Here is a 72,089-nt window from a genome sequence, read left to right on the forward strand (position 1 = left end):
ACCCCAGATAGTAGAGGAGAACCCTCAGAAGAATAAGCCAGGGAGATGGCATCCCACAGCCACCGACTGATAGTGGGAACAGATGCTTTCCCCCCCAGGGGGGCCGGGCCACCAAAAGTAACAGGCTGGAGGAGGAACTAAAGATCTTACTGCATTCCAAATAAACCATGACAGCCCTCCTGACATCCAGAGTAGGCCAGCGGACCTCCTCTGGGGAGGTAGGATTGTGAAAAAGGAAGGAAGGACGGACAATCTCCTGCGAGACATGAATCTTGGAAGCCACCTTGGTATGGAATGAAGGGTGACACCTAAAGAACAAGGCATCAGGGGATACAACCAGGTAGGGAGCCTCACTGGAGAGGGCGCCAATCTCAGCCAGTCAACGCACCGAAGAGATGGTTACCATGAAGACTGTTTTAAGGGTAAGGAATTGGAGATGGACCTCCCCCAAGAGCTCAAAAGGAGAAGATTGCAGGACCAAATGGAAATTTCATGGGGGCCACCCAAAAGCAGAGACAAACCTGGCCAACGAGAAACTCTTAAGTCTCCCCACCAAGGAGTGACCACCTGCATCAGGACCCCAAAAGGAGTAGATGGCACTGAGGGTAGAGACAGAGCTCTTGTTGAACCCCTCCTGGAGAAACTGCAGAATAGGTGTCGGGGGATCTTCTGTCTTGTCAGGCGCAGAGGCAGCACGAACATCTGCCTCCCCGTAAGGTCTTGGCACCTGGACCCGATGGGAAGCACAGGATACCGCAACCCGTCGGGGAAAGAGGGTTAGGGTCCGTTGAGTGGATGGGTACGGGGTAGTAGGATCACCGGGAAAAGGGTCAGGGAGATGTTATGGATGGGAATGGGGAGATTAGGGAAAGATGCTCCTCAGCTCCTGCCGCCCCATCCACTGGTTATTCTTGTGATGAGTTCTTCGCCCACTCATGCTACACACATTCACACTGTTGACCGGTAATTGGGGGGCCTTTGTTGTGGAGCCTGGAACCACTACTAGAGCTTTTGCTTGGAGCTCTCAACCACACTACGTTCCCCCCCAAAACACTGCGTTAGTATGAGCCTTTTGCCGTCACTGCATTAGCTGCATGCAGTTTAAAGACTTGTGCTAACGTGCACTGTTACACGGCATCCTTGTCATTACATTGCACCTTGTGACATTACAGAGTACATCAGCAAAGGATCAGAAATGTACTTAGCTCTGGATTGTAGTCTTGTTCTCCTTCTCAACACACGGATGTCCCAAGTGACCCGTAGGAGGCTCTGCTGAAAATACCAAAAAACACAATAAGCGTGTGCTGAGTCTACTATACGTTCTCACACTATGTTTGTGTCCCCAAACTATGGGCCAACATGACCCGCTTGTGTGCTTGAGTCGGGTTGTCTCCACCGGAGGCTCCGCACCCGCGCCTCCTGCCCTGCCCCGCTGGATCACCAGAAGTACACGTTCCAGGTTGCCTCACCCGGAAAGGACTTAACCTACACTCAGTCTCCCCTATGCACTCTGCATGCGGGTTAATGTTCGAACATGCGTTGCGGACTGAGCCGCCAAGTATGTCGGCCAGGTCCGCGACCTCGATCGCTTCGTTAGTCTTTCTTTCCACACACAGTATTATTCAAAAGCACTTATCTGTATGCTGGTGCGGAGCCTGTGATGAGTTCAGGCGGGCGTAATGCCCCGCGAAGACTGGCCCTGAGAAGAGCGCTGGGAAACACATCCGATCTCCTCAGAAGCCGGAATAGCAAGCGAAGAAGCGTGGGCGCGGCTCGCGCATGCGCGGTTTGTTGGGCGCGGCTCGCGTGTGGTTCTTCTTCTCCCGGCAGGCTTGTGAAGCACACGGCCTGCTGGGAAATGTAGTTTCTTTAGGTTTCTGAGTCCTTGCATACTTTGCCTGCAACATGGATTGAAAATCCTGCTTATATACTGCATATAAGGTTTCTTCAAATGATTCACAGGGTTTTGGTGATTAGGGAACATATGTTTACTACAAGAAGTGCTGCTAACCTTCCCAGCCCTGACAATAGGAGCCCCAGAACCCAAAGCAAAGGAAGAGCCCTGTGTCAGGCACTAGGACATGAAATTGCCCCAGTGAAGCTCGTAAGCCTTCAAGATGGACAACGCTGGTCCCGCTGAATGGAGGAACCCACCTCCTTAGAGAAGCCCACAGACTCTTGGCGAGCCCTCTGTTTCCAAGCCCCCCAGACCAGGGTCTTTGGTCCCACCACCCCCTTTGGGCAGAGCACCGGATCCAGACCCCCGAGAGAGGAAACGGGCAAACCGCCAGGTCCAGTAGGAGGGGGGAACCAACACCAGTGGGGTCAAAGAGGAGCAACCAGAAATACCTCAGACTAAGAATCACAAATACTGAGCAGAACCTTCTGGATGAGTGGAAGGGGGGGCGCATACAGAAGCCCTGACGGCCACGGGGAGTTCTGGGAATCTACCTCCCCCTACCATGCCAGAGGAGGGGAACTTGGAGAACAAACAAGGAACCTTTGCAGTCAGGGGAGAGGCAAACCGGTCCAGAATCGGTAATCCCAGAACCCTGCACACCCTCTGGAAGGCTACCTCCCGCAGTACCCAAAGCTCCAAAAGAAATACCCTGCTGAGGTGGTCTGCCACACATTGTCCCAACCCCTTATATGACATGCTGACAAGGACAGAAGGTGAGATTCCACACAGGCGCTCAAACGGGGAGTCAGAGTCCCCAAAGTTGATACAGGCCACATTGTGGCAGCATTGTCTGATCTCAACAGGACCGCCTTCCCTTGGTTAACTGGGGTAAAGGCACAGAGCCCCGATGGCCGCTGCTAGCTCCCTCCAGTTGGAAGACCTGGGCGCTTCCCTATAGGACCACAGTACCTAGTGGGTCTGGCCCAAAGAATCCACCCCCCAACCGAACATGCTGGCGTCTGTGGTAACGATGATCAGAGAGGGCCGATCGAGAGGAATACCCCTCAGGTTGGGCAGATGGAGCCACCACTGGAGCTGAACCACCGGAATCTGGGCATTGAAGTCCAGAAAGGATTCCTTCCAGAACCTGTGGATGTGGAGTAGCAGGGGACGGAGATGAAGCTTGGCCCAGGGGACGAGGAACACAAAGGCCACCATGAACCCCTGTGCCTGAAGCAGGTACTGGGTTGAAGCTACTTCCCGAGAAAGAACCACCAGGCAATCTCTCAACCGGTGAGCTCTGGCGAGAGGAAGCCGCACATGACCCCCCGCTGTCCATTACCTGGCCCTGATAAAATGAAGGTCTTGAGAGGGGCTGCAGGTGAGACTTCGACCAGCTGACGAGGGAGCCCAAGGAACTCAGGAGGGCACAGGCGGTCTTCGCATGTTGAAGCAAGAGGTCCACCGAACAGGCTTTCAGGAGCCAATCAAAATATGGAAAAACCTGAATCCCCCGGAGGTGAAGAGTGGCTACGAACGGCCCCAGGACCTTGGGCTCTGATTTGAGGCCAAAGGGCAAGGCCCGGAACTGGAAGCAATCCCTGCCCACAGCAAACCAGAGGAACCTCTGATGGGACGACCAGATGGGAATGTGAAAGCTGGCATCTTGTAGATCCAAGGTAGCCAGAAAATCCAAGTGCTGTACCAGCGGAATAACATGCTTAAGACATTCCATTTTGAAATGCTAAGTCCGAATGTGAAGGTTCAGGGCTTTCAGGTCTATGATAAGGCGGTAGGACCCTGAGAGATTTGACACCAGAAACACAAGGGAGTAGACCCCCAGACCCTGCTCGTTCCGTGGAACCTGCTGAATGACCCACTTGGAGAGCAGGTCCTGTAGGGCCTGACGCATGGCCGACCTCCGAATTGTGCAAGAAAGAGGCGGTGACACAAATTCCAGCATGTACCCAGCGCACCAGCCGATTGACTTGGGCATCTACAGAAAGATGAGTCCACAGGGCCCAGGAGTATTTCTGGCGACCCCCAACCGGCCTGGCGTCAGGACTTCTGCTGGAGAGGCGGGGAGACCCGATTGGGGTGCCATTTCCTTCCCGCCACAGGACATCCCACACATTAGGGCGAGCCCGAGATCGCAGGGGCTGCCTATCAGGGACAGGGCCACTCGAAGCAGCAGCAGGCGTCCTCCGTAACTGCCCTGCATGCTTGTCAGCCTTAAAAACCCTGTGCACCTTGTCCTCAAGGGTATCCCCAAGCAACCTTCAAACAGAATCTTAAGTGCCGTAGACTTCTGCCAAGAGTCCTTCCTCCAATCCTTGATGTGAAGGTGCCTGCGCCCTGCGATGATGGCACCCATGGACATGGCAACAGCCTTAATGCCTTCATAGGCTAGGTCTGACAAAGATTCTGCCTTGGCCCTGATCGCCTGCAGATTTGGAGTCGGGTCAGACCCATCCTTGGCTACTTTGAGTGTGGACTTCAAGCCCTCGAGGGCGGCCTCTGCGGTGTAGGAGGAGGAGTGAGTATGTGGCAGAACACAGAGCCAGATGTGCACCCCATAAGCCTCCAAGGCAGAGTCCAGCTCTCTTTCAGTTGGATCCTTGATGGCATCCTCTGAAGACAGAGGACCTCCCCTCCAGGCTAGGGATGATGTCATCGACCTGGACAACCTCTGGAATGGCAGTCTCCTCCCCTTGGAAGCTATACAACTTGGCCAAAAATCGGGGGAGCGCAGTCTTGTCTGGGTCAGTCCATTCCCTCAGGATTTCAGCCTTCATCTCAGGGAGGAGGGGAAGGCCTCTCGAGCGTGTGCTTGAACTGGGGAGGAAGTGGCCTATTACCCCCCCACCCCCGCCGACAGAGTTTGTGGGCGTTCAGAGTCCAGTAACCCCATACAGTGGGACACTTGCAACAGTGCATCAGCGATAGCCTCTTTGTGCAGACATTTCCCTTTAAACTCTGCTGACCAGGCGGAGGGAGAGTCGCCCCAGTTGGAGGATTAGGCATCTGAGGAGGAAAAAAAAAGGGAAACCTCCCTACTGTGGCGGTGTCCCTGGACAACCGCCTCCCACAGGTCCTTCCTGAAAAACCAGAGGAGCTTATCATCTGGCACCCTGCTCCCTCGTCTCCTCTTGGGAGGGGGAGGGGAAGAGGAGGAGGATGGCCAAGAAGAACGAGGAACAACATGCCTCAACTTGGCTGCACGTTTCCCCATGACAGCAATCCCACACAGGCAAGCTGGAGATAGAGGCAGGCTGGGTTTGCCAAGTTTAAATACAGTGCCAGAATCCTATAACATGGGAGAACCGGGGTAGCATAGCAACCTTTAAAAACCTGGCGACACACATTGCTGCGCTGACAGAGGGAGAGAAGACGGAACACCCATGCTGCCCTGGGACCCACGCAATTCCAAGAAGCCGAACGACCAACAAATCAGCACAAAATGTAAGGCGCACAGCATGCATAAGCCTCACCTCTGCCTGGGGTTCGATCACCCTGGGCCAGCAGCATCCACAACCCCAAGCCACTCCGCTGTCAGGATAGAGCTGCACCCTCCCCTGACCGAGGCGGTCCCCTCAACCACCACCCCTGACTATGCCAGCGAAGGACGGAGGGCGGGCCTGGTGCCGGCCGACCTCAACAGAGGAACCCTGCCCAGGCGGAGGGAGAGTCGCCCCAGTTGGAGGATTAGGCATCTGAGGAGGAAAAAAAAAGGGAAACCTCCCTACTGTGGCGGTGTCCCTGGACAACCGCCTCCCACAGGTCCTTCCTGAAAAACCAGAGGAGCTTATCATCTGGCACCCTGCTCCCTCGTCTCCTCTTGGGAGGGGGAGGGGAAGAGGAGGAGGATGGCCAAGAAGAACGAGGAACAACATGCCTCAACTTGGCTGCACGTTTCCCCATGACAGCAATCCCACACAGGCAAGCTGGAGATAGAGGCAGGCTGGGTTTGCCAAGTTTAAATACAGTGCCAGAATCCTATAACATGGGAGAACCGGGGTAGCATAGCAACCTTTAAAAACCTGGCGACACACATTGCTGCGCTGACAGAGGGAGAGAAGACGGAACACCCATGCTGCCCTGGGACCCACGCAATTCCAAGAAGCCGAACGACCAACAAATCAGCACAAAATGTAAGGCGCACAGCATGCATAAGCCTCACCTCTGCCTGGGGTTCGATCACCCTGGGCCAGCAGCATCCACAACCCCAAGCCACTCCGCTGTCAGGATAGAGCTGCACCCTCCCCTGACCGAGGCGGTCCCCTCAACCACCACCCCTGACTATGCCAGCGAAGGACGGAGGGCGGGCCTGGTGCCGGCCGACCTCAACAGAGGAACCCTGCCCAGCAGGGACACCTGGGGTAGACATCACCATGGCAGAACACCCTGCTCAGCAGAGGCCAGTTGATGCCATGGCCGTGAGGAACGGTCCCCCAGTCCATGCCACAGAGGAGCACCAAGAAGAAATGGAGACCCTGGTGTGGGCAGGAACAATAAAAAAAACTGTTGTGGCTCGGGGAAGGCAGGCTATTATGCCCAGAGGCGGGACAAGGGGGTATAGCTAAAGTAAATGAAAATAGAAGAGGGGTTCCTGAGGGAGGTGGGGCACCTTATGACTGGGACGAGGAAGAGGGACGTGGAGGTAATGTGTGGGTCGATGCAGTGGAGTGCGTCCAGTGTAAAAAAAGCCTGTTTGTCATTTTCACCCAGGCTTTATTTGAGGAGCATAAAGAATTTGTATTCAATGTGTTATCAATATTCTCCTAGTTCCTATCATCAGTTTTAAACATTTTGGTTTTTTAAGTATTCAGAACAACATTTCCAAGTTCTGTGTACATGAAAGACAGTATTACAATTAAAGATGAGCAAGCAAGGTGGAATTTCCACTTCATTTTGAATCGACCTGTTCAAAGAGAAATTTCCAATTTCCAAGTCTTACCATAACACACAAAGGCAAGATGGGGACTGACAGGAAATGCACACAACAATAATAAATGAAATGGCGCAGGCCAAGCATGACTGTTTGGGGGTACCAGCCTGTAACAGTGTGAGGAGCGACTGCTTTCCCTTTAGACCATACTGCAATCATAGACTCGTTTCACACCACTACACATTGCTTGACACTGCAGGTAAGGGAAGTGAGCTTCTTTACTAAGTTCCAGTGACAAGGTATATACATCAGGTAAGTACAAGGGTAAGTAGGTAGGAAGGTACACAGGAGACATCCAAAGGCCTCCACTCTCACAGGCTGCTTCACTCCAACTGACATTCATGGAACTTACATGGGCGTTCACACCACAACATTCCACAGGCATACATACCACCAGGCATTCTCTTAAGCAAGCATTCATGCAGGACCAAGGCAGGGAACACAAGACACAACACATCTCCCTCCTCAACAGATAGAGGTAGGGAAAGAAGTGCAATGAAAATACATGGGGCAATGCAACCAAAGTATGAGGTACGGAAAGAAGTGCAATGAAAATACATGGGGCAATGCGACCAAAGTATAAGACCAAAAACACTCTGGCCACCTCCACTCCAAACTCCAATCTAAATCCCACTCACGCTGTTCCAAAGAACAAGGAGACACACTCCCACCTACCTCGTCCCTTCAAGTACCTACAATGAAGCCAGGCAACCACACAAAACACTCAGTCTGTTCCAGGCCTAACAACAGACACTCAAAGGAACCAGCCCTAACTCTCAACACACCACCATGCCACACAATCCCAAAACATCACCTTCATTCATCCTGCTGCCAACAACTAAGCTGCACGGAACCACAGCACACCCTTCATCTTCTACGATCGAGGTTCAAAAGGCACAGAGCACAGGTACCCACTACCGTGCACAACCAGGTGGAGAGGACCACCCCCGAATGTACCGGCGTCCAACTCCCCAAAGGCACGGGCAGGAAGCTCCCTCAGGCGTGATGTGCAACACCTCAACGTTTGTGACATGGGTAGCAGAACACCCCTAAAACTTGTGTCGAGTTACAAACTCCAATATTTCTGGCACAGTTTGCAGAACACCCCTACAAACTAGTGCCAGGTTCCAAACCCTAATGGACGGCATGGTCAGAGAACACTAAGTGTGGGGTGTCCAACACCCAGCCAGGTCAGGCTATGACAGCGGACACTGCACCACCACAGACAGGTCGAGACCCATAATCTATATATATATTCAGTGAAAAAACTTTGTTAAAGGGACGTTATGGTTAAGTTGCGCTACTAAAAACCTAAGAAATTCAGTCAAAAAACTTTGTCAAAGGGACGTTATGGTTCCAAGTAAAACCGAAAAACCCTTGAAATTCGCCAGTTATGGTAAGCTAAGCAACCATAACTCGCGCCACCACCGTGCACTGCTAAGACTAACACCCAGGACATCAAAGATGACATCACAAATGTCATTGATGACATCACTGATGACATCACATGTGTATGTACTTTTCATGAAATATGTGTACAAGGGATTCTTATTATAATGTTGCGAAACAAGTGTCAAGGATCATTGCAATAAATATCATACCCTAATTAGTGCATTGAACGATGCATTGATATAAATAGCATTCTATTATGGGGTTCTATCTAGTATACTAAGCTACTCATACAGAAACATAACATTGTGTGCAGTGTACAAGATGAAGGTATAATATTCGTAATGTTAATATGTTGAATAATGAAATGATAATTGTTTTCTTAATAGATTTTTGTGTACTGTGAAATATGTAATAAGTAGCTAATAAAACACATGTATTACATAATTGCATTACTATAGACAAAACACAAAGACACAAAAACACATACCAATATGGGTATATACAGGGAAAGTGAAGTTAACTGATTATTTTCATGCAAATAAATGATTGCTCTGTTTCAAAGCTGCTATTTACCCTAGGTATATGTATCACTTGATGTGATTGGACCCTAAGGAAAGTAGTGTGAGTACAATGTATACAAATATGACCATATGCAGAGAAAGTACAGCCATAAAAAAAACAGAACTATCAGAAAGTGCTCATAAGTCTATTGATTATCTTTATGCACAAAAAGGATTGCTGTCTTTCAAGCTTGTGTCTTCCCGTATGTATATGTTTCATATGATGTGACTGGACTCTAAGGGAATTACTGTAAGAACCTACTTGAAGGATACGTCTACAAATAAAATAAAATTTTTAGTTTCTGACTGTTACTGAAGAAAACCATGTGGCCTAGATATGTCAGCAAAAGAAAAAAGAGTGAGCCAGACATGTGATGTCATCAGTGATGTCCTGGGTGTTAGTCTTAGCAGTGCACGGTGGTGGCGCAAGTTATGGTTGCTTAGCTTACCATAACTGGCAAATTTCAAGGGTTTTTCGGTTTTACTTGGAACCATAATGTCCCTTTAACAAAGTTTTTTCATTGAATTTCATAGGTTTTTATTAGTGCAACTTAACCATAACGTCCCTGTAACATTTTTTTAAACTAAATTTTAAAGGTTTTCATTAGTGCAACGTCACCATAACATCCTTTTCAATAGATGAAGACCACTAACATCTTATGTCCTCAAAGTGGGAACGCCGGGTGGTAAAAAAACCAAAAAAAGATTTTCCTTCCTACACCGACCCGGTGTAGGAAGGAAAATCTTTTACCAAGATGGCCACCATGGAAAGGGACGGCGGGGAATATAAAGAACACAACAGGGCATGAGCGGGGGGTGGGGGGTAACAGGGGAGACACATGGGCATGAGCGGGGGGTGAGAGGGAACAGGGTACAAACGGGGCATGAGCACGGGGTGGGGGGAAAAGGAACAAGTTACTTACCTGTAACTGTTGTTCTCCAGCATGGATTCACATGCTCATGAATATTCCCCGTCGTCAGGCTGGGAATCCTCGGTAAAGAAAAATCAGTATCAGTTTCGTTTCTGATCTGTCTTTCGTAGTAGTAACCAATCACTGATCTCTGCATCATACTGACCACAGCCAATGACTGCCCTCTACCTAAGCCCCGCCTCTGGCAGCCATCTTCAGATTTGGTAGCACGTGAAGTGGCAGTATGACCAAGTGAAGAGCTGCAGAGGGGTAGGCGGGAGGGTTCGCATGTGAATCCATGCCAGACCCATGCTGGAGAACAACAGTTACAGGTAAGTAACTTGTTCCTTCTCCAGCATGGGGTCTGGCATGGATTCACATGCTCATGAATAAAGAATACATAGCAGTACACACATGCACAACCACGGGAGGTGGCAAAGGCTCAACATTAAGTATTACATCAAACAACATTAAGCAATTCTTACCTCCTCAACAGGCTCACCTTAGGCGAACAGGTTGCGCAGCACTGCTTAGCCGACCCTGGACTCCTCCCTGGAATCCCGAGCGACACAGTAGAATTTCGTGAAGGTGTGCGTCGACCTCCACGTAGCAGCCCTGCAGATGTCCAGCAAGGGCACACCAGATAGGAACGCCGTGGTAGCTGCGATCGCTCTGGTGGAATGGGCTCTCGGACGGCCAGGCAGCGGTCGGTTTGCCAACCGATGACAGTACATGATACAGCCGGAGAGCCATCTGGAAATGGAAGCCTTTGAGAGAGCCTTCCACTGATTGACAGGTCCAAAGTTCACAAAGAGTTGTGATGTCTTCTGAAAACACTTTGTGCGGTCCACGTAGAACTTCAGCGCTCTAGCCACATCCAGTGAGTGCAAAGTCCTTTCAGCCGGCGACGAAGGCGACGGGAAGAAAACAGGCAACACCAAGGGGTTGTTGAGGTGGAAGTCGGACGGCACCTTGGGCATGAAGGAGGGGTGCGTCCTGAGCACTACCCTCATGTCGTGAAAAGTCAAGTACGGGGCTTTGCAGGAAAGGGCCTGGATCTCTCCCACCCGTCGTGCGGAGGTGATGGCCACAAGAAACGCTGTTTTCCACGACAAGAACTTCAACGGAGCCGAGTGCAGAGGCTCGAACGGAGGTCCCATGAGCTTGGTCAGCACCACGTTGAGCTCCCACGCCGGGGCCAGAGCCTTCACCGGCGGGAACGATCTGAACAGTCCCTTCATGAACTCTTTCACCAGACGATGAGACCACAAGGACGTCCGCCCCGTGGTTCTGGTGTATCCGGAGATCGCAGCAAGATGAATCTTGATGGACGCGTGCGCCAGTCCAGCTTTGGCCAGCGTCAGTAGGTACGGCAGTACTTGGGGAGCCGTAATCCGTAGAGGGTTAATCTTCTGTGCGTGGCACCAGACAGAGAACCTCTTCCATTTGTGTCCGTAGCATTTAAGAGTTGAGGACGCCCTGGCCTTTGCAAGAACCTCTCTGCAGTCGGCCGGTATGTCGTATCCTCCAAACTCTAAAGCTGCAGGAGCCAGGCCTGCAAGTTCAGCGACTTCGGGTCGTGATGGAGGATGGCGCCTCCTTCCCTGGAGAGAAGATCCGCGTCCCCTGGCAGCTTGATTGACGGGGACGCTGACAAGTCCAGAAGGTCCGGGAACCATATCTGCCTCGGCCACCCAGGTGCGACGAGGATCATCCTGCACCGTGACCTCTTGAGCTGGTTAATGAGCTGGATCAGCAATGGCAATGGAGGGAACGCGTATAGAAACAGGCCCTCCCAGGGGAACGAGAAAGCATCGCCCATGCTCCTCGGCTGGGGAAACCTGCTGGCAAACCTCCGGCACTTGGAGTTCGTCGCCGTCGCGAACAGATCGATCTGGGGTGTGCCCCACCGTCGGAAGAGGCGGTCCACTAGATCCTGCCATAGTTCCCACTCGTGGCACGAGCGCAGCTCCCTGCTGAGTGAGTTGGCGATGGTGTTTTTTATCCCCCTGCCAGATCAAACGGCACCAGAAACATCCCTTGGGCGACGGCCCAATGCCACAGATCCTGCGCCTCCCTGGACAGGGCTGGGGACCTGGTTCCGCCCCGTTTCCTGATGTAGAACATGGTGGTGGTGTTGTCGGTGAAGATCCTCACCACCTTGCCCTTGAGGGACGGAAGGAAGGACCTGAGGGCCCAAAACACTGCACGGAGCTCCAGGACGTTGATATGGAGGGACTTCTCTGTCAGGAGCCAAAGGCCTCTCGCGTGCAGATTTTCGGTGTGCGCTCCCCACCCTTCCAGGGAGGCATCCGTGGTCACTGTCTCCTGGTGGCCGGGGGTCTGGAAGTCCCTGCCCGCCGTCAGATGCGCGCGGCTGCCCCACCACCGGATCGCTCGTCGGAAACTCATCGAGTGTGATCCTCTCCTCGAAGCTGCCCGTAGTCTGGATCCAGCGCGCGTCCAGGAACTCCTGCAACGGGTGCATCCGGAGCCTGCACAGGGAGATGAGGTAAATGCAAGAAGACATCATTCCGAGGAGGGACTTGATGGACCTCACTCTGGCCGCGTCCGCAACCAGCATCCGCTGCACCTTGCCCAGAATGGCCCTCGTCCTTTCCTCCGACGGATAGGCCAGGAGCGACACTGTCGAGCTTCGCTCCCAGAAACAGTGCATCTTGCGCGGGCACCAGGTGGGACTTGGCGTAGTTTATGGAGAATCCCAGGTCCGTTAGAAGTTGGACGGTCCTTGCCGTGTGCTCCACGGCGAGCTCCTTCGTCTTCGCTCGGATGAGCCAGTCGTCCAGGTAGGGGTAGATGTGGATCCCCTCTCGGCGCAGCTGCGCTACCACCGGTGCGAGGCACTTGGTGAACACCCTGGGTGCCGACCTTAGTCCGAAGGGAAGGGCTCTGAACTGATAGTGACGCCCTTGGACCACGAACCTGAGAAACTTTCGGTGTCCCTTTAGGATGGGAATATGGAAGTAGGCATCCTCCAAATCCAACGACGACAGGAAATCGCCCTCCTCCAGCTGACCCAGGACGTGTTGGAGGGTGACCATCCAGAACTTCTGTGCCTTGATGAATTTGTTCAGTCGTCGTAGGTCCAGGATGGGACGCCATCCTCCCGTCTTCTTCTTCACGAGGAAGTATCTTGAGTAAACTCCGGAGCCCCGAAGCCTCTTTGGGACGAGCTCGATGGCGCCCTTCCTGAGCATCACCTTTACCTCCAAGAGAAGTTGAGGGACGTGAAGTTCTTTCCTGGCCACAGGGGGGACGCGCGGGCACCTTCTTTGAAACTCGAGCGCGTGACCCCGGGCTAGGGCGTCCAGCACCCAACGGTCGGTGGAGATGGACTCCCACACGCTGACGAAGCTCGCCAGCCGGCCTCCCACCGGGGTGCTTCGGTGGGGGCCCGACCCCACGGCCGGTTCAGTCCTGCTTCGACGAGGCTTTGCCGCCTTGGCGACGACGGCGGGGTCCGCCTGACTTGCCTCGTCCCCTGTAAGCTTCCTGCGACGACGAACGGGCCGCTTGACGGTAGGTGGAAAATCCGCCGCCGGAACCTTTGGAGGCACCCTTGCCTCCGCCACTCCGAAAGGGCGGCTGCCGTTGCTGGAGAACCCCAAGAGCCCGGGCCGTCTCCGTGTCTGCTTTGATGGCTTGAAGGGAATCGTCCACTGTTTTCCTAAACAGGTTGTTTCCATCGAACGGCCAAGACTCTGGTCTGCATCCACGCCGCCTAAGGCACACACCGTTGCCCAACTGGCGAAATCCAGTGTCGGCGATGTCCGTCGCAATCGTAATGGCGTGGTCCGACGCCACCTCACCTTCCTGCAAGATCTCTAGGGCATCCGCCCTCTTGTCGTTCGGTAGGAAGTCCAGCAGGGGGGCTAGTTTGTACCACAGCTCCCTGTCGTAGCGGGCTACGATAGCCAAGGCGTTGGCCGCCTTAATCGTCGTCGCTGCAGACGAGATGACCCTGCGTCCCATCGTATCCAATTTCTTTCCCTCGCCGTCCGGCGGGGAAGTCGACGTGGAGGCCGCACCCCCCCACCCCCGCTTTCTTCCTGGCCGCTGCGGAGACGACGCGGAGTCCGGGGTCGGCTGTGCCCGGAGACACAAGGGGGCCGCGTCCGGGACCCGGTACTTCTTGTCGTACCGATCCCTTCTAGCCGGCGTCGTGGATGGGTTCTTGAGGAGGGCGAAGCCCTCATCCCAAATATCGTCCAGTAGAGGCACGGAGAGGACCGTCTTCCTCTTGGCCTCACGCCATTGATAAAGGAAACCTTCCTTCTTCTCCTCCGGGCAGAGCTGGAAGAGCTCGGATGCCCCGGCGATCATGGAGTGAAACGATTCAATCTCGTCGGGTGGGAGGTGACGACGGCAGATCCTCGTCGTAAACCTCGTCGTCCGTACCCATCGTGGCCGTGTCTGTCCCCGTATTATCCCCACGAGTCGTGGACGGGGAGGAGGGCTGAACAGGGCGCGATGGCTGAAAAGGAGGTGGAGGGTGAATCCTTCTTCTCTTAGGGGGAGGGCTCCCAGAAGGGCCTGGCTCCGGGTCCCCCGTCGGGAGCGGTTCCTCCGCTGGTGGTAACGGCAGTCTCGTCCTTATCTCCGAGCATAAGGACTGTATAGCCAACAAAATGGCCGCCGAGTTGTCTTCCGGCGCTGGTTGAGGGGAGTCCGACGGGCGGTCAGGGGCCCCGTCGGCACCCTCGACGATATCGTTGTCTCCTACGTCGGGATCCCTCCCGACGGGCTGGTCTTCTTCCACACCAACGCCGTGGCTTAAGACCTCGATCAGCTCTTCCTCAGAGGTTGAGGCCGAATCCACGACGACCTCCTGCCCCCCCTTTTTCTTCTCCGTCGGAGGTTTCACGGGGGTCCTGTCGATGGGCATAAAAGAGGACTCCCTCCGCGGTGGCAGGGAGACTCTGAGCCCCGAGGTCGCCACCACTGGTGTAGCCTCCACAGGCTGAGCCAGGGCCGCCGCGACTGTCTCGATAGAGGCCTTGGCCGGATGGATTAAGGCTTTCACCACCTTAGGTGCGCTCACCGCCTTCTCCTTGGGGGGGGGGGGGGAAGGGGCACTGCCTCGCTCTCCCTCCGATGGGGCCTTCGAGCTCGACCGGGGCCTCTCCAGGAGCTTCGCCGGGTGCTCGGCCTTCCTCTTACCCGAACCAGAGCGTTGGCTCGTGGTTGATGGTGCCGGGGAGGATGCACCCTGCCTGGCGCCCGTAGAGCCCGACCGTTCGGCGCTCCCGATGCCAGCGGACTCGTGGTGCTTGGCCTTGTGTTGGACCCCCATCGCCGGGGCGTCCTCAAAGGTCTTAGAAGACCGCTCGGATTTCTTCCTCTTCTTCTCGCCTGACGGGCTCTTCCCTTCCAGCCAGTTGGCGAGACGTTGATGGCGGTCCTTCATGGTCCGCTCCGACATATTGCCGCAAAACGCACAGTCCTTCTCCACGTGCGTCTTGTCCTCATGTAGGCAGTAAAGACAAAAGGAGTGTTCGTCCTCCTTAAAGACATTCTGAAGCTGGCATCCAGGGCAGACCCTGAACAGCTCTCCGGCCGTCGAGCTTCCCTTCTCCTGGGCCATGTCCGAGATGGGCCTGAGAAACTTCTGGAGTCCTCCAAAAGCGTAGCTCGACGAAATCTTCACCCTTGAGGGGCGTAGACGAATCCGACACGGGTCCCCGTTGATCGGATGAAGAATCGGTGGAGCTTGAGGCTCTTTTTGACCGAAAAAATCGAAGTTTTGAGACAAAACGTGAAAAAAATAGCACTAACGCTCGAGAGCAATAGCACGAGGATCCCAACACTTGAACGTGCGGTAAAAATCTGAAGATGGCTGCCAGAGGCGGGGCTTAGGTAGAGGGCAGTCATTGGCTGTGGTCAGTATGACGCAGAGATCAGTGATTGGTTACTACTAGAAAAGACAGATCAGAAACGAAACTGATACTGATTTTTCTTTACCGAGGATTCCCAGCCTGACGACGGGGAATATTCATGAGCATGTGAATCCATGCCAGACCCCATGCTGGAGAAGGAAGGAAACACTGGCATGAGCGGTGGTGGGGGGAACAAGAGGGAGACACGGGGCATGAGCGGGGGGGCTACAGGGCACACACGGGACATGAGCGGGTGTGGGGGGGGAAAGGAGAGAGACAAGGGGCATGAGCGGGGGGTGTGGGGAACACGAGGGAGACACGGGGCATGAGCGGGGGGTGGGGGAACACGAGGGAGACACTGGGCATGAGCGGGGGTGGGGGCAACAGGAGACACATGGGGCAGGAGCGGGGGGTGGGGGCAACAGGAGACACACAGGGTTTTGAGCGGGGTGTGAGGGGGTACACAATGGAGACAGGGCATGAGTGGGGGTGGGGGGAACACGAGGTAGACACGGGGCATGAGTGGGGGTTGGGGGGAACACAAGGGAGACACGGGGCATGAGCGGGGGTGGGGGCAACAGGAGACACACGGGGCATGAGCGGGGGTGGGGGCAACAGGAGACACACGGGGCATGAGCGGGGGGTGAGGGGGTACACGAGGGAGACACGGGGCATGAGCGGGGGGTGGGGGGGAACACGAGGGAGACACGGGGCATGAGCGGGGGTGGGGGGAACAGGGCGCACACGGGGCCTGATCAGGGGTGGGGGGAACAGGGCGCACACACAGGGCATGAGCGGGGGTGGGGGGAACAGGGCGCACACGGGCATGAGCGGGGGGTGGGGGGAACAGGGGAGACACGGGGCATGAATGGGTGGTGGGGGGAAGGGGAGAGAGACATGGGACATGAGCGGGGGGTGGAGGGGAAGGAGAGAGACACACGGGGCATGAGCGGGGGGAAGGGGAGAGACACCCGGGGCATGAGCGGGGGTCGGGGGAAGGGGAGAGACACACGGGGCATGAGCGGGGGTGGGGGGAATGGAGGGAGACACGGGGCATGAGCGGGGGGTGGGGGGAAGGGGAGAGACACGGCATGAGCGGGGGGTGGGGGGGAAGGGGAGCGAGACATGGGGCATGAGCGGGGGCTGGGGGAAGGGGGGAGAGACACGGGGCATGAGCGGGGTGGGGGAGAGAGACACGGGGCATGAGCAGGGGAAGGGGAGAGACACACAGGGCATGAGTGGGGGTGGGGGAAGGGGAGAGACGGCATGAGCAGGGGGGAGGGGAGAGACAGGGCATGAGCGGGGGTGGGGAGAACGGAGGGAGACACGGGACATGAGCGGGGGGTGGGGGGGAACACGAAGGAGACACGGGGCATGAGTGGGGGTTGGGGGGACACGAGGGAGACACGGGGCATGAGCGGGGTGGGGGCAACAGGAGACACACGGGGCATGAGCAGGGGGTGAGGGGGTACACGAGGGAGACACGGCATGAGCGGGGGGTGGGGGAACACGAGGGAGACACGGGGCATGAGCGGGGTGGGGGGAACAGGGCACACAGGGCATGAGCGGGGGTGGGGGAACAGGGCGCACACACGGGGCATGAGCGGAGGGTGGGGGGAAAGGAGGGAGACACGGGGCATGAGCAGGGGGTGGGGGAAGGGGAGACACATGGCATGAGCGGGGGGTGGGGGAAGGGGAGAGAGACACAGGGCATGAGCTGGGGGTGGGGGGAAGGGGAGAGAGACAGGGGGCATGAGCGGGGGGTGGGGGGAAGGGGAGAGAGACGGGGCATGAGCGGGGGGAGGGGGTAGGGGAGAGAGACAGGGCATGGGGAGGGGGAGACACACGGGGCATGAGCGGGGGTGGGGGGAAAGGAGGGAGACACGGGGCATGATCGGGTGGTGGGGGGTAACAGGTGAGACAGGGCATGGGTGGGGGGTAACACAAGGGAGACACGGAGCATGAGCGGGGGTGGGGGGGTAACACAAGGGAGACACGGGGCATGAGTGGGGGGTGGGGGGTAACAGGGGAGACAGGTCATGAGTGGGGGTGGGGGGAACAGGGGCGACACAGGGCATGAGCGGCGGATGGGTGGGAAGTGGAGAGAGACACAGGGCATGAGCAGGGGGTGGGGGGACAGTAGGGAGACACGGGCATGAGCGGGGGTGGGGGGAAGGGGAGAGACACACGGGGCATGAGCGGGGGGTGGGGGGAAAGGAGGGAGACATGGGGCATGAGCGGGGGGTGGCCGGGAGGGGGAGAGACACACGGGGCATGAGCGGGGGGTGGCGGGAGGGGGAGAGACACACGGGGCATGAGCGGGGGGTGGAGAGGGAGAGAGACACACGCGGCATGAGCAGGGGTGGGGGGGAGGTAGAGAGACACACAGGGCATGAGCGGGGGGTGGGCGGGAGGGGGAGAGAGATACGGGGCATGAACGGGGGGTGGGGGGAGGGAGAGAGAGACACAGCGTTTGTGTGCAGGCGGCAGATCCCGCTCCTCGGCCCTCCGCTGGCCACTGTGTGCTGATGGCGTGAGCGGGGGGCTGGAGGAACAGGGGAGACACGGAGCATGAGTGGGGGTAGGGGGGACAAGAAGGACACACGGGGCGGGGGTGGGAGGAACAGGAGACAGACACGAAAGACTTACTGTGCAGGCAGCAGATCCCCCCTCCTGCTGACAAAGCCTCTCATGCGAGGAACAAAGATGGCGGGCGTCTCTGAAGCCAGACGCACTGCACGCTTTCAACGCATCCAATGAGAGAGCACGTCAGATGTCCGCGGACATCACGCAAGCTGCTTGCCCAATCACCGTCCTGTCCGTGGAGCGAACAGGGAAGTGTGTCCGCGAAGCGAACACAGATATCACTAATTTTTTTCACTTACATTTTTGTCATTTTTTAAAAAACTACTGGACGGATTTACACCAAATAAGGCAAAGCACGCTTTCGGGACCAAGCCGCCGCTCCTGCCGCAAATTTGATGTAAATCCGTCCAGCGGTTTGGGATGTAGGCGTGAGCAAAGTTTTTTCCCCATTATGTCTATGGGGAAAAAAAAAAGTTTTGGGACCCCCCCCCTATAACTTTGCCCCCCTGGACGAATCCTCACCAAACTCTGCAAAAAAATTCAGAGTGACCCAAATACTTTTGTAAGTTTGGTGAGAATTCGTCCAGGGGGGCAAATTTATAAGCCGCCCAAAAAGTGCTCTTCCTATGGAAACACCAACTTAACCATAACTACATGGCCACTACTGTGGCCATGTAATATATATATATGTATATATATATATATATATCACACTCTCTCTCATCCCCCTCACCCCTCCCTTGGGTTTACAACTCAAAACACAGCCTCAACACACAAGCATTGGCAAAATCACATTTAAGGCATTGCTAGTGAAAGAACAAAAACCCTACTCTAATAGAGTTCGTTGCCCTGAACAAATATGATACGGCATTTATAACGCGTCTATACACTAGTGTTTCAAGGCGTGACGAGGCAAGGGAGGGGGAACAGAGGGAAGACAGAGACAACGATCTTACTAGGCCAGGTAACATTGAGATTGTGCAAATAAAGTATTTAAAACATGATTGGTCCTGTGGAGGCAACATTTTGTTACACAAATACATACATAACACATAAATTTGCTGTGAGAACTGATAAAATTCTAATTGTCACTAATACTTTGGCAATCAGAAATAAACAGAGGCCATGACATACATGCTGGGAAAATCCATTTTGAATTATTCTCACTTTTCCCCAAAGTCTAAAGTTTAACAGCGACCACAGAGAAAAGTCAGCTTGTGTTTTTCAGGCACTTTGATGAGGTTGCGATTAAGCATGTCCCTCACGTTACTCAGTACTTCAATTCTGAGATGGAAGAAACCCTTCTTACACCACCGCAATCCACAATTTCCAAGATGTCTCTTGTGCCAGGCCTGGATGTCCAACATGGCTTCAGATTCCCAACATTCATCTTGTAGCCAAAGACCCCCCCACCCTCATATCTTTTAATCTCATTCAAAACCTCCAGTACGTCGGCAGCAGGATACAACAATAAGGCCAGCACATCATCAGCATATACTAACACCTTCTACCCAGTGTCCCCAAATGGCAGCATTGAATATTTCAGAGATTCACATGCCTTGAATATTCACTGTCGTCAAGCTGGGAATCCTTTGTGCCCCTCTCCCTACTTTATAGTAAACCTTGCCAATTTTGTAGCCCATTCGTCTTATTTGGGGACATTTTTGTTAATGGCCAATGGGATGTTGAGTGCTCGGCTTCACCCATCAGGCCATTTTCAGATTCTAACTGCTCGTCATGCTCCTCAGAAAGAACTTTAAAAAAAATGATATAGCACATACCTGCAAGGACAACTATGTTAACACCTGTATTGCTGCTGCCTTAAGATGGCTCCAGCAGAGAAAACATTTGAAAAGTCCTTGTTCAGAGCTCGTGCCACATGTGGCCTCAAAAACATATGAGGGGGGACAGGCATGAAGACTGCACCTACTGCCTGCACCCCCATCACATCATGGAAGAATGTGACATTTGCCAAATATTTAGCTTAAAGACAAATTAGGACAGGTTCAGGGGCCTGGTCTGTTGGCTGAATTATGGGAAGTACCCTCCTTTGGAAGCTGAATCCTCCAGGGGTGCTGCCCTTTCACTGTCTAGAGAAACGGTCCACATGGGGCATAAGAGATCTAGGTCTAAAAAAGAACACAAAAAGAAAGGGAGAAAAGGGAAAAGTCTGGGTCCTGTCACAATTTTAAGAGACAGGACAACAAAGTAAAAGACCTACAGTGATCACTGGAAAGTCCCAATCAATGAAGGCAACTGCACACCCGCTGACGACTGTGAGTTCGTCATTAAACTATGAAGACACTCCCCAGAATTGTTGCCTATGACAAGACTAACATCAACAAAACACATCATTGGCAGCACCGAAGACAGCAGAGTTGTCGCCAAAGACCACCAAGGACAAAACCGTCTGTGAAGAATACATAGTTGATGGCAAGACCATAATTGCTGTTGCCATCAAAGACGGAGACGTAGTAATCAAGAGACTCTTCGATGAGGACATTATGAACGACATTGAACAACAAAGAGCGGGAATCATAGACGAGATCATCCATGAAGGACTTGTCAACCACGTTGGTTACTAAAGTTGGGCATGCATCAGGGTGCTCATTGATGCTTGCCAGAGTTTCACAGTCCACCAAACCGCCATCAAACCTCTCTATGATGAACATACCCAAGAAAAGACATTCCCCTGGGCTACACAGGCCATACCTACTTCTCAGCATGGGCCAAACCAACAAACGCAAAGACTGAGATCTATGTGGCCACAGTGCTTCTATGGGAGGGAAAATACTTACCCACAGACACCATGTAGCAAAACCCCAGTCGCGGCAGAGCAGGAAGAAGGGGAGCTATCACAGTTTGACTCTGAGCCAAGAGAGACAGATTTCTTAGCAGTCTCTTCTCATGACGGGGATCAGGAAGGAAGACACTGACACCCCAAAGAGGACATACCAGACTACCCTGCCAAGCACTTGCCAGCAGATTGGGTGGGAGCTTTACGCACAATGATAGCCAAAGCCTGTGTACGTTCTGACTAAATCCTACACATGACAAAAAAACAGTTTTCTATTTGACCACCTGAACAATCTTAGGTCGGTGGTATCCAGACCAATATTACACCATCTATAGGAGAAAGCACTATTACTTAAGAAAAGCTCTTTTTCAGAACCAGCTCTCAAGGGTTGGCTCACAAGGAAGTTCAGAGCTCAGGATAATGCTCTGAAGTGCCTAACTAATCAGCCTATTTTAGTGCCAGCAGTGTGCAGAAGGAGAGCAAATTTGCCTTCAGCAAAGCGCTTAGTCCCTCCAGACAATGAGGGCAGAAACGCGGACGCCTTCAGGAAGAACAATAGTAAAACCAGCAAATGCGCTGGCCATCATGTGGCATTGCATAGCTCATATCCAAGAGCATCTTCCCAAGGAAAAAAGAAAAGAGGCACTGAGAGGAACCCGCCAACTATAATATTAACATGGCTAAAGACATCGCTGAAACAGGCTTCAAGCAGATGGAAAATGGGGTGATATTGCGGCGTCCAAGGATGCTCTGCTTGAAAGATTTCCAGTCTGACTTACATGTTAGTCTTGGACATGCCTGTACACTCGAAGATATGGTGTATGATGACATGCAGACTTAAGGATTTTTTTCTAAATTATGAAGTAGTCTAATATTAGGGTGTAACCAGCACTGGTCAAGGTTCCCCCATTACTATATGCAGTAATTCTCTGTATTGTGTAATATAGCTGCTGGTGACCACCAAATACCTTACTTATATTGTATAAGAGAGTACAATTGTGAAATACCTCTTTGAAGGTGGTGTTAGACCATGTCTGTACATCGCCATAAGTCTCATGTACACACTGAGGAATCTGAGGGCGTCCTCACTTCTCTCCCTAAATTATCCTCCTCCCAGAAGGCCAGGGAAAGACCATTGTTTTTGGATCCTAACCCTGAGGATATGTGAGAGAGGATCGCCTTGGTGGGGGAGACTTGGTGAGAGAGGAGAAGGATCTCACAGATGAGACATGTTATCCCCCTTTTTGCTTTTGTGATGATCCCTCAGGTCCCCAAACCTTTATGGGTTATTTTCGATCAGACACATATTTTCCCATTGACTCTCATACATACAAACACCAGTCTCATACTGGGACAAAGAGGACTAAGAGGAACAAGTCTGAACTCCAGTCAGCGGTCTAGTTGTCAGACCTTTCTGATTGGTCCCATTCATGTCAACTGCCAACAGCAGGAGTTTACAGATGCCGCAGGTGTGGAGGAAGAGAGATCCATGGTCCAAGGCAGCAGCTGGGAAACTTGTGCGTACAGAGAGTCAAACTGTGGAGACAGGTGTGGAAACGGAGCTGGCGAGAGAGGCGCGATACCGGGAAAGCTGTGAACGAGAAGGAAGGAGCATCTGAGGCTCCTGGATCGAGAGAGCCAGACAGCAAGAGCATCTGAAAGGCCTGTGGAGAAGCCAAGCTGCCAAACAGGTGAACCGCTACGCATTACAGCTACCGCAGAGGACGAGCAATCTGCCAACACCGGAGAGGCCATGGAGTAGCCAAACTACTGAGTGGGAGAACTGCAACGACCTGCAGCTACCGCAGAGACAACAAAGCTGCCACCCATAACCAGTGAGCCCTATCTGGGATATAGGGCACGGCTCACTTTGTATCGTGTACCGCTTGTACAAACCAGTACCCAAAACCTAGTTTAACCCATATTCCTCAGTAATATGAAGTCTGAAGAAACAAATGAATATTGGGGAAATCCCAAATGGGGATGCGGAATAACCTACCAGTGACTGATGAGCAATTGTGATCAAGACTTTTGAAAGGCTAAACAGTTTACAAGTAACTTATGAACAAGTGTGAAGTGTGTGAATGAGAGGTGAAGAAAACTGAACTCCACTACACTTGTTGAAATAGAAAGACATGCGCTAGGAACCCGAAGGAAAGGGTATGCACGTGGTGAGAAAAAATTAGCAAAGGAACAAGAGAAGCCAAAGTTATGTTATGTTATGTGTTTGTTTATAACGCGCCGTTGTCCGGGGTAGTTCAGTGCGCATAATATTATATGCTGTAGAGGGCGGTATGCGGAAAGATAATGAGATTATCATTGGAAGAGGTGGGTTTTCAACAATTTCCTGAAATTCCGGTAGTTCTCTTCTAGTCGTAGAGTTAGTGGCAACTCGTTCCAGCATTTCGCTGCCTTCACTGGGAAAGATTTCCCCCGGCCTTGCACACGTTTAGCTCTAGGAATATTCAGATAAGCCTTATCCTCTGATCTAAGGTATATTTGAGGCAGGTACAAAGAAAATTGCTTCTTAAAATAACTCGGGGCTTCTCCATACAGACATCTGTGAACTATGGTCATCACCTTAAAGTGTACTCTCTCTTCCACTCTTAGCCAGTGAAGGGATCTTCTCCCCATAGTCACATGCTCCCTTTTTTTGATTCTCTTGGTAGCTCGAACTGCATCATTTTCCATGACCTGACACTTTTGTATATCCCTCTTCGTGGCTCCTATCAGTAAGGCGTTACCGTAGTCAAGGCGTGACAGAATGACCGCTCTTGCTATAGTTGCTGCATTCGCTTAATTAATAAATGGCCTTGAGGCTCTCATGAGACGCATGTAGTAGGCATGGTTTTTCTGCAGGTAGTTAACCTGAGCCTCGGATCCTACTGATGCTTCCACAACCAACCCTAGGGTTTTTACGTAGGGCACCACTGGGATTTTAGCCTGTTTGATAGTAAAGGTCTGGTATTCTGTCCCTAACTTGGATCTGGCCTGTTGCGTCCCAAAAATCATCAGTTCGGTTTTCGCATTATTAAGACACATCCAATGATGTTGCATCCAAATATCAATAATGTGATAAACCTCTGATATTTTTGCGCTGTCGATGCTGTATTCTCCCTCGAGTTAAAAAAAGAGATGCGTGTCATCGGCGTAGTTAGTAAAGAACACGCCGATTTGTTCCAGGAGCTCGCATAGACTTCTCATATATAAATTAAATAGCAGCAGTGACAGGCTAGCACCCTGGGGGACACCAAACAAGATAGGGGCTGCCTCAGAGAATGTGTCACCCCTGTGGATCTTAGCACTCCTGTCTTTCAAAAACGATGCTAACCACTCCAACGCCTTAGGCGTGCAACCAACTGTTTTAACCAGTGTTTCCTGCAGAAGTTGGTGATCCACCAAGTCGAAAGCCGCGCTGAGATCCAACAGCATAAGGATACCAGTGCTGCCCTTGTCTATCAGGTCTAACATGTAGGTCCGAAGATCGAGCATAGCTGATTCTGTGCTTTGGGAGGCTCGAAAGCCTGATTGCTGCTCATGCAGTAGGTTCCAGTCTTCTACATGCTTTTGTAGTTGGTTCGAGGCAACTTTATGAAGGACCTTCAGGATAAAATTTGAATTCGTGGAGATCCACCAGGGGGCGCTGAGATGTGTTGAAGCATCTCCGCTCGTCTCCCCAACAGGGCGCTGATCGAGGGACCTGAGCCCCCCCCCCCCCCCGACACCCCCGGAGCGAGACAGCAACACCCCCCCCCCCGTGTGAAGGTGCCGGGCACCCCCGGCCCAATTTTGAAAGCCGAGTGTGGACCAGAGCCGGAGCTCTGAGCCTGCGAACTTTGAGGGCGCGAGGCCCCTCCCCCCTGCGGCCCTGCGGCTCCGCGGAAAGCAGCGTCGAGCCCGGGCCCGGAGAAAACTTGCAAAGGCCCAGGCGATCGAGGCCGAGGGCTCCTGCCCTAACCAGACGGCCGTTCGTGACGGCGTAACGGCCCAGGAGGTGGCCCAAGGAGCGGGAGAAGGAGGCACCGCAACAGGTCAAGGAACCCCCCCAGCGGGGAGACAGCAACGGAACAGCACCCCACGAGCGGCAGGGGAGTGACCCCCCCCCGAGGTAAGGAGACCCACCCCGGGGCTGGGCACCCACCGGGGGAAACAAAACCCATAAGGGGGAAGGAGGAGAGAAGCCAGGGACTGCCCACGCAAGCCCCGGAAGCACCCTGAGACTGAGAGTGGCACGGGGCTCAATCGGAGGCACCCACCCCCCGCAAACGCCGCATAAGGACAGCCTGCAAAAACGCAACAGGTCACGGCCCCCAACTACGGGGATAAAACAGCGGGGAAAATCGGAGAAAGGGAAACCACCGCCCTCGACGGGAATTGACTGGGGCTCCAGCCCCCCCACAACCTTGTCCCCACCCTCGGCCGCAGAGCTACCAGGGGCCCCCGATCCCCCCAGGACGCAAAGGAGACGAGTAGGCCCCGTTGGCCTCAATCACTCGGTGGTAGACACCGGGGAGCAAGAGCGCCCAGGGAAGGCCTATGACCTGGAGGGAAACACTGCAGAGGTTTCGGCGCCCGTCCCTTGAGCCCCCTACAGCCCCTGAAATGGCCGCCCAAACGCAACAAGAAGCGACAGATGCCAATTCAGTCTCCAGGGGTATGGCGGCCCTGCTGGATGAAATTAGAGGATTCCGTGCAGATATCACCCTTAGGCTGGACACCCTAGACAAAAAGGTGGACAATATAGAAGACAGGGTGCAGGCATTGGAGAACACTACAACCTCGAGTGACATTTTCGAGACACAATTTGACATGTGCCTGTCGGAGCTTGAGAGAAGAGAAGAGAAATGCTCATTAAAAATGGACGATTTGGAAAACAGGGAAAGGCGATGCAACCTACGTTTCCTAGGCTTCCCGGAACAAGATGGTGAAACTCAGGCAGACATTGTCAAGGCAGTCAACGCGGTGGTGAGAGTCCTTTTCGACGGGGCTAATACTAACGAACCCACTATTGACAGGGCCCATAGAGCAGGGGCAGCCTCCAGAGGCCCCAGATCCGTCCTAGTCCGCTTCCATTACTTCTCCGAGAAAAGCAGGATCCTCGAACTGGCTCGCAGGAAGGGCCCGGTGGAATTGGAGGGGGCCCAGATCTCGGTATACCAGGATCTGTCGGCCTTCACTCTGGCAAGACGCCGCCTGTGTTCCCCTCTGACGAAAATGCTCCAAGCCAAGGGAGTCCGATACAGGTGGGGGTATCCTTTTTCACTTTCTTTCGAACTCGAAGGATATAAGTATACCCTGATCACCGAAGATGACATCCAAAGAGTGACGGGCGAACTCCTAGATAGTTCGGGTCTGGAACCGGGAGACCGAGATCCGAAGCGCACCCCGAAGGGCCCAAAAAAGAGCAACGCTCCAAAGGAGAGGCGCAGAGTACGAGGCCAAAGGAAATTCAGGAGAGTGGCACCAGCGTCGCCGGACCCTCAGAACGGCTGAATCAAACTACTGGAAACCGATGAAAATGTTATCCACTTGACTATGCAAAGGGGGGATGTTGCTAGATTTTACTTCCTTGCATTCATCCCGTAGAGGGGGGGGGGGGGCTCGATTGGGTTTGTATAATGAGGTAACGAGCCCGGAGGGGGGAGACATGGTTGGCCGGTTGTGTGTCCTCGGGACGATGCCTCAACACAACCAGGCGATCTGGGGGGAGGGGGGTGGGGGGAGAGAAGAGGGGAAGTTGGGATGTTGGGGGATTTGTTATGTCACGCCTAAGTTTGGGGATTTGATCACACCCTGGGGGTCGTTACTAGCCCCCTGCGAGGTACTGAAACAACTAGGGAGAAACGGCACTTGCATCCTTGAAATTGGAGTTATGTGCTTCAAAACGCGTCCTAATGGATGACACACTCCAATCCTTGTCAGTGGGGTCTCTAAATGTTCGGGGGCTCAACTCACCCACCAAGAGGTCGCTGCTCATGCGGGAATTCACGAGGATGAAACTACAGTTCCTCTTTGTGCAAGAGACCCACTGGGTTCGGGGGAAGGAGCCCAAGCTCAAGGCTAAGAACATAGATCAGGTATTCTCAGCCTCTACCCAGTCCAAGAAGAGGGGAGTAGCTCTGCTGGTGTCCCCCGGGGCTCATTTTGGGTTCAAGGTGGCACAAACTGACCCAGAGGGTCGGTATCTCATGGTAAAAGGGGATGTGCGGGGTCGTTTGTTCACCTTGGTCTGCATATACGCCCCAAATGAGTCACAGGACGTCTTCTGGGAAGGCATGAAGGGGACGATAATGGCATTCACGGAGGGTACCCTCCTGGTGGGAGGGGACTTTAATATGGTGCTGTGTCCCGAGAGGGATAGAAAAGCTGTGAACCCTTGCCCCAACATCCGTCTCCACAAAAAATTGGCATCAACCTTCCAGGAAGTGAATGGGGAATTGGGATTGTGTGACACGAGTACACCCAGGAAAGGCCTAAACCCCGACTACACTTTTTACTCTAAGCCTCATGATGTCTTCTCGCGCATAGACTACATTCTGGTAGACTCAACTATGCAAGGAGAGGTCTCCGGCGCGGGGGTGGAAACCGTCCCCTGGACGGACCATGACATGGTTAAGATTAGGATTGGCCTACCCCTGCAACCAGCTCCCGCTGGAGTTGTAACGACCTCCTTCTGCATGACAAGGAGACGCGCCAAACTCTTCTGACAGCCATAGAAGATTATTTCGCCCTGAACGACAACGGGGAGGTAGGCACTATGGGAGTATGGGTGGCGTTTAAGGCAACCATTAGAGGTACCTTGATTGGCATAGGGGCAGGGAAAAAAAGGGAGAGGGACCGGGAAGAGAAAGACCTGAAATCCAAGATAGGGGCCATACAACCGGGTGGTAAGCTGAAAACACAGATGTTCCCCGGGCAGTGGGAGGAATTGCAGAAGCTGCGTACTAGACTGGCTCACCTTCAAGTAGGGCAAATGGAAAGGAAGCTCTCTTTTCTGAAACAAAAATATATGGAAAAAGGGGAAAAGGCCGACAAGATACTGGCCTGGAGACTTCGCGAACTTAGGAACAACAGAAGAGTGAATTCTATCCGCTCTGCGGACGGTAACTCGACTGCAAGGGACTCCAAGATAGCGGAACAATTCAGGCTATATTATGAAAAATTATACTGCTCAGAATACAAGGGGGATGGGATAGACGTTGATAGATTCCTGGATTCCCTCCCTATCCCGGGCCTACTACCGGACAAAGCCGACACTCTGGAAATCCCCATTTCCCCGGAAGAAGTAATCGACACTATCTCCTCCTTAAAAAGTGGTACGGCCCCGGGGGACGACGGCTTCTCAGTCAAATTCTATAAGACCTATAGATCCACACTCGCCCCCTTTCTGGCCAAGCTGTTCAACAGTGCGCTTAGCCAAGGGTCCCTCCCACCCACAATGATGTCAGCCCTAATAGTGGTCTTACCTAAGGAGGGCAAGGACCCAACCTTATGCCAGTCATACCGCCCCATATCGCTTCTAAACACCGACGTCAAAATTCTGGCGAAACTTCTGGCGAACAGATTGGCAAATTTCCTCCCTACCCTGGTTCATGGAGATCAAGTGGGTTTCATCCCGGGGCGCCAGGGGTCAGATAACATCAGAAAAACCCTCGACCTGATGCATGAGGCAACCAAGCAGGGAGTGGAGGGGTACCTCCTTTCACTCGACTCGGAGAAAGCCTTCGACCGGGTCGAATGGCCTTACATGATCAAGGTTCTTAGGAAAATGGGATTGGGAGTTAACTTCTGCAGGTGGGTCGCAGCACTATACAACTCGCCCTCGGCGAGAGTATTAGTTAATGGGGGTACATCTGAGCCTTTTTCCCTTTCCCGAGGCACCCGGCAAGGTTGTCCCCTGTCACCTCTCCTATATGCCCTGGCCATGGAGCCCCTGGCTATAGCGGTTAGGAACGACCCGGAAATTATGGGTATACGATGTGGTGAGTGCGAGTTTAAGCTCTCCCTATTCGCAGATGATGTACTAGGATACCTGACCAGCATTCCAAAATCCCTACCGAGGCTGTTTGATCTCATACACTTATTTGGCTCCTTTTCGGTGTTGAGAGTAAACACATCCACATCAAGCATCATGCCAATGGGCCCAGGGGAACAAGATATTGAGAATAAAACCGACATTCAGGGGGTTAGAATCGAGCGAGAATCCACAAGATATCTGGGCACCATCATCCCCAGAGACCTGTCACAACTATATCAATGGAATTTCCCTGGAATCCTTGCCCGGGTCAGTAGCGATCTCAAAAGATGGGCCCCCCTCACGCTTTCCTGGCTTGGACGCATGGTTTCGGTTAAGATGAACGTTCTACCACACCTTCTCTATCTCTTTTCAGCTCTCCCCGTCGTGATACCTGAGGCCTTCTTCGAGGCGCTCCAGTCCCGTGTCCTCCACTTCATTTGGAATGGCAAAAGGCCCAGGGTTAAAACTTCCACTCTGAGCCTCCCAAAATCCCATGGTGGCTTTGGACTCCCCGATTTCCGGCTTTATTATAAAGCAGCTCAGCTCAGGGTGATGTTGGAGCACATGCGGGACGATATGCGTACATTTTGGACGTATGTCGAAGACACCCATGCACATCCGAGGAAGGTTAGGGACTATCTCTGGGCCTCTCCCAGGTCAATCCCCCCACAACTCAAGAAACATCCTACCCTAGCAGTCCTCTGGACGCTATGGAAACCCAGCAAAGCCAACAATTTGATATCTACATGGCCTTCTCCCCTGTCATCTCTCTGGGGCCCGCCCATCGATCTGGACATGAGAGGTTTTCGGGACACGCAGGCATGGTCTGACATGGGACTGGAAAGAGTCTCCCAGCTTACACAAGAGGAGGGCTTTATTGAATACGACAGTTTGACAGAGGCTCTGGTGGATAGGCCCCCCACGATTTTCGAATTCCTGCGGATGAAAGGGATACTCACCCAACCAAGGTGGTCCGAGCAGCTTAGTCGTCCCCTCACCCCATTCGAACTTATTCTGGCCAAAAGTAGATCCCGCAAAGGTTCGTTATCTAAGCTCTATAGTGTGCTGATTACAGCGGACCTAGAAGGCAGACAACCCTTTAAGCGCATATGGGAATAGAGGATGGGAATGTCAATAGATGATCACACCTGGAGGGCGGTTTTCAAGTGCATCTTCACGGGCTCCCTATACACAGCAGCTATGGAACATAGCTTTAAGATCCTTCATTCATGGCACCGCCCCCCGGCTCTGTTGTCTAGAATGTACCGAGATGTTTCCCCCCTCTGCCCCAGAGGATGTCACCAACGGGGAACCTGGTTTCATATGTGGTGAAGCTGCCCGTCCGTACAGGTATACTGGACGGAGCTTCTTAGCTGGATCAAGGACATCGAGGGTTATGGTCCATCGCTGCACCCGCTGGAAATCCTACTGGGCTCCCCCATGCCTGAGTCAGAGGTGAATGCCTTCCCCAAGGTCATCGGCGCCATGCTGCAGGCAGGGAGATTGGCGCTTGCGCAAAAATGGAAGAGTGTCCTGGCCCCCTCCAAAGAGGAATGGCTCTGCAAGCTCAGGGTGATTTTCAGCTATGAAAAACTCTCGGCAATAGCAAACGATACCATGTCTGACTTTGTCCAAGAATGGACAGCAGTGCTGCTGCACGATGACTGTATTACTATGCGATTGTAGAGGGGCGATTGAACAAGTGTGTAAACTGTTGGTTGCAAGGCGCGCGTCCCCACACTCCTCAGAGGGTTGGTCTTGCCCTGGCCCAATCGCTTCATGGTCTTACCCCACTGTCTCAAGGATCACTTTTATTTGTCGAGTGCTATACGAATGTTCTTCCCTATGCTTAATGTAGTTGCATCTTCCCCAAAGCTGGCGTGACAATTGTTTGGGGGGGAGGGACCGGGAGGGGGGAATAGGGGTAGGGAGTTAATCAGAAAATGTTCCTGACAATGTGATTTCTTGTGCATTTATTGTTGAGGTGATGTGCCATTTGGCCCACCCTGGCTTGTATATTGTCAATAAAAAACAAATTTAAAAAAAAAAAAATTTGAATTCGTTATGGGCCTCAGATTACTGGGGTCCTTCGAATCCAGCCATGGTTTCTTCACTAATGGGGTAATAGTCACAACCTTAATTTCCTTTCGTACTACCCCCTCCCTAAAGGAGGCATTAACTATCTTTGTCAGTACTGGAACAAAAATGTCTTTATTGTCCAGTATGATTTTGGAAGGCAGAATATTCTCTGCGCAGGAGGTGGGTTTTATTTTAGCCAACACGCTACATAGCTCCTCCTCGGCTATAGGGAGGAAATTCTCTCTTCCTTCATGGTTACTTATTTTCTCTGGAAGGATAAGGGGCTCTCCTTCTCTTCTGGCTGTAATGATGTTATTTCGAGCCTTAGAGATCTTGGCACTTCAGAAGTTGCCAAATACCTCAAACCAGTATCTTAGCAGGAGAGTGTATTGGGAAATCTGTTGGTTTGCAACAAGGACATTCAGAAATTAGGACATGTCGCTCGGTTGGATGACCTGTAATGGGTGGATTGTGTCGTCCGTCAACGGCACCTATGCCGAGGTTACCCTGTTTGAAACAGTCAAGGAAAATACCAATAATAAATTGTCACGTGTCAACGAGAATGCTAAAGTGAATCAGAAGAAAGCAATTTTTATGAACTGTCAAGGAACCAGAAGCTTGGCGAAGTTAACCTAGTACTGGTCTTTTTCTGAATATTTAGAGACAGACTCAGTATAAGTGGATGATCGATCCTAACAGGAGGAGGTGTTGGGGAAGGAAAACCCTGAGGCCATTTTGTTGAACTGTCTTGAAGCTTGGGGACGGGAACCCCCAAGTATTGAAACTTGTGCACCATTAAGGAAACTTGTGTTTCAGAAACCTAGGTCAATGGGAGGGGCTGGGTTGAACCCCTTGTGAATTATATGTGAGAACTGCCTTGTGTGAAATCTGAAATTACAATGAACTTTTGGCGTTATGAAGTCCTGGTTCTATAGGTGGGGCTGGAATGCACCCCCTGCCTGTTGAAAAGTTAACCAAGAAGCCAAGCTGTGTGCACTGTTACATTTTAGTGGTAGGTGAACCTCTTCCATTGAGTCCACCAACCAGCTTGAATCTTGGGAAAGGGAACCCAGGATGGGGTTTTTGCTGAGTTGGAAGAGACACTTCTGAACTTATTGTTTTGAACACTTTTTCAGTGTTGGCTGACATCCGTGAACATTGTAGATTCTAGATACAAATAGATGCGAGGGCAAAAATAGCTTTTGGACACAGACATTTGATTTGGACATCCTGACGCAGACTAACATTAATTTAATTTAAGAAGGGAAGCCCCACCAAAGCATAGGGCAAGTTAGGCCTTCCAACAACCCCTTTTGTGTTTAAATAAATGTTTATAGCCCAAATTATACTTTTGTGTCTGTGTCCACTCATTGATGCCGTCACAATACTAATATGCACAGTATCCTATCAATTGACCCCTCACGGACTGTCAACTGAAATAAGCCTTCCAATTCTTCCTGCTCCCATTAGAACCTTGCCCCAGTTAGGACAGTGCCCCTCTTTTCTCTAGAACTAGCATCCTTGTAAACCTAGGTTTTTCTCTACATGTGTCCTACTACTTCTTTGGTGAGCTACAAGGCCCTGCTTTTTCTACCCATCTTATCCCCTCCCTCCTTGAGTCATTTCTAAAGTGGACCACCTGAACAAGGCCAGAACTTCCCACTCACCCTTCAATTTCATCACCCCGGCATGTGTTGCTATCAGCTTGTAAGGTTATTCATATTGCAATACTGATGAAAGCTGCCCATCCTTAGTGGGCTTTGGTTTTCAACTCCAGATTAGACTACAGGTTAATATCTGCTTTCTAACTTCAGTTTACAGTGTTGCCCTACCGCGTGCATTAAGGACAAGTCTGAATATTGGGATATGCTCATAAAGCCGCCCGCCCCCCGCGGTTGATTAGCCTATCTATCTCACAGACCTAAATCATGTGGTTAAAAACACCTGTTTCCTTTCCCACGATACAGGTTGTTACTGGCCATTCCCAAACATGGCCCACCAACCACGATCTTCAGCTACACAATCCTTAATCATTTACACACTTGACATTGATATACAAGACCCACATCCATATACATTGATATATTACAACAGTCCAAATTTGGTCCCTATCCCATGCGGTGTATTCACCTTGGTACATGAGTGTTGACACCCAACGGTAAGTGCTTCACGGTTTCAGAGTCTTAAATTCATAATACCTGCACTCTCGCTTCAATACTAAAATAAGCTAAGTAAATCCCACACTTTAACATGTGCATCCACGTAATGTACCCCATCGGATTTGGTGTTATTACCTTTGTCCACATTTCCCCACATCACTAGACTGGGGTGAGGGGTTCACCCCAGTGAGCATCTCTCCAATGGGTACGTGCAGACCTCTGCTGTCTCCACAAAGGTAGCTGCTCCCGAGCAACCCATGGTGTCAAAGTGTACAGGTGCTACCCACCCCTCACCATTGGGTGAATGCAGGAAGGGGAAAGGAAATTCATTGAATCACAGCTATGCAGGGTCCAAGCTGCCATGCCCTCTTTCTGCCCTGTGAGGCCTCCTAGTTAGGCAGCAGCCATGCATGCTAAGCTTCTATGTGGTGTAAGGAACTCATGGTGGCAACAGTAAAGACAGACACAAGTGATCACAGTTCAGGGGTGTTTTTCGACCCTGCATTTATTGTTCAATAAACGCCTAACCTAAATCTAAGATGGGAGCAAACATCAACCATCAAATGAAAAATAAGGCAGTCCTAGTGGCGTTGTGTCAAATAAAAGGGCCTATACTAAGAAAAACCTATTGCTAAGTCCTTAAAACTAATTATAGAAAGAGTGTGGGATAGGGTTTCAATAAAGAAAGAAGGTTTGTCAAATCATAAGTCAGGATGCGATTGCCAGAGGTCTCCCTTCCCACTTTTTCAGCACAGGACAATGTGGGACCGTGGAGCACAGCACACGCTCGAGCTTTCTCAGCACGAGCTGACAGTTCCATTCCAGCTATCCGGTTGTTCGATGGTAAAGTCGCTTTTCATTAAAAACTCTCTTGCCTTCGAGGGCCTGATGAATTCTACAACAAACAAAAAGTTATCTTCCACAGTTCACGTTGGGTGATGGCTTCACCCCTGGGTCCCCCTATTCCGGGCACCAACCCCTCACGTATTGTATTCAACCAATGAATTGAACAGTCCCTTTCTCAGTGAACTTTGGTTGATAGTTTTTCACCCCTGGATCTCACTCGACCGGGCTCAGACCCACTTGACAAGGGGGATTATTCACTTTCCCTGGTCTTCCAATACCTGTTACATTCACATGTCTTAATGTATTTTAACTCCTTAAGTGCCAAGGACGAGCTATCCTGTCCTTGACATTACCCCTGTGTTGCCAAGGACGAGATAGCTCGTCCTTTTAGGCACTTCGTTTTGTGCAATCCCTGCAAAGCAGGGATCGTATAAAACTTAAATCCAACCCCCGGGCTATGGGAGGGGGAGGTCCTTCCTCACAGCCCGGGGGTTGAATGACCTTCAGTGTCATGTCGGCGTGCGTAATGCACACTGACATGAAACTGAAAGTAAATTCACTGCAGCAGCCATTTTCGGCTTGCGCAGTGAAGAGAGAAGGTGAGTACCCTCCCCCAGGGAGGGCTGCATGAGATATCCCCCCCCATCCATTAGGGGTGGAGGAGAGGGCCACCCCCCTTTCCATTACAAAATTCCCTGGTAGCTTAGGGTGCCCCTCAGCCCCCCCTAAAATGCATCCTACCATTTTCAATTATTTTGTTTTGTTTACCCAACTTCCCTTGGCGCAGATGGGCACATTCGTTTTTGGGCACCCTAGGGGCAGATTAGCACACTAATGTGCCCATCTGCACCAAGGGAGGCTGAGACCAGCCCGTGCTCCAGGATGGTCAGGGCTGATGTCCCTGGCCTGGGGCGGCTGTCTCCCATGTGGGTTGAACATCCCCAAGTGCAGCGGCAGTCCCAGGGAGCCTTGGCAGGGTCCCCGTCCTTTCCCAGAGGGGAGAAGCTGTAACGCAACCCAGCCAGAGCTCAAAGGTCGTAGGGGGTCATATCCCTGGCCTTGGGCGGCTGGGTTGAACATCCCAAAGCCCAGCGCTGGTTCCAGGGAGGCCCGGGACATTCCTTGTCCTTTCCTGGAGGGAGAAGCTGTAACGCAGGCCAGCCAGAGCTCCAGGAAAGTCAGGGGTAATGTCCCTAGCCTTGGGCACCCGTCTCCCATGTGCGTCTGCCAGGGCTTATGGATAATACATTCTGGGGTGATTCGCGCAAGTCATACATCTGTGGATTCCCATGGGTGTCTTTTTTTCTGAAATGCATGGGTTTCCCTGTTTTCCTTGGTGGCTTCACACCCTAGGCCCAAATCTGTAGGTTGTCTTCCCAAACCCGTTGCGGGTTACCAGTGGTTTAGTCTTTTCCCTTTGAGCCCAGGTAGGTGCACCCACACATGTGAGGTACCATTTTCATCGGGACACCTGTGATAACGTGGGATGGTAGGACATGTGTTGTTGGCGATGCTTTTCGGTGGGTGGGCGGAGTGAAATGTCTGAAAATTGTGGGTTTTTCCGCTACATTTTGTACTTGCTGGGGGTTGTGGGTAATACATTCTGGGCCAATTTGCGCAAGGCAGACCTTTGTGGATTCCCACAGGTGTCCTCCTTTTGGAAATGCATGGGGTTCCCTGTTTTCCTTGGTGGTTTGGACACTCTAGGCCCAAATCTGTAGGTTGTCCTCATGAGCAAAATTCCTGAAAATCTGCTGTGCCGAAAAACGTGGTGTTACCTGTGTTTTAGCCTTTTCCGTTTGCACACAGGTAGGTGCACCCACACATGTAAGGTACTTTTTTAGTTGGGGCACCTGTGGGAACACCGGAAGGTAGGCCATATGTTGTTGGCGGCGTGTTCCAGTGGGTGAGCAGAGTGAAATGTGCGAAAATTGTTTTCAAGGATCACTTTTATTTGTCGAGTGCTATACGAATGTTCTTCCCTATGCTTAATGTAGTTGCATCTTCCCCAAAGCTGGCGTGACAATTGTTTGGGGGGGAGGGACCGGGAGGGGGGAATAGGGGTAGGGAGTTAATCAGAAAATGTTCCTGACAATGTGATTTCTTGTGCATTTATTGTTGAGGTGATGTGCCATTTGGCCCACCCTGGCTTGTATATTGTCAATAAAAAACAAATTAAAAAAAAAAAAAATTTGAATTCGTTATGGGCCTCAGATTACTGGGGTCCTTCGAATCCAGCCATGGTTTCTTCACTAATGGGGTAATAGTCACAACCTTAATTTCCTTTCGTACTACCCCCTCCCTAAAGGAGGCATTAACTATCTTTGTCAGTACTGGAACAAAAATGTCTTTATTGTCCAGTATGATTTTGGAAGGCAGAATATTCTCTGCGCAGGAGGTGGGTTTTATTTTAGCCAACACGCTACATAGCTCCTCCTCGGCTATAGGGAGGAAATTCTCTCTTCCTTCATGGTTACTTATTTTCTCTGGAAGGATAAGGGGCTCTCCTTCTCTTCTGGCTGTAATGATGTTATTTCGAGCCTTAGAGATCTTGGCACTTCAGAAGTTGCCAAATACCTCAAACCAGTATCTTAGCAGGAGAGTGTATTGGGAAATCTGTTGGTTTGCAACAAGGACATTCAGAAATTAGGACATGTCGCTCGGTTGGATGACCTGTAATGGGTGGATTGTGTCGTCCGTCAACGGCACCTATGCCGAGGTTACCCTGTTTGAAACAGTCAAGGAAAATACCAATAATAAATTGTCACGTGTCAACGAGAATGCTAAAGTGAATCAGAAGAAAGCAATTTTTATGAACTGTCAAGGAACCAGAAGCTTGGCGAAGTTAACCTAGTACTGGTCTTTTTCTGAATATTGAGAGACAGACTCAGTATAAGTGGATGATCGATCCTAACAGGAGGAGGTGTTGGGGAAGGAAAACCCTGAGGCCATTTTGTTGAACTGTCTTGAAGCTTGGGGACGGGAACCCCCAAGTATTGAAACTTGTGCACCATTAAGGAAACTTGTGTTTCAGAAACCTAGGTCAATGGGAGGGGCTGGGTTGAACCCCTTGTGAATTATATGTGAGAACTGCCTTGTGTGAAATCTGAAATTACAATGAACTTTTGGCGTTATGAAGTCCTGGTTCTATAGGTGGGGCTGGAATGCACCCCCTGCCTGTTGAAAAGTTAACCAAGAAGCCAAGCTGTGTGCACTGTTACATTTTAGTGGTAGGTGAACCTCTTCCATTGAGTCCACCAACCAGCTTGAATCTTGGGAAAGGGAACCCAGGATGGGGTTTTTGCTGAGTTGGAAGAGACACTTCTGAACTTATTGTTTTGAACACTTTTTCAGTGTTGGCTGACATCCGTGAACATTGTAGATTCTAGATACAAATAGATGCGAGGGCAAAAATAGCTTTTGGACACAGACATTTGATTTGGACATCCTGACGCAGACTAACATTAATTTAATTTAAGAAGGGAAGCCCCACCAAAGCATAGGGCAAGTTAGGCCTTCCAACAACCCCTTTTGTGTTTAAATAAATGTTTATAGCCCAAATTATACTTTTGTGTCTGTGTCCACTCATTGATGCCGTCACAATACTAATATGCACAGTATCCTATCAATTGACCCCTCACGGACTGTCAACTGAAATAAGCCTTCCAATTCTTCCTGCTCCCATTAGAACCTTGCCCCAGTTAGGACAGTGCCCCTCTTTTCTCTAGAACTAGCATCCTTGTAAACCTAGGTTTTTCTCTACATGTGTCCTACTACTTCTTTGGTGAGCTACAAGGCCCTGCTTTTTCTACCCATCTTATCCCCTCCCTCCTTGAGTCATTTCTAAAGTGGACCACCTGAACAAGGCCAGAACTTCCCACTCACCCTTCAATTTCATCACCCCGGCATGTGTTGCTATCAGCTTGTAAGGTTATTCATATTGCAATACTGATGAAAGCTGCCCATCCTTAGTGGGCTTTGGTTTTCAACTCCAGATTAGACTACAGGTTAATATCTGCTTTCTAACTTCAGTTTACAGTGTTGCCCTACCGCGTGCATTAAGGACAAGTCTGAATATTGGGATATGCTCATAAAGCCGCCCGCCCCCCGCGGTTGATTAGCCTATCTATCTCACAGACCTAAATCATGTGGTTAAAAACACCTGTTTCCTTTCCCACGATACAGGTTGTTACTGGCCATTCCCAAACATGGCCCACCAACCACGATCTTCAGCTACACAATCCTTAATCATTTACACACTTGACATTGATATACAAGACCCACATCCATATACATTGATATATTACAACAGTCCAAATTTGGTCCCTATCCCATGCGGTGTATTCACCTTGGTACATGAGTGTTGACACCCAACGGTAAGTGCTTCACGGTTTCAGAGTCTTAAATTCATAATACCTGCACTCTCGCTTCAATACTAAAATAAGCTAAGTAAATCCCACACTTTAACATGTGCATCCACGTAATGTACCCCATCGGATTTGGTGTTATTACCTTTGTCCACATTTCCCCACATCACTAGACTGGGGTGAGGGGTTCACCCCAGTGAGCATCTCTCCAATGGGTACGTGCAGACCTCTGCTGTCTCCACAAAGGTAGCTGCTCCCGAGCAACCCATGGTGTCAAAGTGTACAGGTGCTACCCACCCCTCACCATTGGGTGAATGCAGGAAGGGGAAAGGAAATTCATTGAATCACAGCTATGCAGGGTCCAAGCTGCCATGCCCTCTTTCTGCCCTGTGAGGCCTCCTAGTTAGGCAGCAGCCATGCATGCTAAGCTTCTATGTGGTGTAAGGAACTCATGGTGGCAACAGTAAAGACAGACACAAGTGATCACAGTTCAGGGGTGTTTTTCGACCCTGCATTTATTGTTCAATAAACGCCTAACCTAAATCTAAGATGGGAGCAAACATCAACCATCAAATGAAAAATAAGGCAGTCCTAGTGGCGTTGTGTCAAATAAAAGGGCCTATACTAAGAAAAACCTATTGCTAAGTCCTTAAAACTAATTATAGAAAGAGTGTGGGATAGGGTTTCAATAAAGAAAGAAGGTTTGTCAAATCATAAGTCAGGATGCGATTGCCAGAGGTCTCCCTTCCCACTTTTTCAGCACAGGACAATGTGGGACCGTGGAGCACAGCACACGCTCGAGCTTTCTCAGCACGAGCTGACAGTTCCATTCCAGCTATCCGGTTGTTCGATGGTAAAGTCGCTTTTCATTAAAAACTCTCTTGCCTTCGAGGGCCTGATGAATTCTACAACAAACAAAAAGTTATCTTCCACAGTTCACGTTGGGTGATGGCTTCACCCCTGGGTCCCCCTATTCCGGGCACCAACCCCTCACGTATTGTATTCAACCAATGAATTGAACAGTCCCTTTCTCAGTGAACTTTGGTTGATAGTTTTTCACCCCTGGATCTCACTCGACCGGGCTCAGACCCACTTGACAAGGGGGATTATTCACTTTCCCTGGTCTTCCAATACCTGTTACATTCACATGTCTTAATGTATTTTAACTCCTTAAGTGCCAAGGACGAGCTATCCTGTCCTTGACATTACCCCTGTGTTGCCAAGGACGAGATAGCTCGTCCTTTTAGGCACTTCGTTTTGTGCAATCCCTGCAAAGCAGGGATCGTATAAAACTTAAATCCAACCCCCGGGCTATGGGAGGGGGAGGTCCTTCCTCACAGCCCGGGGGTTGAATGACCTTCAGTGTCATGTCGGCGTGCGTAATGCACACTGACATGAAACTGAAAGTAAATTCACTGCAGCAGCCATTTTCGGCTTGCGCAGTGAAGAGAGAAGGTGAGTACCCTCCCCCAGGGAGGGCTGCATGAGATATCCCCCCCCATCCATTAGGGGTGGAGGAGAGGGCCACCCCCCTTTCCATTACAAAATTCCCTGGTAGCTTAGGGTGCCCCTCAGCCCCCCCTAAAATGCATCCTACCATTTTCAATTATTTTGTTTTGTTTACCCAACTTCCCTTGGCGCAGATGGGCACATTCGTTTTTGGGCACCCTAGGGGCAGATTAGCACACTAATGTGCCCATCTGCACCAAGGGAGGCTGAGACCAGCCCGTGCTCCAGGATGGTCAGGGCTGATGTCCCTGGCCTAGGGCGGCTGTCTCCCATGTGGGTTGAACATCCCCAAGTGCAGCGGCAGTCCCAGGGAGCCTTGGCAGGGTCCCCGTCCTTTCCCAGAGGGGAGAAGCTGTAACGCAACCCAGCCAGAGCTCAAAGGTCGTAGGGGGTCATATCCCTGGCCTTGGGCGGCTGGGTTGAACATCCCAAAGCCCAGCGCTGGTTCCAGGGAGGCCCGGGACATTCCTTGTCCTTTCCTGGAGGGAGAAGCTGTAACGCAGGCCAGCCAGAGCTCCAGGAAAGTCAGGGGTAATGTCCCTAGCCTTGGGCACCCGTCTCCCATGTGCGTCTGCCAGGGCTTATGGATAATACATTCTGGGGTGATTCGCGCAAGTCATACATCTGTGGATTCCCATGGGTGTCTTTTTTTCTGAAATGCATGGGTTTCCCTGTTTTCCTTGGTGGCTTCACACCCTAGGCCCAAATCTGTAGGTTGTCTTCCCAAACCCGTTGCGGGTTACCAGTGGTTTAGTCTTTTCCCTTTGAGCCCAGGTAGGTGCACCCACACATGTGAGGTACCATTTTCATCGGGACACCTGTGATAACGCGGGATGGTAGGACATGTGTTGTTGGCGATGCTTTTCGGTGGGTGGGCGGAGTGAAATGTCTGAAAATTGTGGGTTTTTCCGCTACATTTTGTACTTGCTGGGGGTTGTGGGTAATACGTTCTGGGCCAATTTGCGCAAGGCAGACCTTTGTGGATTCCCACAGGTGTCCTCCTTTCGGAAATGCATGGGGTTCCCTGTTTTCCTTGGTGGTTTGGACACTCTAGGCCCAAATCTGTAGGTTGTCCTCATGAGCAAAATTCCTGAAAATCTGCTGTGCCGAAAAACGTGGTGTTACCTGTGTTTTAGCCTTTTCCGTTTGCACACAGGTAGGTGCACCCACACATGTAAGGTACTTTTTTAGTTGGGGCACCTGTGGGAACACCGGAAGGTAGGCCATATGTTGTTGGCGGCGTGTTCCAGTGGGTGAGCAGAGTGAAATGTGCGAAAATTGTTTTTTTTGCCACATTTTGGACTTTTTTCCCCGGGGGTTGTGGGTAATAAATCCTGGGCTGATTTGCGCAAGGCAGACCTCTGTGGATTCCCACGGGTGTCCTCTTTTTGGAAATGCATGGGGTTCCCCGTTTTCCTTGGTGGCTTTGACACCCTATGCCCAAATCTGTAGGTTGTCTTCATGAGCAAAATTCTGGAAAATCTGCTGTGCCGAAAGACTTGGGGTTACCTGTGTTTTAGCCGTTTCCCTTTGCGCCCAGGTAGGTGCACCCACACATGTGAGGTACCGTTTTCATTGGGACACCTGTGGGATTGCAGGAAGGTACGACATTTGTTGTATTTGCATAGTTTTCATAACTTTTCGACCCATTTACTGCTGCCCTTTGCCACACAACCCTTTCATTTCCCAAATCTTGCCCTTCCTCACCACATTTGTTTTCCTTATTTACACATGCTAAGAACGTCTGTTTAGGCTGTAAGCATAAAACTCCTGTGTACCATGGCTCCGTTTTTGGCTTGTGGTATTGCTTGTATCGTGAAACATTACAAAAAATGTGTGATTTCCTAACTGGAAGAGGCGGGGGAATGTAGCACAGCATTGGTTTTCTCAAAATTCACAGAAGCCATTGCCTTTCTGGGCCAACCATGTCCACCACATATCTTTTTTCCTGTCATTTTCCTGATTTTTTTTCCCCCAAATTATGCAATGTTTCCCTACATAGTTGCTGCCTGACCTGCGCAAATCACACCTTTCCTAAACTTGAAATTTTGTCTACCTATCAGAAATGTATGCCTTTCTGTCCTCCCATTCAGCTTTCCTAGCCTTTTCTTCCATTCCACCCACTAATGTCCTATTGGGAAAAAAAAGCCAAAATCGCCTACCTCTCACAAAACGGTTGCTAACCATATCAAAATAAGTTGTCATTGTTTCCACTCAACCTGTTCTTGAAAGCCGGGAACGCGGGGAATTCAGCACAGCAAACCATGTGTTCCTATCTCTTACAAGGAAAAAACCACATGCTTCTTTGTACATCATTTTATTAGCATTTTCTGAAGAAAAAGCACATTTTCTACCTTTTTGGTTATTTTCTCTCACCCCCCCCTACAGCATACTAGCATTCCTGGGTGGCGATACGAATGCCTACATGTGGGGAAAAAAGGGGCAACATTTGGCTTAGAAATCTCTCATAGAACAAAAAAAGTTGCAAGGGTTTGAATGGCGACATACCAAAATCACCAAAAAAGACCTTGGCATTGGGGTGGGGGGGACCGGCATTGGCATTGGGGTGGGGGGGGACTGTTTTAACCCCTTAACTGTTAAAACAGTACTTCAGGCTTCCCGATTGGTGGCTTCCCTCTTCCGGGTTCACTCTCGCCAACTTTTTTTTTTTAACCAACTTTATTTTTCATTTTGTTCATTTTTAAACAGGAGACAACAGTTAGCCTTTGGTTACAGCAGTATTACAACCTTTATCATCTGTGAAAACAAAGTATTTAACCTACTTGAACTTTGGCATCGAGACTATTATTGTCTTCCAACTTTCCCCCTGAGTATCCCCGCCCATCCCACCCCTTTCCCTTAGAGTTATCTGAACCAAACTAGGTCAAGGAAATAACCAAAGCAAAGCCGTTTCCTGAGCTCATCGCTCCTTTGTCTACTGCAGTCTCTATCTTATATGAATGTTCCTTAGAGTCCTGGGTTTATAGAATTGAGCCTCCCTTTCCCCCACGTAGTCTTGAAGTGGATCCCATATGGCTAAGAATTTCAGATAGGTCCCTGATTTTGTGGCGCAAATGTTCTCCATCGCCATTACTCCCCACACTTTCATCCACCACCATGGGGTTGTTGGACCTTCCACTGTCTTCCATCGCTGGACCACTGTCATCCTTGCTGCAGACAGTAGGTGGGTGATGAGAGCCGCTCTGTTCCCTGAAGCTGCGTATCTTCCTTCCGACACTGCCCCCAGCAAAATGACCTTAGGGGAATGTGGTAGGTCTGTGCCTGTTATGTCTTTGATGAGACTCAGTATCTCTTTTCAATACACTTTTATCCTTGGGCACGACCACCACATATGGAAAAGGTCACCTCTTTCTCCACATTGGCGGCAGCAGTCCGAGGGATATGTGGGGTTCCTTTTATGTATTCTGCTTGGAGGCAGATACCATCGGTAGCATATGTTATATGCTGATTCTTTGATTGCTGTGGATTTGGATAGCTTGTGTGCCCTTCTCCAAATTTGATTCCATTCTTCCTGTGTCATTTCCTCCCCTATGTCCCGCTCCCAATCTTTCATATATTGGAGGGTTTCATCTGCTTGTGATTTGTCGAGTAACTTGTACAGTCTAGTGATCCCTTTTTCCTGTGTCCCCTCCCGTATCGTCAGTTCTAGACCTACTGGGGGACGTAATCCAGCCTGTTTTACCTCTGGGTGTGAGATCCAATGACGTGCTTGTATATATTTAAATCTGTGATGCTCGGTGATCCCAAATCTTTGTTTGCAAAGTTCAAAGGAGAGTGGGGCATCATCCTGGTAGAAGTCTCTTAAGGATAGTGTATCTGCTCCCTGCCAACCGTCCCAGAACTTTTGCTGAAGCCCGGGCGTAAAATCAGGATTTTGTACTATAGGGGACATTGGACCTAGGCCTAGTTTGATCCCCCTGCCATGGATCGCCGTGTCCCAGGTGTGAAGTGTCATTTTTGTCACTTCCAATAGGATACCTCCTCTCTCTCGTGTTTTTGGCTTGAGGAATGGTAGCATACATAGTGGGGTATCCGTCGTAGACTGTTCGATTTCCCTTCATCCTGGGAGGGGGTCCCTCCCTGCCCATTTCAATGCTGGCGCCAATTGGGCTGCTAGTACAAATCCCCCTATGTCCGGTGCACCCAACCCCCCCATTAGTGTTGGGCGCATCATAATCTTTTTCTGGATTCTCGGCTTCCTGTTCCCCCAGATGAATTTAAAGACTGCTTTTTGGAGTTGCTGGATCATTGTCGGGGGGGATAACCACCGGGGTGGAGCTTACAACATACAGTAGTTTGGGTAACAAGGTCATTTTTATAGCCGCTATCCTAGCAAACCATGCTAATTCCTGGACGTCCCATCTCTGCAAGTCTCCTTGCAGGCGTTTCCATAGAGGAGTGATATTCGCTTTGAGCAGGTTTTTTGTGGATCTAGTGATTTGGATTCCTAGGTATTCTATGGACCATTTTTCCCACTGCAGGGGGTAGCGCTCCTCTAGGTAGGTTATATTCTCTCTGCTCTCGGTTAAATTCAATGCTTTGGATTTGGTGTAATTTATTGTGAACCCTCATGTTTTTTCAAATTTCTGCAATTCCTTGTTTATTCTGGGTAACGTGTGCTTTGGATCTGCCATGTAAAGCATAATATCGTCTGCATATAGGGCAATCTTATGTTGGGTTTCCCCAATACGCACCCCTCTAATACCTGGGTCCTCCCTAATCCTATGGGGAAATGGCTCCATTGCCATGGCGAAAATAAGAGGGGAGAGGGGGCACCCCTGCCGTGTGCCTCTCCGGATATTGAGTCTTTCTGATGTATAGCCATTTATAATTAGGTGCGTAGAAGGATGCTGGTAATTAGCCAGGACCATCTTAGTAATGTCGGCCCGCAGCCGAAACCATCTAAAACCAAACTTATGTATTCCCAGTCTATGCTGTCGAATGCTCGTGTAGCATCAAGAGCCGCGATTGCGAATTTCTGGACGCCCCTGGTGCCCCAGTATATAATATCAATTACCCGTCTGACATTATCCTGAGTGTGTCTCCCTCGTACGAAGCCCGCCTGGTCTGAATGTATTATCCCAGGCAATACTATCGCTAACCGATTTGCAATTATTTTTGCACATAGTTTTGCGTCGCTATTGAGGAGCGCAATGGGGCGGTAGCTGGAGCATTCTACTGGGTCTTTCCCCGGCTTTGGGGGAGGATTGTGACAGTGTCCCATGTCCTTTGAGACTGCTCCTTTATCCCTAATTATGTTGAAAAGGCGAGTGAGGGGGGTTATCAGCTGTGTCAGAAATACTTTATAAAACCTGTTCCCTAAACCATCTGGGCCTGGTGCTTTACCTCTGGGTAGTGCTGTAATCACGTCACTCACTTCTTGTGTTGTGAAGGGGGCCCCTAATTGTTCATTTTGCTGTTCAGAGATCTGTGACAGTTTTATGTCTGACAAATAGGACGCTTGTTTTGCCGCGTTCAGGTTCCGGCTAGACATCTGGATTTTGTGAAAGTGGACCATCGTTTCTACTTTCTCATTATCTCCCGTTTGCAAATCCCCATTACTATTTCTTAACCGGGTGATGTGGTTACGCGCCTTCTGATTGCGTAATTTGGCTGCCAAGAATTTGCTCGCTTTCCCCCCCATGTATGTAATAAGATTGTTTGGTGTTTAGCAGTGTCTGCACTGTTCTGTCCACCATGTGGTTTTCTAATTTGTATCTAGCTTTTTTTAGGTCTCGCCAGGTTCTGGGGGTCTGACAGGTCTTATGGAGCCTTTCAGCATTTCTTACCTCTTCTAGTTTCTTCGTTGTAAGGGCTTAGTCTCTGTAATATTGCGTTGCTTGAGCTATGAATTCCCCTCTAATAAGTGCTTTCCCGGCATCCCACACTACCCGCCAGTCCACCTCTCCATTGTCGTTTTCCAGGAAGTAATTACTTATGACTTCCTCCATATGTGCTCTGAGCGCTATGTCCCTCAGGATGGTCTCATTTAGCCTCCACTGTGGACGGGGCCTATTCGTTATTTTCTGCAATTCCAAGCAGGTTACCACTGGGGCGTGGTCTGAGAGGTACTGGACCTCGATTTCTATTTTTTTAATATATGGAATCAGGGTGGAAGACACTAGGATCATGTCAATTCTAGAATATCCCCTGTGTACTGCCAAGTAATGTGTATATTCCCTGCTTTCTGGGTGGAAGAACCGCCACGTCTCTATCACCTCCAAGTCTCTGAAGAGTTTTCCCAGGGCCTGTCTATTTCGCTGGTCTGCGGCTGTCGGGGGAGTGTTTTGTCCATTTTTGGGTCCATAACGCAGTTAAAGTCTCCACCTATTATCACTCTGCCCTCAAACCAGTTCCCAATCTTCTGGAGTAGTTTGGGGATATACTGGTCCTGTTTTTCATTGGGGACATATACCGCTATAATTGTATACATTTGGTCATTGATGGTACCTTTAACCCCCAGGTATCTGCCTTCCCGATCCTTCATGACATATTGTTTGTGGAAGTCTAAGTCCCTGCTACAAAGGATTGCCACCCCTTTCGTTTTGGACTGGCTTGAGGCATAAAATTGGAGTGGAAATGATCTGCTACGCATCCTTCTTTCATCCTGTTTTGGAGCAGGTGTGTCTCCTGTAGGATCGCTATTTTCGTATGCATGGTTTCCAGCCTACTCAGAATCGATCGCCTTTTAGCAGGGGAATTCAGACCCTGGATGTTAAGCGAGATTATGTTCACTTCTACCATTGCTCTCCAGGAGATGGGATTCGGCTTATTGGGTCTTGTGTCCTGCTACAGAGTTTACCCACTGTCTGTTGTCTTTCTGTTAAACCCAGTTGTGGAGGTGGCTCATCTTTGCTCTTTGTTTTTGGTTCCTTGCTTTCCCCCATCATTGAACGCTTCCCCCCCCCACCTTCCCACCCCCTTTCCTTCCCCCCCATCCTGGGAGAGTGTGAGGCCTGGGCCCCTCATGGGGGTCCTCCGCTGATCCAACGGATGTAAGGCCTCTAGGGTCCCCCCCAGTTCACAATGGTCAGGAGTAGATTTACTCTGACCCGGTTTCCAAGATAAATGACCTCCTACCTCCGTGCAGGCGCTTTAGAGTCATTTTACGGTCTTCTCACATTTGATGGCACTTCACTCATTGTCTGTGTGTTTGGTTGCCTTCGGATCAGGTGGACTTTTGGGTTCACATTCCTGAGCTGGTTGGGTGCTACCAGTTCTACCCATTCTTCCTCGTCTTTGTCTTCTCCCCGTTGACCATTCCCATGGTTTGCTTGATTGGCCAACTGCGTTTAGCCGAGGGTGCACGGGTGCCTCCTGCTGTTCGTCCTCCAAGTGTAGGAGAGCTAGACCGTCTGCACAGTTCCCGATATTCCTCTGTTTGCCTTCCCATGTAAATGAGAGTCCGAATGGATGCAACCATCTATATCTGATTTGGTGTGTCTGAAGGGCTTTCGTTACTGGTTGCATTAGCCGCCTTTTATGTAGGGTGATTCGGGCGAGGTCCTGGTATAGCTGTATTCGGGACCCGTTGATCGTGAGGTCCCCGTTCGTCCTAGCCGCGTGTAGCACCTCTTCCTTCAAACCATACGATGTCATTGCTATTAAGACATCTCTGGGGCGTGACCCTGGTTCTTTGCGTATTGGGCCGACTCGGTGAATCCTGTCGAAGCCTATCGTTTCCGGTTGGGCATCGGTTAGTAGGCTGCTAAAGCAGAGTTGCATAGTGTCTCTTAAGTCCTTGTCCAATACGGACTCCTCCAGGCCCTTAACCCTGATATTGGATCTTCTCGAGCGGTTTTCTAGATCCTCCGCCTGGAGTTCCAAATTGTTTGTTGCGGTTGCCAGCTGGCCTAGAAGCAGGCTATTTTGATTAGTCTCCTCTGTGATGTTTGAGAGGCCTCTTTCCACTATGTCTACTCTCTCACCCATCTCCACCATTTCCTTATTAACCTCCTGGAGGGACGATTTCAGGTCCTCCCCAAGTTGTTCCATTTGAGTGTGGAAAGCGTTTGTCATCCTGGCCTCCATACCTTTCAAACAATTTAACAGTTCGTCTTTGTCGGTTGCCATATTGCTAGTTGGGTGGGCCTGTGCTTCAGTGAGTGGCACTGGGGGAGGAGAGGGCGAGCCTGCCTGCGTACGGCTTCTTTGTCGCCAGCACTTCTCGAGCTGTCCCTCCTGGGGGCTAGCCGGGGTCCGTGCTCTTGATGGGCCCGTTTTGGATTTGGTACCTGGCATCTGAGACAGGCAGCTGTTGTCAGCGATTAGTTTGTCTGAGGAAGTGCAAATGTTGGTGTTGCAGTCGTTGCAAACTTCTGTTTTAGGTGTCCCATTTTGGCACCTAGGCGGAATCTTCCATGCCACTCAGGGTTCCAGTGGCCAGTTACTGGGCTGCCAGCGCAGATTTAGGGGGAGCCTTTAAGAACTTCCGAGCGTGCTTTGCTCACCACACCACTTCCAGCCCCAGCACACCGTGTGCTATCATGGGTGGGGGTCACCCACTGCCCGGCGCTCCGGGGTGTGCTACCTCTTCTGGTCTGAGTCCGATCTCCTATGACTCACCGCTTCTCCGGGCGAGCGTTCGCCCACCCCCGGCTCCAGGGATGTCAGCGATCTAGGGAGCCCCTGGTCGCGCTCAACTGGAAGTCTACTATAACATGGGGCGCTGGATGTGCCCGGAGTCCGTACCCTTGTATCTGTGGGGAGGGGGGGTGGGGGTCCCAACCTCAGCAGTGATTCCCTCTTCCTCAGCTCACTTTTTCCGTCTCCTGGATCTTCCCTGACACCAGCCACTCCTCTCCTCCTGCCCACCGCTGTCTTTCCTTCTGGTCACTCACCCCGCTGCGTGGGACCACTGGGGCTCCTTTTGCCGGCACCTCACGGGCTTCTCCGTGTCGCCGAGGAACGATGTCGGGTGGGGGAGGCACCCCCAGTGAGCTTCTCCACTCCGGTGGGCCAGTAGGGCGTGCTGCAGGGCGGGGGGGGGGGGCGTAGACTCCGCTCCGATCCCCTATCTCTGCCTCCAGTGCGGTCTGGTTTACGGTTGCGCTGTGTTGAGGTGGGGAGATCTAGCATGAAGGACTGACTGCCCGTAGCTGGTGCCCCGGGACCCCTCACCGCCCCCTGAGGTCTTCCGCTGGCATTCTGCCGCAACGCTGAGGCGTGTTGAGGGGCAAAGGGAGGGGGGAGCACCCACCTTTAATCTTTTCCTCGCTGCTCTTGGTGTGGCCGGGGTCGGGGCACCGTCGTTTGGGAGTGGAGGAGTCCCTGCCGATCGTCCACGACTGTGCGTATGAGGCCGCCCGGCTCTGCTGTCTTCTCCCTGGGTGCTTGGCTGGCAGCTCGCGGGCTCATCCGCACCGCCTAGAAGTGTTGTCGGGCGGGCAGAGGGGGACCTCCCCCACCAATCTTCTTTACTTTTGCCGCCTCAGGTTGGCCCCGACGGGGCGGGGGCGAGTCCACAGGTCCGCCGCCAGTCTTCCGCAATATGGCAGGTGCTGCCGCTCGAGTCTACATGCTCCTTTGCGGGGCCTCCTGTGGGACCTGCTCGCCCGCGCCGCTGGGTACACGCTGGGTGCACCACGTTCAGGAGTGTTTTAGGGCAAGGGGAGGGGAACCGTCACCTCCGATCCGCTTGCTGCCACAGGTTTGGCCGGTAACGGGACTTTGGGGCTGCGCTGTCCGGGGGCAGGAGTGTCTTCGCTGGTTGTCCCCCCGAGCATGTGGGGCTGTCTGTCACCCCTGTCTCCTCCCAGGTCTTCAACCGGCAGCTCGCGGGCTTCTCCGCTCCGCTTGGATGTGTTGCCGGGTGGGGGGAGGGGAACTTCCCCGACCGATCTACTTTTCTTTTGCCAGCTCTGGTCGGTCCCTGATGGGGGTTGTGGCCTTGTTGCTTGAGGGGGGCTGAGGTGTCTCCGCTGGTCCACCGCTATTCTTCCTCGATCGAGTGCATGGATTTGGCGGTTGCTGCTGCTGCCTCGCATCCGCTCCACTCCAGGGTCTCCAGGGGGGGATCTTCTTGCCCGAGCTGCTGGGCGTGCGCCCGGGTGTAGGGAGCTCCGCCACCTGTATCGGATACCGTGTTCAGGTGTGTAACGTCTGGGTGCACGGACCCCGAACTGCTGTGCCGCCCGTTCGGTTGCTCAGAGGCTTTTGTGAGCCGCTTTATTCACCTTTTCTTTGGCCTGCACGGAGGACCCAAGGAGTACGTCCTCACGGTCCGGCGGCCATCTTGAAAAACCCACTCAACAACTTTTACAACACACTGTTCATGCGCTCATTTCACCAAGCGGGATTAATTTCCCTTTGCTTCTCTATCATCTGTAGGTCAAAGACTTAACGGTATAGAGGATTTTACAAGACCCCTGTATGACCACTTTGCCATCTTTTTGCCTCTTCCGAAGAGCACCCGGTTCCAGTAGTTTCTACCATTGGGTAATCTCCCAGAGTTTCCTGCCTGAGCACCCACGTGGTGCTGGACTTCTTTGTTGCTGGTTCCCCCCTCTTTCCTCAATCGTGTCTTTAAGTTTTTCAAAGTTCAAATTAGCAGTTTGCTTCTTTTCATTCAACATAGTTCGGTTTCTTATCGATTCTCCCCTCGACTCACTGTGATGAACCGCTTGGAGTCAAGGTTGGTACCACCGAGACCAGCTTCATTCCGTTAACCAATCAGCGGAGACGGTTCTGGCGTACCGTAGACATCTGCTGCAACACACACTGACTATTTTTTGCAGTCTTATGTTTCTATCTGTGGCGGTTTCACAGGCCTTGATCGGAAAGGGCAAGGTTACTTCTCTCCTTGTCACCCTCTCGGTATTCACTGTCTTTCGCCTCATCTTGAACTGCCCTGCTGAGTTAACTCTCGTGTCGTGCGGTCTGCCTTGCTCCTCTTGTGCTCCACCTTTTATCCCTGTGGGAAAGGGCCGTCAGGTGTGTGTGATTCTGGTTAATTGACTGACTTTGCCTGACCCTTGTAGTGGGACATGTCAAGTAAACAGCTCTCGTGTTAGTCCATTGTCTTCCGTGTTGTGTGAAGTGTTCGTGTCGGAAAAGGGGTGGGGCGGGGTGTTTTGGAATATCCTACGTGGTAGGATGGGGAAAAGGTGTTGAAAGAAGGGGATAGTGTGACTCGGTCATAGGTATCCCACTCCCCAATGACCATCCCCATCCAAGTGATCCTCCCTCACTGGTGCACCCCCAGTAACTGGATCCAATAGCGATGGCTGTGTCCTGGCCACCTGGATGCCAGATCCCTGGGGACTAGCCAGGGAGAAACCTTCAGGTTTCTACAGTGGTCATGCAGTATTAGGTCAAAAGACTTTTTTTTAAAAAATCATATGCCCATGTACCTTTGCCCCAACAGCAAAAATCAAAACCTGGCACCCATGAATATACGCACAGTAAGTGAACATATATCTTTAAAGAGAGTTTTACATATGTAGTTCATTTGACTTTCCCCTTAGAAGAAAGCGCACAAGGCAAAATAGCATTGGACTTTTAAGAAAAGTAATGAACACAAGAAAAATAACCTGAGCGAGGAAATGTTCCAATAAATATGCTGGCAACGTATAAAATGTGCTCAGCTTTTAAACCCAGCAATCCGTTGTGAAATATTCCCTGGTAGGCAAAATCCCAATACGAAACAAGTGCTTGTGATCTTGTGGGCAAGCGTCTGCACTTGGAATATGCCAACCTGAGTAAAATCCTGGTAGCCAAATTTTTGAGAAAGCTTGCCAACCTCAAACAAAACCAAGGGGTTGCGTTCGCCATCTGAAAAAAAAGTTAGGCTCTTCACCCACATGTGTCTTTTACATGTGCCCTGAAAAGCAGCCACAATCGGTGGGGAATAACTGCACCAGTGCCCAGGATTACAAACTCTTGCCACATTGTGGGCAAATACTTGCCCTGGCATCATTTACCCTCCTTACCCCCATGTCTGGCTTTCAACAATACTGTGCTTTATAAAGACAACATGAAAAGTACACATTCCATAGTGCCACTTAAATATATAAATCCTTATCGAACTATGATGGGCAAAAAGTGTACAACTGTGGCATTATTTCCCCATCTTGACTGAGGCAACTACCAATACCAGAATGCAATTCAGCAAAAGGCAAAAAAAAATTGTCTCAAAGTGCAGTACTTTCAAGGACTGACATTAGCATGTTTAAATAAAAAAAAAAAAATGTGGATGCCGTGTCTTTTCTTAGCGTGTTATGAGATATTTAAAACTAAGAAAACACACGGCATCCGGCACTGTGGGCGGTCTCCCATTCATGCAGTAACCAGGACCGGGATACCTACATTTCACTGAATACTATTTCACCTAATCAGAAATCTTTGAATTTGGTTGGGTAAGTGGGTACATTTTTAAACATAGATTGGAGTGGGGTAAGGGGGGGGTAGGATAAAGTAGGGGGAAGTGGGGGGAGGGAAGAGTGGGTCGCCTCCACATAAAAAAATGTGAAGAAAAAAATTAGTCGACAATTTCACCTTTAGGTGAAGTAAATTCGGTGAAATCACCTGGACCAACCCTGCTTAGCTTGAAAGCGAGGAAGGGTTCTGCCCCATGTTGCTCCAAGTGGTCTTTTAACTTGTGCTCATCTATTTGTCAACATGGCCTGAGGGTGCCAGCCGGCTACCTTGTTTTGAAGCGAAGTAGGGTCAGTCCCGGTTACTGCATGAATGGGAGTCCAGGATACCTATTGTGTCATGTCTACCTGTAGTTTTTATAGCCGCAAATAACGGAAAAACTGCCAGGAAATAAATGCTTTCTTGCCCACCCCAGGCCCTCACCAAGTGCCCCCATCATCTGTGCCAGCTCCCCTCGCACCCCAGATGTCCTCCTCACCTCCCCTGCTCCCCCCATAACACATGCTGTTTCTGTGATGCAGTTTGCTTTGAGATGTCAGCTATTCGCGGACATAGCCAAGGTAACAGAAAAGCTTTGTGTTGCAAACTCAGTCCCTAGACCCCCTCGAACTGCCAAATTTCAATTGGTGCTCTCTAACCAGCCCACCCCCACCCTCTAGACTGATGCCATTTGTATGTTCTTGACCTGCAAATGGCTTTTTTCCTGCCTTTCATTTTCCGACAACCTCAGCTATAGCCTTGGCGATCTCATGCATCAAGCAAAAACAAAGATGGTGTGTCCGTTTCATTTTTTTTAAAAAACTGGTTTTGCCAATTTAGCCGAGATATAGATATCTATTTTGGAGAAGGGGCTCCCCCCTTCTCCATCAGATATTTAAAAATCTACTGAACGGAATAACCACGCACCCAACAAAAAGGCCTCTTTTAAATGCTTCGTGCCCAAGTTGTTTCAGACCTGATCCAAATCCATCCAGCAGTTTGGGCTGTGCAGTCTGGCAAATATTGACTTTGTCTATATGCTGCACTTCGTTTTTTTGGTTTTTTGTCATCTTAATAACTTTATTTTTTAACAGATCTTTATGAATCTGTGCAGTCTGGCGGGGCCTGCGGATCCCTAACCAGATTTCAGCCAAATACATTGCACAAGTCGAAGGTTATTAACTATAGAATTTTTTCAGGTTCCTATAGGAGTCGACTCATCTTAACTATGTCAAGCTTATATATGCTGCAGTCCAAAGTCCCCCTAAAGTGGCGCTCAGTCTACTATAGCGGGTGCTTGTATAGGTTAAGGGAAACCATAAACTTGTGCAAACACTTCTGTGTTAGGTGAAGAAAGTAGCTCAATAAACAGCACCAACTAATCCACAGCTACAAAAAGTACAAGCACTCAATCCCACAAATGGTGCTAAAACATAACTTTTATTTAAGATAAAACATCTTTTAAAATAATATAAGTCAGCATGGACTTACACAACTGGTTACAAGAGTCAAAGCCACTGTAGTAGTGCCACGCATTCCATCCCTTCACAGGGACTTCGTCATGCTAGTTTTGCAGCCTAAGACTCACAGGCTGTTTTTAACTTGCACAACAGGAAACAGAATTCTAAATCATTCCAGTCATGTGACCTGTAGGTATGTTTCTCCATGAAGTAAAATAGAGCTGCCATTTTGAGCTATTCATACAAATGAGTTAGGCTCAAATTAACAGATTCCATGTTTTTCAATATTGGTGTTTGTATACCATAGTTAAAGCATTCTGTTTTTATTTGTGAATTTGTATATTTAGCTTCAATATAGCCCAAAAAGATATATCTGTATTAGAATTTCAACCGATGCAGTGCATCCTGCACAGCTGCGGTTCGGACCACTGTATTCCTTGAATGTGCAGCAGATAAGTATTCTTACTGTGTAAATGTATTGCAACTGTATTTTTATGTAAAGAACTGTAACCATCGTCTTAAGTCTTAGCGCCTAGTTGCCTGTGGGCTTTGTGCACTCTACAAATGTTCAAATACATTAATAAAATAAATTAAGCCCACAATGGCATCCACTCAATGCGAGATAGATATATATAGAGATATATATTTCTCTAAAAGATACTAAGTAGTTAAGGGGGGAATACTGTCAGGAATTGTATTGGTTCAATGGATAGGGCATGCATTTTTAAGCATATATCGATCTGTCAGAATTATTTTTCCAATGCACCTTACATTCTATTTTCTGACATTTAGACGTGTGAACTTCATGGGCCGTACACGGCCATCTTGTGATAATCATATCCATTAATCAGTCATCCTAGGTTTAAGTGCCCTGGGGGCAGTAACTCATAACACCCAACCCTCAAGCGAACATCAGCAGATGCTAACTTTTAATCTTACACGCCTTGTCATTACGCCAGTGCTCGTCTCATTCGAAAGTCCTCTGTGTGCAATGTATTGATGTGTGTCCATGGACATTCCGAGACACCTCTTTGCTCGATAATTATCAACACACCCATCTGATCAGACAACATTGGAGTTTGTTGCCTTTGTGTCCCTCATTCCGAGCCTCAACAACTCCTTTTTGCTCTTTCAGCTACCTACCAACTACAACAAATGGAATTGAAAAAGATACTTGCACTGGCTCTAATGACGTTCCTCTACAAGCACTTTCACTTTTGTCAATTATATATAATTATTAAATGTCTTTGCTAAACCCGATTTATATTGTATATTTACATTGGTTGTTTTTTCATGTCGCAATTCCTAAAGTGCCTTTGCACTGTGGGTTTTAATACCAGGTCTGTTTCTTCTCATAATTTTCTTAAACATGACATTTTAAAATAAAACAAGGCATTATTTTATCCAAATTACTAAAATAAATGTCCTCCCACAGTTGATTTTCTACTTCTTCAAACCGTAATAATTATGGCCTTGATTGAACATACCATTATCAGCCAGAGCATACCGAAGAGAAAATGCATGAGCGAGAAAGTCAACAAAAAGATGGTAAATCGTGCGACAGTCATAACGCCCGCTCACAGAATACTGTTAGTCGTTGCATGGAAAATGTATTCACTTGGTGTACTTGCCATCAATGTGAGGTAATGCCAACTTTGGTGGAGATCAGTTGTTGCTGAGAAAACTCTGGCTGCCTTGCCTACATAGCTGAAGAGCCTCGACCACTGTGCGCTACCTAGCTTCATGACTTCAGGGCAGCCAACCTTACAAGACCCGTGTTGAGAATGCTGATGGTGCAGATGCAAACTTATAGCAACTGTTCGCCCTAGTGCTCCTAGTAATGAGTAAATATTGTGTCTATCCATTTTATCTATGACAACTTTGCACTATAGTCTTATGTTTTTCTCATTGCCCATTGTGGTGATATTGATTCCCACACAATATGTATTTTGATATACTGAAAAATGTATTGTTCTCTATTCATGCTAAACAATTCCATCTTCTATTTTCAGTCAACAATATAATGTTTGTCTATTACAAGCTATGACCAAATGATCTTCCAAAGTCTGTATATATAATTAGAATACCCTTATTTCTAAAATATTGGACTGTGACTAAAGTATGTTATTGAATTCCTACGAAGGCCTTATTTTTTTACAAGCTAGGCCAAAAAAGATCAATGCAATTATTTGATTCATTCAACAAAACCATTTCTCTTTTACACAGATTGCACAGGCGTGTGGCCTATCAAGCGTTTACCTGGTGGATTCACGGAAGACTGGGATTTCACATTCGACATGTCATATCTGCCTGTGTCATTCGAGGCATCCGTGAACAATTGCAATACAAGACATTTTTACAGACAGTACCAGATCATTATAATTTGTAGTTTGTATATAACATTAAAATATTTTAATAAAAAGTACTCTAAAAAGGTTAATCTCAATAAAAAAATATACATATCTAATGTGGCATTGTTTATTTTTGAATAAGTTCAAGATAGTGTATTACATATCAAGTTTTCATTTTTCATTGAACATTTCGTTTTCTCATATGTTCCCCAACAACATACAAGGCACAAACCCTAAAGTCAAAATACCAAATACTATGTGCTTGAACTATAAGGGAGATTGCATTACTTATTCTTAGGTCTTCACATCTTACTTCTTTGCTTTACTCTAAATTTCATTAGATTCTAATTAGAAATACACAAGTCTAATATTAAATGTTAACAATCATCACAGTCATAGGCAATATAAGTAATATGATGACAAGAGAATGATGTGATTGTCCAAGTCACCAACACCACCAAGTATACTAATAAAAACAGTATGCTATACCATCAAGATCAACAAAGGTTATTGTTACTGCCATTAATACATTTCCAATATGAATCACACTCAATCATAATCTATCCAAATACTTCTCCCATATCAATGCACTGTTATTTTATCCATGCCTTTTGGTTTGGGTTTTAGAGCAGCAGGTTCAACAGAGTAAGTGAATGTACAACTCAGCATGTTGTTGCATCTATTGACAATTGTCCACCTAAGCCCTGCTGTCTCCATACTCCCGTTTGAAGACTCTGCAATCAACATATTCGTGTGTCCTTTGACACAGTGCCTGGCCTACTCTGCTCTCTTTGTCCATTTCCCTCCTGGACCATGCGCTAGCAAAGGGGATGGGAACACACAAGGTGCTGAATACCATGTACAACTCAAAGGGGTCTTGCCACTAGAGACCAGTGGCCACATAGCCACCCCAGACCCAGTGTCTCCAGACTCCCCTTTGAAGACCCCATCCCAGAGATCAACATATCTCTGTCTTTTGGCAAGGTGCTCGGCCAATTGCGCTCGCTGCGTCCACTTCAATCCATCTCCCTTATCAAAGACAGTTCTCACTTGGATAATGCACTTGCAATAGTTGTTTGTATGTGCCCACATTCCTTTATGACATTTGATGTCATCAATCCTTCACCTCCAACAATCTTTAAACATACCCAAATATGTACCGATACTACATTAATCCTGTAACAAAAAACAACCAACACAATTTGGGGGCAGTCCCTCCATGCAACAAAATCACACACACACACACTTTTCAAAGTGTTTATAAACAAATTCAAATCCTTAGCAAGAAAACATCTCTGCAGTCTACTATGGCTACCTTCATCGCACTGCTTGTTATCTTCATTGCTGAATCTCCTTGTTTTGCCAAGTATAGGTAACTGAACTCCTATTATTACAGTGTTATTTTCAACTTGGTACATTTATAGTGCATTTTACTTAATTATCATCAACATTTTCTTTTCATATATCTGAATGACTTCTCAATTATAACCTTTCTATGTATTATTATATCTTGAATTCCTACATTACTTGATAGGTTCTTTTTTTATATATCTAATGTTTTGAAAACCCTCCTATTTTTTGTGGCACAATGGATGATCACAGTACCAGTAATAAGTTTCTTTGTGTGACAGACCATTGACATTAAAGCGGGTGGTTAGCAGGAACGGCATTTCACCAAAATCCCAGGGGTTGCGGAAGTGACATCACATGACCCTTGAGCCCCTGATGACATTACAGGAAGTCATTTGCCCCGCCCCCAAGTGACATCACTGGAAGGGATGGCACACTACCTTCAGATTGTTCAGATGCATTTAGCACCTGTGTTTCCAGGTTCTCTAATTTCAGCCAGATATAAGAACCGAGACACAGCGGGAGGCACGATTTGTCCACGATCACACATTTGGGGAATGTCCATATTTGACATCGGGTCTATATGTAAAACATACATAATCCAGTACTTGTAACAGGGTAACCAAAATCTCCAACGCAGACTATAGCTAGTGTATGAAACATCTATAGATCAATCGGCACAGAAGAACTTCTGATCTGTAGAGATGCTGTGTTGAACAAGCCAAAAAAGCACTGACCTGGGGAGATGTGCGCTGCTGCTTACCCAGAAGCAAAATTGACCAGGGTTTAGTATCAACAAAATTCCCTGGTTTTAAATGTATCTGAGACAGCTACCGCTACGATTGAAGAAACCTATTAGACTGGTCTGCATGCACACAGGGGAGTGCACCTGATACTGTGATCTTTGCTGGAGTATAATGCCTAGGAAAGGTTCTTTCAATATACCCAAGACCCCACCTCCCCCATAGTTTTTATTATCTAAGCGTAATACTGGGTGATAGAGGACCACTTAAACCCCCACCATTTAATGTAATATAATTGCTGCACGCATAAATCTGTGGCACCACAGTTATTTCAAATGGAAAAACCCACGAGTTGCTTCTCACCCGGGGACTCACTGGCAGACCTCAAGTCGTACACTATCCCATTGTTGGACAATGGCGTAGGACATAATTTGAGGGCTCCCCTGTAAGCCATACTATCTCTGCCCCCCAAGCTCCTCAGGGCACACCACACCCCATGCCAGCCCAGACCACCACATGTGCACAATGTCCATGATTATTATGCTGCTGCAGGGGCATGCACTACTGCAAGTGAAAGAAGTAAATATGTTTTTTAATCAAAGCTTAAATGTTTCACGTAGTGTAGGAAGAAGGGGGCAATGCCTGTTCCACAAATATACCAGCCACCAGTGGTGGCTGGTGAGTTATTTTTTTGGAGGGTGTAAATATTTGCCACAAGTATGTGATTGCGACCGAGCGTAGCGACGTACCCCGAACTAACGAAAATGGGTTTGGGGGGAGGTCAGGGGGGGATTCTTCCCCCTCCCAAAGAAAATGTTTTGAATAATTACAGATGAGGGAAATGTGGGTAAAAATAGTGATCCAGTGGCACTACACACCAGAGAGACTGAATACAATGTACCCACAGACCTCCAAACAATGCTGGAAAGGCTGCTCAAGGGTACGGAATTAGAGGCATGTATGGTGGGACTGCCAGGGGGATTCAAGCCTTCTGGGACGAAGTGGAAAATCAGATGCAGGGGATTTTACCGGCTATGGGCCATATAGGAGAGAAGGTATGGTTATGTGGGATCCCAAAGTAAAGAACATTTCGAAACATCAGAAGAGGACCATCATGACCCTCTTGATAGCGGCATGGCTCGCGATAGCCCAGAAGTGGAAACAGGTTCCTCCAACCGGATTTGACTGTCTGCAGAAAGTATGGGCAATAGTGACAATGGAATGGGTAACACACAAACACCAGGGAATCCAAGGGGCATTTTAAAAGGAATGGAGCTCAGTGATGAAGTACTTGCAATTGGACTACATGGCACAAAGGTGCCCGCACAAAATAAGAATATTGAACATCTTCACATTATGAACGCTATCCTGGGAAGAGATGAAGAAGAGACCCTACTGGAGAAGGGGGAGGGATGAAGGGCATTGGGAAGAATGTTGATTTCTGCACGGATATGTTATTTGAAAATAATTAAAAACAAGTTTAAAAAAAAGGTGCAATACACAGCACACTTACTGTGAAAATGCGGGCAAAAGGCCAACAATTTGGGTAAAAGGCCAACCATCGGTTTTGTGGAGTGTAGGGTAAATCAAAGTACAATAGATGCAAGTCAACAAATGTGCAATATATGCCAGTATAAAAAACATGTTCAGGCTGGCTGTGCCCATACATTTCCATGTTGGCTCTACCAACATATGCTAGTATTCCCATATAAGACCATACTCCTGCTCGCTTTAAAATGTTTTTGCCAATATATTCCAGTACGCCTATGTAAGAACAAACTCCTGTTGGTTTGACCATTAAGTTACATGTCACAATATGAACACCTGTCCAAAAAGGTTGCAAAGTAAGCCAGCCAAGACCCATAAGAACACTTATTATGCTTGATTCATCATAGATGCTCAGTTGATAAAAAGCCATGCTACAGTAAAAAAAATAGAGGCCGCTACACTAAAACATCAGTCTAGCGAGGTAACTACTTATGCTTGCTTTTTTAAAGATGCTAAGTAATAAATGTTACGCCACAGTAAGCAATGGCTAGACTGACTGCACCAAAATGCCAGTCTAGCCAGGTTATAACATACATGAACTTGGCTTTGCCTGAAAACCAGTAAAATATGCAAAGTCAATAAAGGATGTGTCAAAAACGCTCTTGTGATCCCCAGTCTCCCAGGGCCTTACACACACATGCATTCCCTTTCACCCAATGGTCGCTCACCTATACATCCCCTTTTACATTCATTCACCACAACGCACCCACCCACAACATTCAAACACACACTACCACATTGATACTCATTCACCCACCAGTCACTGACAGCTTTTCGTACCTCCACCCATTGTATTCTCCACACAGGTACACACACCCACCCAAAACATTCAAAAAGCACCATCACATGCATACTCATTCACCCACCAGTCACTCATGCATACACCTTTTCTTACCTCCACTGATTGCATTCTCTAAACAAGCATACATCCACCCACTCAGAACAATTAAAAACACACCTCACATTACTTCACATTCACCCACCATTCACATACATACATCTGACACGCACTTCGCACGTGCAAAATACACATTTAAAAAAAAGTCTTCTTACCTTTTTCTTGCAGCTTCAGTCGGTCCTTCCCGCCACCCTTGGCTCCTCTGTGCTTCCCGCAAACCGGAACCAGGAAGCTGCAAGAACTTCCCGGTTTCTCTGCGATCTGCGAGGGAGAGGGCGCTGGAGCTAAGTGCGACATGTGCCGCATGTCACTGCCTGCTCCAGCGTCAACCCCTATTAAGCGCCTCCCGTAAATGACGGGCCCGTTGTTAGCATCCTGGTCTGCTAGCGGGTTCCGCTAAGGACGCCTGGTCTGACCAGGTGTTCCAGAGCGGGACCCGCCGCAGACCTCGTAATAGGGCAGCCCGGAATGAATGGTGCCGGTCCCATACCGGCACTGTTCATTCCGTGGCCGCTCTCCTCGTAATGAGGCCCAATCTCTTGAACCTCACTTGGGAGTAACAAATATTCGTGCCAAGGTTCAGAATCAGGATGCAGATGTGCAGTGGCCAGAATTTAAACTGAATATCACCAGCGATCCATGGAAAGTAACGCTGGATCATTGTTACAGCACACAACTTCCACCTGAACTGACAGACAACACAGAAGATCCTCTCACCCAACCCATGGCTTTGAAACAATTCCTCCCAAAAAAAAAGGAATAATCTTCCCAGTTTCCCCAATACAGTCATAAAATATCAATACCTAAGGCATCTTTGGAATTATTCGATGATGAGCATGACCTGACTAAATGGGTAGTGCAGAGGACTTATCCACCATCATACAATCTCAAACCACTATATCGCAGGACAATTAGCTATTAAAGGGAAATAAAATACATTGTTTTTGACAGCTGCCTGATAGATTGGTCTGTGCAACCCATTCTTGTAAAAGTACCTGCTGGAAGTGTACTTTGCTCTTGGCTCTGTTAATCAGTGGATGAACGTTTCGTTAGATGTCAAGTTTCTGTATGTTTTTAGGACTGGAGTTCATTACTAAAACTGCATACTACAAATATCGGAGACAGTTCTTGTTCCCAGCTATTGGTCAGGCTTGGAATCTCGAACTGATAGACACAGGTCTCACAGGCAAAAGTGTTGCAAAAGTGTCAAGCTTACAGGTGATGGACAGTGCAATAGTCCTGGATTTTTAAGCGAAGTACTGCACTTACCGCTTTCAGGAAATGGACACCCAAAATATAGTGAGTTGTGTTGTGGTGCAAATGTTGGGATGTACATCCTCAGTTGCCATGGAGAAATATTGTTTCATTAAACCCATTGAACTTCTGCAATCAAGGGGATTGCAAATAGAATGGATAGCCACATACATGATTGTGGTAATAGCAAAGGCCATGCAAGAGAAATGCCTGCAAATAAAGCATCAATTTGATTTCTTCCATTTCGCCAAATCAATATCCCAAAAAAATCATTGCTGCTGTGGAAAGAAAGGGGTCAGAAGAAATTTGAAATTGGTCACAGTCCATCAGCAACCATCTGTAGTGGTGTTCAAAAACCTGTGACGGTTCTGTCCTAATTCTAGTTGAAATGTGGCATGCAATGCTCCATCTTTAGTTCAATCATACACTCATGGGTGTATAACAAGCATTTTCAAGAGTGTGTACATGTACCTTTGAGTGAAGAGCGCGAAAATAAGAACATGTGGTTGGTGCAAGGCTCCCCTCCTCACAGAGCCCTTCAAAGGATTTGAAGGGCCTAAATGAATTTCGCCACGCTGGTGATCTGGAGGTTTTTCGTGATTTGTGCCTAAAGTACAGGACGAAAAGGTTGCATTTAAGCATAGACAGTATGGAGGCCAGAACAAAGATGGCTGTACTTGCTCATAATGAGAAGGTTGGTAGGAAACAAGCTAAAACAGGAGGTGCTTTTGGTATGCTTTGTTACACTATTGCATTTACAAAACGAAAAAAAGCAATGGGTGGCTAAACCAATATTAGAATCCTTTGAATTCTGAAAAAGTGCCAACACTTCACTGTCTTACCCTCTGTGAAAGATTCTACTGCCACTGGTGTGAACTACCTTTCCCTGGGAGCTGTTGATGGGCCGCCTATCTACAAAGTGCCTAGCCAGAGATTCTGCCACTATTTCAAGGATTCTTTCTTACATGTGTCGCAATATAATTGGTCATTTGAAAGAATTTAGGGACCCATCAGGCCTCTGTATTGTTCTTGTAAGCCAATATTAGAGCAAAAGGAATTTTAGTGCGCTGGACTGAGATTGTTTCCAGGTAGCAGTCTATGCAAAAGGATATTACCAATGTGGTTTGTGCTCTAAAAGATGAAATTGTTGAAAAATGTACTTCAATATTCAAATCAAGTGGTGTGGTATTTTTGATTTAAAGTTTACTCAGATAAAATTCATAAACCACACTCAAGCAATGAAACAGTAAATACCCAGACAGAATATATTAAATCAAAATAATAACACTTCATAGATAGCGAAAACAGTAAAAACATAACAGATTAAAATTGGTCATACACCAGATATTTCTTTCTGTTCCATGCCTTTAAGAATTGCAAGCACCCCAACGTGACAGCAGTTGATTCGGCACGTAAGAGAAAAATCAGTGCAGGTCGACATTGATTAAAATTGGCTTCTCACAGCAATGGGGCAATGGTCTTCTTTCTAATGTCATGATAGAGTGGGTAGAATAGAACAAAATGCAGCAAATCTTTTTCAGCACTGCAACCAGGACGAGCCCTGCACTGCTCATGGCCCGACCAGTTCTTCGTATTATCTCTGAGCCATAAAAGATGAAAACGGGGCCTAGTCTGTCCCCAGCGGTCTGCAGTTTTGTTGCTATGCAGCGAAAAAGGCTGAATTATGTCTAATTGCCTAAGTGGCAAGTGTTTTCTGTTTGATTCAATTAAAAGCCCAGTTATTTCCCCGATTTGTCAATATTATGGTGCGAAACACCTGCTTATACTTGTTGGACTAAGCTGATAATAGTGCAACATTGCATTGCAAACCTAGGGCATTCAGCTGAAATAAACAATTTGAGATCAGATTCAGCCATGGTATTTTTTTTCACCAAAAAGAACCTAACCATAAGCCTTTATTAATACTGTGAGTAAGACTGGCTCTTGAATTTGAACGTTGGGTTAACCAGTGCAAAAGTTGTGCCATATACCGATCATCCCCTTTATGAGTGATACCCAATTATATGTGTATAGCATAATTCGGGCATAACAGGGGAGGCCCAATAGTTTTTTCAGAAAACTATTCTCAATTACCTACATGCATGTTATTTTTCATTTCTTCAAAGTGCCGCACCATAATTAGTCGCGGCTTTAGCTTGTACTTTATACATTTCGATAATAAGGTTGAGTGGCTGGCCCTGGCACATGTTCCTGAAGCGTGAAATGCCCCCCAAAGTCGGTTTCATTTTCGTGTTCGGTTTCTGTATGTGAGGGATGTTGGCACCATTGCTTAGCATATTGCATATTGTAATCTTCTTACCCCCTCACCCCCCTTTCGAGTACATGCCATCACTGCTGACTTACTGGTGTTAACTGTTAGCTTAAATTCAGACATGAAGTTAGTGTAAACATCTATTAACTGCTGTAAGGCGTTCGGGGTGTGGGCAATTAAAACTGGCATCTGTGTACACCAATACAGGGAGAGCTTTAGTCTGCCTTCGACTCCACCAGAGCCCTATGCAGAACATTAATGTACAGTGCAAACACTGGAGCTACAACACATCATTGGCGCACTCCCGAGGCTATCTCAAAGTAGCACGTGCATTGCCCCTGCTCCCCAAATAGAGCACATGCTCTGGTGTCCTCATGGAAATTTGCAATACTTTTATCAACCTGGCTGGGCAGCCCATGGATCCAAGCACCTGCCAAAACATAGCCCTATCCACTCTGTCAAAAGCTGTGCTCGGGTCCATAAAGTCCAGATACATTGGTTTGCCCCTTACAAAGATGGAGGACGCCTCAGAGCTAGGGGGAAATCCGCCAAAGCCATGATCTGGCGGACCCTTAAATGCGGCGGTAATAGCGCTACCGCCGCATTTAAGGGTTACTGCCAGACTTGTGATGAGGCCCAGTATGTGGTAGTGTGCACCTACCAACAGGAAAACTAATATAGACCCTTTGCAATGATGCCATATGTGGCGAGAGGTACTTAAATGATACTAAAAAGATTCAGACCAGATACTGACCAAAAAGTACATTCAAATACATAAAAACACAAAATGGCGCTTCTTAAAAATTGACACCAAATGTTAGCCAATAGACGCATAAATGTTTATAGGAGAAAAAACGGTTCTTAAAAACACATGAAATGTCACTTGCTAAAAAGAAATAGTCAATGTTGCATTCAGTTTCATAAAAGATTGCCTAACAAAATAGACAAAGTTGAATCAAGGCAATGTGAAGTGTTCCCGTGGCATAAGCGGTGGGATTGGTGGTGGTGATCAGCCGATCACAAGGCTGGGTGTTGCGCCCCTTTGTTTCCACAGCTAATAGTGCATAGTGAAATAAAATTATCTGTTTGCAGAAAAAAAGAAATCAGTGGATACCAAGATGCAGCGCCCAGGGCACCCCGACTGGCTTAAGGGGGCTGCCCTAGTCCGTCTCCAACGCACCACCCTCCCCCGTGCAACACTGAACCCCCCGGGCCACCCTACAATCAAGGGACAAATGTAAAAGTGCACAAATACTCCAGGTTCATAGCTGAGGGAGTTGAGGGTTCATGTTTTCTTAGGCAACCTTTCGGGTGGTCAGGTCAGAATGTACAAAGTCACGGCCAAGCCATGCACTGCTGCTCACTGTAATCTTGTAAACAGTCTGGAGTCAGATGTGTAGTGGGGCAATGTCGGGAGTGACCGGGCGGTAGCTTGCAGCAGCCACCAGTGTAATCGTGACGTGGGTGTTTAGCAGAGTAGTTTAACACAGCTATTTACTACGGGCCGTGTGGATCTCGGTCTCTGGGGCTATATTAATGGGGAGAGAAGGTGTTCACTATGGATTCCTCGTCACTTGTCTTCCTCCAAGACCTGAATCCTTCCCCCACACTCAGGCCACACAATATACTTTAACTCACCTGATCCAAGGGCAATGACAGGGCACATGCGCAGGCAAGTCTTTACCGGGGGCTCTAACCACCAGAGCTGTAGCAACTTGTTTTACGTAGTCAGGACCCTCTCGCCTCCAGCAGACCACAGCAAACCACTCCTGCCCCACACTTCGCTTGTGTGGGTTTTTTGTGCTGGTTTCGGCAGGCTCCAGCTCCAACATAACTAGAAAAAATGCTCCACTCAGCTGCAGGAACTACAGCAGACCACTCCTGCCCCACTGTCTTCTTATTCAAATCATGAAGTTTTATAAACATTCTTACAGCACATATTTGTAAAAATATCAATGTATTGTTTTTTAAATGAAAGTATTTTTGGGTACATTTGAATCTATTTTCTTATTAAATATGTATGAATTTGTACATCTTTTTTCCAAGAAATCCTTCATTGAAAAAAAAATCTATTTGAATGGAAAACATTTTTTTCAGTACTTACTTGTCAAATTCGTTACAAAGTATATTGGTTGTTCAAATGAAACATGCATTTGGGTGTTATTTTCTTTATTTTCAATAGTGAAAAACTAGAAAAGGCACATAGGTTCCAAGGACAGCCCTGACACATTACACCTCCTGCCCATCGATTATAAATAGACCAGGCTCAAAGCCCAGGCAGCATTTTGGGCCGGTGGAGCTGGCAAGAAGACAAGGGGTAGATGGCTGGAAGAATGGAGGGAGACCAAAGAGGCACTGTAGAAGGGAGGGGGGGGGGGTGGGGAGGGAGGGCAACTCCCTCTTTTCTTTTACTGGATTTGAAGGCCAGTAAACTGGGTTTCCGACTGTTTTAAGGCATTGTGAGTCACAAAGGACCCTCCCTATTTACTTTTTTTTTTTTACCAGAACCTTGATTGAGCTGTATGGGAATAATTTTGATTTTGTTCCCGAAGGCGCATCCGTTCACCCACTAAGGAGCAGACCCTGTTCTGGATGAGCTACACGCTGGCACCATATATCCCAATGGACAATTTAATTCTTTTTGATGCATTTCTCCTATTTTGTATGCTTTTCTGATAAGGTGGTTTTTGAAATTTTTTGGCCAATTTGGCCTTTTTTCCTGAATTGTGTAAACTGATTCAAGCAACCAATCGTATCCAGCTCTCATCATTTCTCCACCGTCTACAGTTAATGAGTTTGGGAGGCATTTTACCCTCCATTGGTATCACATTGAGAAAGGTATCAAGTTATTTAGGCCAGTGTTTCTACAGGGTTGCCAATCATAATTTGGTGAGGCAAATGTTTCTATGGCGACTGCCTAGCATGATTTGATATATGAGGTTACCCATCACAAGCTGGTGAGGCAGGTAGTTGATTTTTAAGGTGACTGATTTCTTGGAGACGGTAGATCAGTCTTGATTAGAGGTAGAGACAATGACAATGATGTCAGCTTTTTCATTAATGACTTTAAGCCTTTTTAGTGTGTTGTGTACAGTGACAACATTCATTGAGTGTTCATTACTGAGTGTTATAGATGCATTTGAACATTAATATCAAGTGTGGGGCCTCCATTTGAACTACTGTGTACTGATGTGCTATATGGGGATGAAGAGGGGTCCCCCTATGCGAATGTCAACCCGTAGAATGAAGAACGAAAGATGTAACTTGCTGTTCAGCAAATTACCAGACGCACCAATGTATCCCACATATGCAAAAGAGATTCTCAGATGACTTTTCAAACCGTATCCAATTGACGGCTTTGAGGAGACAGGTGCCTAACCGATGGAACAAATTGACTGATGACAAAGTCCAGCAGTATTGACATCACTACTGACAACACGACATAGCAGCGTTAGTCACAAAGCAAATTGCATTCCTGCACGAAGATACGCAGACACACACGTACAACATACTTACAAACCTTCTATAGATAAGAGGACAGATACATGTACATACTGTCAAGAGCTTTTCCTTTTCTTTAGCAAAATGCAGAAACGCAAGAAAGCCAAACATACGATGACCGAGCTTGCAACTGCTTTATCACAACTAATCATATTGTAGACAAAAGGGTTCAGTTTTGCGGTCCTCGCACACGTGACCCAGCAGAGCCAAACACTGGCTATTTACTCATGAGAAGCGGAGCTGTTCCCAGCGAATCAGACAAGATAGATAGATGTGAAAAGATGATTTTATGGCTTAAGGCTGGAACCACTAAGCGCTTGCCAGTGCTATAACTTGTGTTGTATAGATATTAGACCTCTGAGTAAAGGTTGACACTTGTTAGTCTCTCTAGTGAAGCTGCAGCGGGCAGTTGTGATGTTTGGACCCTATGCCCAGGGAGACCAACAGTGAATAAGGTACAACAGTATCACAACTACACTGCGCATACACGTGGAATTGAATGGCATATTTAATGTAAATGAAAACAGCTGACACGCGTTTCGACCACAAGGTCTTCTTCCAGGCTGATATGTATATCAATTGGTTATGTAATTTGAAATGTATATAAGTAAATGATATAAAAAAAAGTCCAACATGATTGAATGCACCAGACACAAAATTAAGGGCATATAGGTTCAGGCAGGAATACAAGATGAACAATTCACAAAGTTCATGGCATTACAATAAAAGCATGTTACCAGTAATATGTTGGGTGAACAAGGTCACCAACATGCCATAATAGGGAAACAAAAAGACATATGCCACATGGCAAGGGTACATATAATCCATTATTCATTGACAGCTTTGGACTATTAATTCATTGGCTGAAATTTGAGGTGCGAGTACTATTTCACTGTGTTTATAATATTCCAATGGGTGACACCAGAGCCAAGTGCCCCGATAACTGAAGTTAAAGTTAATAATCGAAATTAGGTTGCATTAAGTTAGGAACAATAAGCTGTTAGATGTAGCAAAAACGGCATGATAGATATTCATGTCCGCCTACCTCAAGTATGTTCTGTTCAACAACTGTGGGAGCTAAAGTATACTGCAATTGGAAAAGAGGAACAAGGTAAATAGGGGGCAGGAAATAAAAAAAGGATTAGCAGACGTGAAGGAGAACATGTGAGTGATGTATAAAATGTTTTTGTGTTTTAGTCAATTTGACTTTTCACAAAATACAGAAAAAAGAATGTAAAATAAATAGTTACAAATTTCATTCTTACACATACACACTAAACAGAAAAATAAAAACAGTAAAAATAAAAGTAGTAATAAAGCAGTATATAGAGAAAATTAAATCATAGTTCTGGCCATTTGCAGATTACTTTCACTTTAACAGTGCTAAATTGCACAAAAATAGTACTACTTCACTGGTCAGGAGACATTCATGACATGAACATAAACTATCCCAAAAAACGTACAACCACAGATCTTGATCTACGAACCTCAAAAACGTGGCCACTCTGTTCATAAGCGTGCCAGGGCAGTCTATCGGAATGTGTCAATGTCAGTGTAACTGAGATCACACTGTTGGCAAAAGTTATCAGAGTACAGGCCTTATGCCTAGAGTGGAGGATGTCCCTTGTGGGCAATACATTTAGCCTGAAACGCAGAAAATCAGTGAGATCTCTGGCATTAGGGGAAACAGGCTAGGCAACTTGGTAAGTAGCCCTGTGGTTTATCATAAGCCAGATTTGAATTGGAAAATTGTTTTTTTAATCTCATTTTATCAATTGTTTGTATCCAGTCTTTGCTTTTATGCCTTTTTTTGTTTACAAGCATTGGATTTTTAATTAGATCAACCTTTTCGCATTCACAAGATTTCCGAATTTTTAGGGCATAGTAAGCCAGGCTGGATAGAAAGAGGTTATTGTATTTAGCTAACTGCTGTTTCAGATCTACATACAGGGTATTTACTATCTTGTGGTTTCCAGATAAGTCTGAAGACAGATAATATTCTCCACTCGATATTCGAGCAGAGAGATGGCAGTCCTGAAACACTTGTGTATTGAGCACGATATAAATAAAATCATCTAATTCATAATGGAGAATTTATTTTTTTATTTTATTATTGTGTTATACAGTACTAAGGTACTTTTAACACATACGTACAATCCACAGATACACAATCCAGCATACAATAACCAACCTTTATAAAATTACAGCAACTTTCTTTAAAAATTCTAAAACATGTATGGTCAAACTTAATTCATTACAATTCATTATCCTCCACCATAGTTCATTCTCGGAGGAGTAAACCAAGCCTGCTAAAAACATGTCCGAAAATCAATCAGTTTTGGACAAGTCACACAAGTGCTTTAAGGTCTCAATGTTGTGTTACAGTGCCGGCATAGCCTCTGATCTTGCGGAATGTTCGCCCGACGACTCAGTACTTCTTTTGTTGATAACAAGTTTAACCTGAGCCTTAGCACTTGAGACCTAAAAGATCGCGAAGGATGTTTTTTAAGATAAGGTGCAAGTGTGTTAAAGCTTTTACATGACCAAAGAAAATGATCCCCAAAGCATTTGTACTCCATTATCTCAGATCTCAAGTTAGACCATACATGTCTACACCATCTTAGTTTTGCAACCTTTGGTGTCAACTCCAGTTCCTCCAGGGGAATATTTGCCTGCTGAAGCATTAATTGACAATTCTGAACCCAGTCCCTGAGAACCCTACAGCCGCCCTGAAGTCTTACCAGATTTAGTTGTTCGTATATTGACGACCCTGGTGGGTTCAGTATATTTACCAGCAATTGAAGCTTGCCCCAATCTACCAGAGTTTGTACTGGTAGCAAGCCTAATTCAAACAGAATCCCTACTAAAGGGACTGACTGCGGAAGTTGGAGCAAACCTTTCCATAATGCCCCCTCTAGTAATGACCAATTAATCGGCTGATTCCGAGTTTGTGCTCCATAGATTAATTTTGGGGTTAATTGTTGTTTGTATAATTTTAGGACTGGTAAAAGAGTGTATCTACCGAATTTTCCATCGAAAATTCTAAGTTGTATACCAGCCCCTACAAATTTTGCCCGTAAATCTTCCTGTAGTTCGGAACCAGAGAACTTGTCTTAAATTGTCAGCCCTAAGTACACAAATTTATTTACAACTTCTATTTTGCCGTTTTTCAAGTACCAGGGCAGTACTTTACAATTTTTCCTACTCCCCTTAAATACCAGAACCTTTGATTTTACAGTATTTAGTGCTAAGTCTAGTTTTTCCAGGAACCCCTCTACAGCTAATAAAGCTCTTTGGAGCCCAATAGCTGTGAGGTCACATAAAACAATGTCATCTGCATAAAGTAAATATTGGACAACCATAGCACCCAATCTTGGAGGGAAAGTTTTTACGGAATCCATACAGCGTCCAAGTCCCAATAAATACAAGCAAAAAATAAAGGGTGCCAAGACACACCCCTGTCTTAAGCCCCTGTTTGTCTGTATCCAAGGGGAAAAGTTACCCAGTTCGTCCAACCTTACCCTAATCCTTGTGTTTGTATGGAGGGCCACCAGAATACTTATCAGGGCTATGGGACACCCCCTGTCATACAATTTTTTCCACAAAAGGGCCCTGTTAACCATATCGAAAGCTTTACTAATATCCAAGAAAGCAAAGAATACTGGCTGTGCTTGCTCCTTTGCTTGATGTGCTAGTAAGTCTAGCACCATGCAATTGGTTGATGTACTCAGCCCTTGCCGAAAACCTGACTGAAAAACATCTAAAGAGTCTGATTCCACGGCCCATTTTTGTAGAGCTTTCAGCAGTATTTTCGCAAATATTTTATTCGAGGCGTCTAGTAAGGATATAGGTCTATAATAATTAGGAGAGGACCTGTCCCCACCTTTAAACACAAGGATTAGGGTTGCTGCTGACCAGGTAGAAGGCAACGAATTACTAGCCAAAATATCCATGAACAAAGCAGACAATACCTGCGACCAAACTACTAAATTGCCTTTGTAGGTCAGGTAAGAGAGACCGTCCGGACCTGGTGCATTCGAGGACTTACTTTTCTTTATCAAGATCTTTAAATCCTCCAGATCCCATTCTAAAGCACCCCTCCAGTCCGCCTCTGGCCATGTGACTGACTGGTCTAGACCTTCCACCCTGTACAAATCTGAGAAATGTTTTACCCAGCCAATGTCACTAACCGCCTGTGCCTGAAGATAATCTTGTGTACCTTTCGGTTTAATTAGGTCCCAAAATATACCCGGCCTATTCCCCAACATACAAGCCAGCATTCTCTCGGCGTCCTTAATGTATAATATGTACTTTCTACCTTTTGCCCAATTCCTATATGTTTGTTTTAATTTCCTCACCTTTTCCATAT

This window comes from Ambystoma mexicanum, chromosome 7p (genome assembly GCF_040938575.1).
Source record: "Ambystoma mexicanum isolate Mex_15411 chromosome 7p, UKY_AmexF1_1, whole genome shotgun sequence".
Lineage (NCBI taxonomy): Eukaryota > Metazoa > Chordata > Amphibia > Caudata > Ambystomatidae > Ambystoma > Ambystoma mexicanum.